Source organism: Pinus tabuliformis, chromosome X (assembly GCF_031772625.1).
Source record: "Pinus tabuliformis cultivar Carrire ecotype Pingquan chromosome X, CPIR1, whole genome shotgun sequence".
Lineage (NCBI taxonomy): Eukaryota > Viridiplantae > Streptophyta > Pinopsida > Pinales > Pinaceae > Pinus > Pinus tabuliformis.
The window spans coordinates 1,278,294,478-1,278,366,566 of record NC_142308.1 but is presented as its reverse complement, the minus strand read 5'-3'; the positions used below and the strand labels follow the sequence as shown (position 1 = coordinate 1,278,366,566).

The 72,089-nt window shown below is 35.4% G+C and overlaps 4 protein-coding genes across 4 annotated transcripts; 2 read left to right on the top strand and 2 right to left on the bottom strand.

Moving 5' to 3' along the window:
• Positions 1-54,505: 54,505 nt before the first annotated feature.
• LOC149144686 (putative UPF0481 protein At3g02645) lies at positions 54,506-55,702 on the top strand. Its single transcript, XM_089452233.1, has one exon. It carries the CDS (start codon positions 54,506-54,508, stop codon positions 55,700-55,702), a length of 1,197 nt encoding a protein of 398 aa, XP_089308359.1.
• A 3,406-nt stretch (positions 55,703-59,108) lies between these two features.
• On the bottom strand, positions 59,109-59,690 carry LOC149144685 (F-box/LRR-repeat protein At3g26922-like). The gene has a single exon (XM_089452232.1). It carries the CDS (start codon positions 59,688-59,690, stop codon positions 59,109-59,111), a length of 582 nt encoding a protein of 193 aa, XP_089308358.1.
• Positions 59,691-60,609: 919 nt separating this feature from the next.
• LOC149144684 (universal stress protein PHOS32-like) lies at positions 60,610-62,769 on the top strand. The gene is made up of 3 exons (XM_089448102.1): positions 60,610-60,899; positions 62,290-62,393; positions 62,551-62,769. Exons 1-3 carry the CDS (start codon positions 60,731-60,733, stop codon positions 62,746-62,748), a joined length of 471 nt encoding a protein of 156 aa, XP_089304228.1. The 5' UTR covers positions 60,610-60,730; the 3' UTR covers positions 62,749-62,769.
• A 3,353-nt stretch (positions 62,770-66,122) lies between these two features.
• LOC149144683 (universal stress protein PHOS34-like) lies at positions 66,123-69,010 on the bottom strand. Its single transcript, XM_089449650.1, has 4 exons — positions 68,740-69,010; positions 67,243-67,346; positions 66,967-67,085; positions 66,123-66,567 (listed from the first exon to the last, which is right to left on the bottom strand). Exons 1-4 carry the CDS (start codon positions 68,906-68,908, stop codon positions 66,486-66,488), a joined length of 474 nt encoding a protein of 157 aa, XP_089305776.1. The 5' UTR covers positions 68,909-69,010; the 3' UTR covers positions 66,123-66,485.
• Positions 69,011-72,089: the final 3,079 nt, after the last annotated feature.

The window sequence follows — 72,089 nt, the reverse complement described above, 5'->3', positions numbered from 1 at the left end:
GTAGATAGGGAACTAGCTTGAAAGCACATGTTCATAGGCCTATTGTCATTTTGGTTAAGCTATAATAGTGAGTTAAACCTACATGTCCTAGTTTTCTAATAAATAATTCCACTTATATCCTAGATGCTTTGTTGACTTCATGAATGTATATAGCTTGTAGGATAGAAGGGATTGTGTAGTCTATTAATTTCCTCTCATTTTGAAACTTGGAGAAGTGTTGGTAAAAGACACCTAACTTTGATAAAACAATTAAATAGTCAATTCTCCAACAATAACATTTTATATCCATTCAAACATCATTGATAACCCATGAGTACATTTATCACTAACAACCATTCAATACCTTACAATAATAACCAAAATAACTATTGTAAGTTATTAATTAGTAAAGTATTAAATGGCTAGAAAATTGGTCTCTACAATAGGTATTAGCCTTAAAAGTGGCCATTCCCAAGGTATTCGACCAGAAAATGGTCATAAAATATGAACCAAGTAGGTCAATTTTAGTAAAGAGTTATATATGGGATTCAATAATGAGGGCCACATGCACATCCTCAAAGGTCTCTATGCTATCTCACGAGAAATTATCAAGTCTTAATATATGGATAATCTTTGAAAGAAATGTTACACAGGCATTATTTCCCAATATAAAGGCATCCAAGTTATGGATAGATCCCCACAAGAAATTCAACCTACTTTATATTTGATTTTGAATAAACATCAATAGGTCTGTGAAACACCCCATAACTTGTAAAAAAAATATTTAAAAGGTAATTAAAAAATTGTTTATAATAGATGTAATATATCCTAGTACTAGTCCTTACTCTTGCCTAGTCATCATGATATTGAAGAAACAAGGAAACTTGTAGAGAACCTGCCTACAATCCCATGATATTAATAAGTTGATGGTAAAAAACAAATGTCATATCTTAGCAATTAATGACCTCTTGGATGTGCTACATGGTACCCAATTCTTTACTAGACTACAACAATGCTTTAGGTATCATGAAATCTAGATGAAGTGGAGGGAAATTCCTAAGTGTGCCTTTTTCACACATGAAGGCTATTATGGGGCTTTGGTTACACCTTTTGATCTTTTCAATGCCCTATCGATTTATTTGAATCTAATGAACAAGACTTCTCAACCTTTTGTATGCAACTTTCTACTTGTCTTTTTTACTAAAATGGACATCAAGATAAAACATTAAACAACAAAAAGAAAAAAATATCATCTTAAAAAGAAACAAAAAATATTAAACATTTTGATTTTGATTTGATAAATTCAACATCATTAACTCATCTCAAAACTACAAGTTTGGTTAGAATCCATTTCCATATTTGACAGTTATTCCTTCAACATTAACAGATTTAGCTTTACTATGTTTACTTTTAGTTATAACTATTACAAGTGTAGATTTATTTTAACTACAAATCTATCATAGGTTGAGAAAGATGAAATCCATTAAGGTGCAAACCTTTAACTATACACATATCCAACAAAATATTAAAATATGAACATCAAACCCAAAAAAGATCAATGATGAAGGATTAATATTGCCTTTATCAATGATTATTCCACTCAATTATGGATATTTAATTTTGTAACTACATTATTTTGGAATTACATGAACTTTTATCAATGATTATTCCACTCAATTATGGATATTTAATTTTGTAAATACATTATGTTGGAATTAGATGAACTAAAATGATTGAACACTTACACTAGTTGTTACCTAGTTAATGATAATTGTCACAATCATATCAAATTCGCTCAACATGTAATCATCTTTGATGATTACTTCATTGTGAACTTTGATGTTTATAGTGGATACTTAGTGAAACACTTCAATTTTTATACATCATGATCCTTCAATTATAAAAAAATGTAGAACTATTCCAAGGACATTGTACTTGTCTTTCCTATAACATGTATACTATGAAAAATGTGAATGCTCCATGACATTATTTCTCTAAACTTTTTAGTGATGGTGATGATTATATTGGTGATTGACATCAATATGAATTACCAAATTTTGAGTATTGGATATGGAAATTATTCAAATCCCTTATTAGATCTCTATAGTTATGGGAACTACGTGCATTGCTAAAAAGCAAGGGTGATATCCAAGATATGAGAATCTCATAAACCATACTACTAACCAATGTGTTAAATAGTGTTAGATTTCTAATTTTGTAACTAACTTTTATAATAAATAGATTAAAATAAGTAGCATACCTAAATTAATTGATGACACTAATCTCAATTTTAGTTATCTTCTCAATTCACTACTCATGTTATTTTATGATTTTATTAAGCATTTTAATTAGTTGTTCTTATTGATGATTCCATGTTTTATTTTGTTCCTCAATTATTCAATTCTCTTTTTGAACAAATAATTTAATGATTGTAATTTTAGTAGATATAATTTTTCATATCTATTTGTATTTGTATTAATCTTTTCCTAAACTTACATTTAATACTATATATATTACATTATTATTTTTATATAATTTACATGTATTTTGAAACAACATATATATTAAGCAAAATAAATTAATATTTCATAATATTATTATCAAAATTTAAAAAAATATATACATTTTTTATTTTAACTTTAAATGAATTAACATTATAATATTTAATTTTCTTTCCAATATGTATCAACCAAAAATTTTCAAAGTTTAAAATACCTTTTAATATTATTAATAAAAAAACTTTTCAATATTATAAAAAAATATTGTAATATAGAAAATGCAATTTGAAATTTTAATATTATTGGCTTTTTCCAAAATTTTGTAAATTACAGTTTGTTGAATAAATTTCTCTAAAAATATATTGTCATAACCCATAAACTAATAATGTTATGATACAATCTATGCATCCAAAACATAATACGATGCTCAAATTTTTTGGAAAGTCAGAGGAGACAAAACAAATAATTCACACACAAATCCAGGAGTTGGGCCCTTCTATTGATCACAAAAAACATGATACTTACAATGAACCCAGTGAAGAGTGTTTATCCTTTTCCAACTAGTGGCTTGCCTAAAATATCTTGACATACAACTACACACTAAAAGTCGTCTATCACTTAACTCAACTTGACTCAACACTCAAACACTCAACCCTCAACACTCAGTTAACTGACTCTCTAAGTTTAGCCAACTCCTCATGCAAGAGTAATTATCTTATTTTAACACTCCCCCTTAATTACGACCACTAAACTAAAACATGACTCATGACAATTCAAACATGCCTACTGGTCTATGTCTCAGCTAGGCTTACAACACCCAAGTTTCTTCTATGAAACTCAAACACGTCTTGTGCTAATGACTTAGTAAATATATCAGCCAATTGATCACTAGATTTACAAGGCTTCAAGTGAACTTCTCCATTGCTCACAAGTTCTCTAATAAAGTGATATATTGTATCAATATGCTTGATCTTTTGATGAAACACACTATTCTTGGATAATGCAATTGTTGAGGTGTTGTCACAGTAGATTATTGTTGATCCTTGTTGTTTCTTCTCGAGTCCATCAAATACTCTTCTTAACCACACTGCTTGACATGTTGTTGATGTTGCTGCTACATATTTTGCTTCTGTTGACGAAAGTGTCACAATGAGATGTTTCTTAGATGCCCATGAAATCACACCTAAACCAAGGTGGAACACAAAACCATAAGTGCTCTCCCTATCATCCAAAATGCCTGCGAAATCACTATTTGTGTATCCAATCAAATCCTTCTTTTTTGTGCTTGCATACATTATGCCACAATATCTAGTTCCTGTTATGTATTTCAAAATTATTTTTCCTGCACTCCAATTTGTGTCTTTTGGAGTCTCCATAAATCTAGAAATCAAACTCACTCCTTGCAAAATATCCAGTCTTGTAGCTGTGAGATACATGAGGCTTCCAACCAATCTCTTGAATAGAGTTGGATTGACATCTTATCCTTCATCATCCTTGCTTAACATTGTACCTGTTGCAACTGGTGTAGGGACAGGTTTGCAATTTTCCATCCTGAATCTTTTCAACAAATCTTTGGCATATTTATTTTGACAAATAAAAATTAATTTTTTAGATTTTCAACTTCTATGCTAAGATAATATTTCATGAGAACAATATCTGTCATCTCAAATTCTTTCATCGTGGCTTCTTTAAATTCATCTATCTCAAAATCACCTGTAAAAATCATGTCATCAACATATAAGCAAACAATCAAAATTTGTCCATGATCATTTACCTTTGTGTACAAGGTAGGCTCAATTTGGCTTCTGCAAAATCCATTCTTGATCATGTAGTTTTTAATTCTGCTATACCAAGCTCTAGGCGCTTGCTTCAGTCCATAGAGAGCTTTCTTCAACTTGTAAACTTTATCTTCGTTACCTTCAACTTCATAGCCTGGAGGTTGCTACACATAAATTTATTCTTCTAGAATTCCATTCAAGAAGGTTGATTTCACATCCATGTGATATACTTTCCACTTGTTCTGAGCTGCTGTGGCTAGAATTTCTCTTACAGTATCCAATCTAGCTACCGGAGAAAATGTTTCTCCAAAATCTATTCCTGGTTGTTGCGAGAATCCTTTTGCTACAAGTCTAACTTTAAATTTGTCAATTTCGCCTTTCTCATCCAACTTTGTCTTGTACACCCACTTTATACCAATGAGATTTTTTTTCCTTTGGTAAATCAATCAAATCCCATGTATCATTCTTTTCAATAGCTTCAATTTATTCATCCATGGCTTGCACCCAAATTTCATCTTTGATTGCTTCTTCAAACGAAGAAGGTTGGAATGACAACAATGCAAAATTTGAACTAACATCCAAATCATCATAAATATCTTTCATACTTCTCATCTTTCTCTTACCATTCCTTGAAACATCACCTGATTGATTGCTGGGAGAATCACACATCAGTGGCACTTGTGCATCAACTGTTTTGCCTACAGTTCCATTCCACGACTCTTGCTCTTTGAACACAACATATCTGTTAATTATGGTCTTATTTGTGACAGGGTTATACAATTTATAAGCTTTGATTCCTCACTATAACCAGTAAATATGCATTTTTCACTTTTATCATCTATTTTCCTCTTCTCTCTTTAGGCACATGTGCATAAGCTACACATCCAAATACTCTGACATGAGATACGCTGCAGGTCATACCCGACCATGCTTGTTCTGTTACTTTGTTCATCACACTCTTTGTAGGAGATTTGTTGAACAAATAAATAGCACATGCGACTTCTTCTACCCAATACTCATTAGATAAGTTTTAGCCTTTAACCATGCTTCTTACCATGCTCATAATTGTCATGTTCTTTCTCTCTGCTACGCCATTCTGCTGCGGTGTGTACCTAGTTGTAAATTGTGTTCTGATTCCATGTTGTTTGTAGTAATCATGGAATGCCTCTGAGTCATATTCTCCACCACGATCTAACCTCAATACCTTGATATGTCGATCACTTTGGTTCTCTGCTAAGGCTTTGAATTCCTTGAACTTTGAAAAAGTTTAAGACTTCTGCATCAAGAAGTAAACCCAAATATTCTACTATAATCATCAATGAAAGTGAGGAAGTAACAACTTCCACCAATCGAATGTGTCCACACAAGTCTGTATGAACTAGCTCAAGAGGTTGCTTTGCTCTGTATGAAACTCCCTTTGGAAAAATTTCACGGTGTTGCCTTCCCAAGATGCAACACTCACTAGTACTAGCAGGTTCTTTGATGGGAGGTAATCCTCTGACCATCTGTTTCTGCTGCAACAATATTAAACCAAAAAAGTGCAAGTGTCCAAACTGAAAGTTACATAACCAATAATCATCATAACATGCAACTGTAAAAGAAATAACCTAACCCTTTGTGTCTTCCTCTTTCCTTGAGAATGCATCTGCCACAATATTTTGTTTTCCCTTTTTGTAGATAATTTCAAAGTCAAACCCAACATCTTTATGACCCATTTTTGTTACTCTTCTAAAGACATACTTTTCTCCAATAAATACTTCAGACTAGCATCAAAATGTGTTGTGAGGGTTATAAAAATCTCACCTCTTAGATGATTGCGAAAGAGATTCAAGACTCGGAGAGAATGGTTGAATGGTTCCCTTTAAACACTTATAAATTCCTTATTGTCATGTTGTAACCCAAACCCTTATAAAACCCAAATTGACATGGACTCATAACCTACTATGATACCATTGATATTGATCTTGGAGGGCCAAGATCAAGGAGACTTGAATGAGAAGAGGAAACACATAATATTCAAAAATAAACTCTTTATTAAATAAAGGAAATTATTACAACTACATTGTGGTGGATGAATCCATCCTTTTAAAAAGTGAGGCTTATTCTTTATAGCCTTATTGAGTTACAATACCATGGGTGGATATCATTGATAAATACCATATGTGGATGCCACCTGAAATTCTGGTGTTGGATATAAAAAGCAATTAAGAAGTTTTTCCAATTAGTAATTGATGAATTTATGGGTACTACCTGAACCGATCAATAATTTACCTTCTGATTTTTTTATATATCCTTCTATCGTGAGGGTTTGTGGAGTATTAATGTTGTCCAATTCATGGAAGGATATTGTGGAGTATTCTCTTCTAGATCTAGATCTTGTGAAGTTTCTACTTCTTGATCTTCTTCATCTTCATAGTTTATGTAGAATAATTTATTCTCATAGAATTTATGCTCCTTATTATACTTGTTGTCATAGTTGAAACATAGTCTTTTTTCTCTTCTTTTGTCCATTCGTTGAGGAGTAAACCTCGTATCGATTTTCATAATGTAGTATTTCCTTGTCGTTGACCTACCCTGATGATGTGGATCTTTGATTAAAAATTTATGATTATGGTTATGTGATATTTTTGCTTTGCAATTGTGATAACATACTCATCATATGAGATTGATTCTCAACACCATGCTTCTCCTTATGTTCATGATTTCCTTGTATCCCCACATCCATTTCATGGTCTCTTTTAATAGAATGTTTTTTTATTCTTTTATATCTTTCCTCATGGATTTTTGTATATCTTCTTTGAAATTTTGCATTTCCTCCTTATTTTAATTCAGCTTATTTTATATTTCTTCCTTATTTTCATTCATTTTTTAATATTCATTCCTTATTTTCATTCATATTTTTTTTTCCATTTATCTTTATTTTTTTTTGAAAACATGATAAATACACCTTTTTCAACATACTACCATCCATTTCCTTAACTTTCTTCTCTAATATGCTAGATGTGGCCATAGAGGGTTAGCCACATCTCGAGGCTTATGGACGACGTCACAAGAACCTTATCTTTTAAGGAAAAGCACACACAATGTAACGTATAGTTGAGTGGTTAATTAAAAACCATGGTATGATCTTAGGCATGGGTTCGTGCCATTTTATTGACGTTGAACATTGGGAACATTTGAACGCAGTACATTTCAATTTAAGAAACAATCTTTTGTTTTACTAAGGAAAATCTAGAGGGGAAGGGTAATAAGAGCCCTTTAATAATTATGCAAATATAAATAAATAAATGTGTGTGTGTGTGTTACATAGAATATAGAGACTAAAATAAAGGTATACTTGATAATTTGATAAAAGAACTATTTTTTAAGGGATGAGTGGTTTTTCTTTATGCCTAAAGAAAAACCACTCATCCCTTAAAAAATAGTTCTTTTATCAAATTATCAAGTATACCTTTATTTTAGTCTCTATATTCTATGTAACACACACACACACAAATATATCTATATATATATATATATATATATATATATATATATATATATATATATATATATATATAATGTTAATGAAGGATTTGAAATTATTCATTATGTTTAAAGCTATTAAAAAACATTTAACTCTGAGGTACATTACACGAGGCATCTATATCCATGAAGATCAGAATTCATCTCAACTCCCTAATAACATAAACATTATCGGTGAACATCTTCTAGTTTTTAAGTTCATCCTGTAGAGTCCTCGTGGTTTCTTGGTTTGTGCATCTCTATGGATTTGGTATGGCTTTGTTGTCATAAAGGGGATTTCCATGGGTAGTAAATTATATTTGGTGCTTCCTTTAAGTTTGGTCTTGAGATTATAAAAAAGCATCATAATCTCTGTGATGTCGATTGGATTGACAGAGATTGTTTTCACCATTTAATAGCTCTCTGAGCACTTCATTACATTCTTTTGACACTCAAAAAATAGTTTTGGTTGTAGATAAGGTTCAAAGTTTGAAAATATAACTTTTCAGGTTGTGCACACATGTTGAAGGGTGACTACGCATGACATATCCATTGAGAAATCTAGGGCAACTAGATTAGGGTGATTTCTCTTAATTTAATATATGCTTGTGATGTTCTTCTACTTAACTTGAAGTACTTTGTAGTTAGCTTCCTATTTACTTGATTATTATAGTGTTCGTATCATAAAATAGCTACCAAACCATGTAGATCAAAAGAACAAGAGGACACAAAATATACCCTGCTAAATAGGGCCAAAACCTCTCCCTTTGAAAGGAAAACCCACACGAATTCTTCTCTTATTATAGAGTCTTAAAAAGACGAATTCCAAGACATAAGGCCCTTGAAAAAGACCCATTCAAGACCAATTCAACCTCTCATTTGATAGCTTGTCCTTCATAAAGTCAACCCAAGTCAAACTAGCTTCAACTCTTCAAATTTCGGCCTCACTCCAGATTTTCGGCTTTTGCTTCAGGACTGCACTTTTCGGTCGTCTTATAATCTCTGTACTTTCACACGTGTGAATGGTTTTAGGGAAGAATTATATTCCTTTTCTCCTTTGCTTGGGTTGATCCCTTTCCCTTGGTAACTCGGCTTGCAAAATGATCTTCTTAACACCTTATTTTGGCTCCTTTGATGACTGTAATTTTCTACAACAAGTGATGCACTTAGACCTTTCGCACATGTGAGGATATGTAGCCCAAATAATTCCTCTAAACTTCGCTTTCTCTTGCTTTATCTCTCCTATTCTTCCTTCTTATTTTAGGTCTTCTTCTTACCCTTGATCAATCTTCTTCTTGCTTGATTGATATCTCCCAAATGAGGTCGAGTGCCTCTTATATATAGGCTTCTTGGGAGCCCTAATTAGGCCAATTTAACATCTCTTATAGGCTGACTTGTTGACTGCTAGGTTGACTTGATCTTGGAGGGTCTTTATGACACAAATTAACTTACATAAATTCCTTTGACTATATACATGATTCCCAATAGGGTTTTTTGCATATTACAGTGATTCTTTGACTCATAGACTTTATGAAAAATCCCTAGAAGCACTCAATGGGTGCTTGACCTATAAATAAAGTGACATTGAGTATGAAACCCGTGCTACAAAATAATAATAATAATAATACATCTTCTTTTGTCTTTACATAAAATATATAAAATCAAGATTACATAAGACATTATGAAGACCGAACCTAGTTAAATTTTCAAACAATATCGAGGAGTGTGATAACCTTGACGTGTGGAGTTAGAGAAAAGTGAAGTTGTTGTATAAGTTTGCTAAGGAATTTGTTACTATGGAATTGTGTGAATTTGGTGTGATAATACATTATCTAATTGAATACTTTTTTTCTAAGTTATTTTTTGCATCCTATGAAATAAACAATCATTGTTTCTTACCTATGAATTATTGTGAGCTTAAAAACTATTGATTGATTTGGATTTGGACTAACATATGTTTCAAAATGGCTAATCCTCTAGTAGAATCATATTTAAATGAAACAACTGAGTTGGATGGCACGAATTATGTGAATTGTCAGTTTAAAATGCATACATTGATGGAAGGATACAATGTTTGATTAATAGCAAGTGATAATGAAGCGAATCTAGAGGCCATCACAGGAGCTGCAACCACATCAATTCAAGATTGGGAGACGCGAGGCTAAGGCAAAATTGTTGATGATAATGTTTATAAAAGATAGCATTATACCTCATATCATAGACTACAAGACATGTAATGAGACGTAGACAACACTCAAAGATTTGTATGAGTTAAAGAATACAAATCAAATCTTGTCCCTAAAGAGTAAGCTCCTTTATGTAACAAATGTGGCTCTCGATGTAATTTAGTTTCAATTCTTTGGAAATGGCCTTGCACATTTTTGGAAACACACAGAGCTCTTGAGTAGATCTACATTCATTTCTTTTTCGTATGGATACCTTAGATTGCAAAATGTTTGGCGTTAGCAACCTCTCCTTATGACCCCAATTTGAGAATGCCTCTATGTGGAATTTTGTATCAATTTTGGCGATGTAAACTGCTTTGTATCTACGTGTAGTCTTCTCTATTCTCTCATTTGCAACCACAATAATAGCTAATAGAATAATTGTATTTGTGGATGTAAGAATATCAACACTTAAAATATTTTGTGATTTTTATGATTTTTGGCTTTAAAATTAGCTTAAGCCACCATCCCCATAAAAGTAGGAAAAGAAAGACAACTAAACAAAAGCTCAACAAAAGATGTAGTTTTACTTGTAGTTGATAAATAACACTTCAAATCTCTCCACCATTGACATTATGAAAAATTAAAATACATACATATTCTCTAACTTAAAACAAAACAAAAAATGAAAGATATTATAGTCAAAAACTTAAATAATGCAAAGTTAACAATAAATAAATTGTTATAGCTTTGTCCTTCGATAAGGACTAATTATACCAAGAATGAAAATATATTATAATCCTAAAAATCATCATGATCATATAAAGCAATTGCATATATGGAAGACAATATTTGATAATCGAGCACATTCAACTTAACATTATGGCATAATTAATCATAGTAAGTTACACCTCTATTAACAAAATATTACATGTACCATGAAATTTTGAAGGACATAGAAAATATATTTGAATTGTGTAGCTATTTGTTTGGTCATTTATAGAATATATGAGAACCCTAACACATTACTTCTTGGTGTGCCTTTTCACCTTCAATATTTATGGTGTTAATACTCTAAATTTTGGAACATGCACACACATGATGGGTACCTCCACTTCAATTGTTATGTTTTCTTTATGGGATATAAGGAAAGATGTGTTATATCTCATAGTTGGTCCTTTTTATTTCTTGGTTGTATTTAAGGATAAAAATTATGAATTATTATGTTATTTTATGTCTTCTAGACACTATTGCACTTACACCTAAAGATATGACCTTTTGCAAATAATATTCTTCCTTTTTTTAAAGGAGCAAGTTTTAGTGAAAGGCACAAAAGAAATGGTATGAGAGTCCCCTGATTACACCTAAAGAAAGGAATTTTTGCTTATTATATTCTTCCTTTTTTCAAGGAGAAATTTTCATGGAAATGAGCAAAAGAAATTGTATGGGCCTTACCTATGAACTATGGTAGACGGCATAAAACATGATGTTATCCAAAATTTGTTAGGCCAACTAATGCCCATGGGATGATAAATTTATATCTCCCGCCGAATGTTATCACAAATCCCTCCCATATAAAGTTCAATAATCTCTTTAGCACTATACATATACACAAGATAGAAATGAAAAGTGTAGTAGTTGAAATTGGTAGTGAGATTAGGCCCTACACATTTTTACCATCTTTGGGGAAGGCAAAATTGAACTAATTAAAGCTACATTGCTTCAAGATCTTAATGATATATGTGAAATCAAATATAGAGCAAGCATGTATGTGTGAAAAGACAAGGTTTTGTGGCCACCTTCACTAAGATTATTGTGGGCCCCTCTCTAAAGGAAAATTCATTAACTTTATCCACCTAAAGAAAGGACTTTTTTCCTATTATATTCTTCCTTTTTTAAGGAGAAAGTTTCATGGAAAAGCACAAAAAAAATTGTATGGGCATTACCTTTGAAGTATGGTAGACAACATAAAACATGATGTTGTCCACAATTTGTTAGACCAACTAGAATGGCCATTGGATGATAAATATGTATCTCACGCCTAATGTTATCACAAATCCCTCCCATATAAAGTTCAATAATCTCATTAGCACTATACATATACAGAAGATAGAAATGAAAAGTGGAGTAGTTAAAATTGGTAGTGAGATTAGGCCCTACAGATTTTTACCATTTTTGGGAAAGACAGAATTGAACTAATTTAAGCTACACTGCTTCATGATCTAAATAATATATGTGAAATCAAATATAGAGCAAGCATGTATGTGTGAAAAGCCAAGATTTTGTGGCCACCTTCACTAAGATTATTATGGGCCCCTCTCTAAAGGAAAATCCATTAACCTTGTCCATGGTCTCAAATCTAGTGTTTGAAAAGTTCACTCCTACATTTGTAATGATTTATATAAATATTATGTGAGAAATATATATATGTAAAAATTAAGTATATAAAATAAATGTATATATAAATAGTAAGTTATCTATATACTTATTTTGATAAGTCAAAAACATATAAGGTAAACTAAGTTAAATAAGTCAAAACATATAGGTAAACTAAGTTAGTTTGAATGTAGAACACAACTTCCAAAAACTAATAGCCATAAACTAGAGAATAAGTCTCTATGCATAATACCCAATAACCAATAATAACATCTTTCCAATAACCAAATATGTCTCTTATAATCCCCATATTAACACACATTCACACCTATTTTCTATGTAAACCCACCATATAATCAACTTACCGCTATTTTAGTTTATTATCTCGTACACTGCGACTTGTAATTATAACAATCTATATTTATTCTTGTTTTCTGTTTACATTTATTCTTGTTTTCTGTTTACATTTATTCTTGTTTTTTTGTTTTAATTTTTGTTTGTATAGAAAATGTTACAACGTCGATATTTTGGCTTTAGCTGCCTCTAGATTATTCATGAAGGACTGCAGTTAGGAAAAAACATGATTATTTCAGACAGTGGTTATGGGAAAACATGCTAACATTTTTAATTAAAAAATAACTGGTAACAAATGCTTTTCTCGTGGAACAATTTTAATTGGCCCAAGGGATTTAACACGACGCACCATGAAAAGCGATATTGTTGGGTAAAATTTTCAGATGAAAAACAACGTACCAAGAAAGCAATATTGGATAAAAAAATTCATAATAAGATTAACACCTACTTAAGATCAAGAAGCTACAAAAGATTTCCGAAACGTGTATATCGAAATCCGAAAAACTATATAATTGCATGAATCATTACATTATCAACTGAAAAAGAAACAACTGAAAATTCAAGTAAAATTATGTATAAATAATATTTCAAAAAAAAAAGTTACCTTCAGATACAACTTAACAACAGGTTAGATTACTTAGAAATATTCTTACAGTAACAGACCATTGAACAGCAATGTATATTCCTTAGAAAGTAACATATCGTTCACCAGAAAAAAGTCTCAAAGATAGCAGCGAGCAAGCTTATTTTGGAGGTTTTGTATTTCTATCAAATCATTGAAAGCTTCTCACAGGTATAAGAGTTTTGTCAATCATATTCCTCCACAGATATCCTTGCTCCAACGGAAGCTCTCCTCAGATATAATAGCCTTTTCAAGATGGTAACTGTTCGTGATTCCCTTTTGCGGTAGCCTAAATATGGCAGTTGCACTTCCATTATTTCAAGAGCAGACGCGCTCTGAAGCAATTTACCCATTACCGCTATTTCCCCTTTATCAAATTGGATCATATTTAGCTTTACTTTCCGCAGATTATCGAGTAGAGAGGTTGTACAAGGTAACATCGGATCTCTTACTAGCTCCTGCAATCAGCGGGCAAAAACTGGTCATCTCGTTCATAAATATTTTATTACAAAGCACTGACAATGGCTGCAGTTATATGCATGCACGTGGTTATCTTCACACCATCATTGATCCAGACCTTAGAATGGCAAACAATAATCTGTTAACATTGATCTGGATATAAACCTAGTCAAAGCATACTACCCTAATATATCGTCACACCATCATTGATTCAGACCTTGGAATGGCAAACAATACTCTGTTAACATTGATCTGGATATAACCTAGTCAAAGCATACTGCCCTAATAGTCGAAATTAATTAGATTGTAAATTTCAAAAATATGTGAAAATTTGTCTGATTTTGTATGACCATGCTCGTTTCTATTTGATTCCAAAATATTCTAATATATACTAGAAATAATAATCATCTCTTCATCTTATTTCAAGATGTTCTAAAAAGATATATAATAATAAAAATAATAAAATAAATCCCACTTTTAACAATATTATTAGCTAATATCCTATTTAAAATATTGAAATTTATTTGAAGTTTCAAAATATTTTTAAAAACTACATTATAAAAATTAAAAATAATACATAATAAAAAAAATATCACACCTTAGCAATTTTATTAATTGACATCCTATTCAAAGTCTTCACATATGTAAACTTATTTCAGAGAATCAATCCAGTAACTTAAAATGATTTTCAAAGATCATCCTTTACCCTTTACATGAGTTTTAAACTATAATGTAATTAAAGATAAAACTATAAAAATCTTACATAACCATTAGGTTTAACATTGTTATAATATTTATTTTTTATAAATATAATAAAAATTAATTAATTAATTTAATTATATTTTAATTTATTATTAAAAATTATTTTTAATAAGAATAATAAACTTATGAAATATTTTTTGAATTAAAATAAAATAAAAATAAAATTGTTACAAAATCACATAATATTTCAAAAAAATCAAAAAAATATTAATACGTTATTTTTACTTCTCACACAATTACCTTACACTGTCCCAAAATGTATCATCCCCACAACTAAGACTGAAAGACATGAAAAGGAAATGATAAAAATGGATTATTACAACCCGGGGATTATTACCATCATTGGGAATCTGTGTTTTTTTCACATTTCTTTATTCATTTATAATTATTATTATTCAATAAGTTGTTAGTTTTCATTCATTTAAATACTTTTTCATCGTACTATTTTCATAGTGTTTATTTTTGAACGGTTTCGAATACAAAATATAAAAATAATAGTTTAATAGCAAGAATATGAAAGACATCTTAAAATATATAAATATGATTTAATGAGTTCGCAAAATGAAAAAGAGTTTCAATACAGATAAGAAAAATGCAACATCGTGTTTATTTCGACAACGATACAACATGAAAGAATATGGTATATCAATTTTAATGATGGTATAATAAAAAATGATTTAAAGGAATAAAAAAATGCAAGTGATGATTTAAAACATATATACTTTAAGTAATCGATATAGCATAAAACATTAGGTGCATTTATTTTAGAGAATGAAAAAAAGTTATAGAGTAATTAGTTGCATTGATTTTTATGATAATATAACGTAAAATAATGTGATATATTAATTTTAATGACTAAATAATGAAATATGATTTATAATAATGTAATTTTGTTAATTATAATTATTATATATAGCATGTGAAGTTTTATTAGAATTGTTGGTTGACTTAAGATTAAATCTCACCGGGTGGTTGTGTCATGTGTTAGGAGAGGAGACATGCTAAAAAATCTAGTCACCTTAGGCTTGGTCTGGCCCAGGTCAATGCGATCTTTGAGTGAATTTGACGAATTAGATGCCCCTCGTTCGTGGTTCCTCAATCCACAAGTCAAGTTTGGAGGAACACCGACAACTTGACAACAACAACAAAAAAACCTACTATATAAAAATAAATTATTGATTTCAATGATAATGTGGTTAAAAAAATAATACCACATTGACTTCAACACTCAATCTACAGCTACAAATTATCCATTGAAATGAGCACAATAAAAATCGATTTCAAAATAAATATTATAAATTGAAGTCCATTACTGGGTGATTCATGTATTAATATTTTCATATTAAAATAATAATAATATATATATAATGTTAAAAAATATAAAATGCATTAAAATATATAATTCAATAAAATTAAAAAATGTATACAAAATTAAGATTAACATAAGAAGTTGGAAGAAAAAACTATTAGAATTGAAAAGAAAGAGACTCAAAGTATGATCATCACTTTAAAATAAAACTAAAGAAAACATATTGAGATTGATCATTACATAATCTATCTAGTATTTTTTAAAGGATATTATTACCTTTTTACATAATTGCTTGATTATTGTTTAGTTTAATGAACCTTGAGGGCAACTCTATAAGACACGATATTGGAAACCAAAATCAACTATATTAAATATTGATCTCAATGAATGATGTATAATGTGTACATATTAATACATACAACAAATCGTTGAAATAGTTTCCGGGTCTTCTTGGACTCCAATAACTACTCACCATAATACAAACTAACCCAACCTTAATCCCAAGGATTAGGTGTCTAATATTCGCACCTTAATACAAAGGGATGTATCAAAGTCCAAGAATGAGAGCTCAAAATGCAAAAATGCATCTCAACCGAGAGCTGAATGTCTCTTAAGCAATGGTTTTTAAGGATTACCACAAACCAATATAGGAGAACTCAAGGTCTCAACCAACACCAACTTTGGAACCTTCATAACAATTCTCAGAACAACCAGAAATGTGGTTTTAAGGCGACCACTAACTCTGGAACTATCAATGTAGTTCCTCGAACAATTCTGAATATGGAAGTGCTCATTCACAAACAATTCACTCGGTAAATACTAAAGTCTCTATGGCTACAACTCTGGCTCTAATTGGTACAGGTTGTGGCTCAGGTTGTGGATCTCTGACTCAATCCTGCTTGACAAATCTTCAACCCTGTAGCAGACCGTCAACAATTCCCTCCCTTGTCGAATACAAGGTGAGAAGTTTTCTTCATCACTGCAAGCTAGTCACAATTCTTGCACATATTCTTTGGTATGACCTGTAAATCTTCTTGGTTGTTTTCATCCAATCTCAAGAAGCAATCCACTTGAAATTTAGTTTCTCTCTTGCAGTACTATTCTTTCTGGAACATCTATTTGTATGGTGATTGCACTTTCCACAATGCTCACATGGGTGAAGATAATAACACTGATCTTTCACATGTCCAACTTACACTGTTGGCATCTATCAACTTGTTCTCGAACAACACAATCCAAAAATCCAGCGCTTCAAAATTGTATTGGTTTAGAAAAATATGGAATGTGAAAAGATACATCCATGATATCCTTGTTATAAGCCAAACCAGTTATGTGTTTATTATGTGTAATCTCTTCCCACGGTCTTATAAAAGTTTTGGGAATGATAGGCTTCTTATATGTATGCAAATGACTCTTGCATACCCTTTCTTGAACATTACTTTACACTGCATCCAAATTTTCTTTTGAAATCACTTCATTACTCTGACTTGACTGATGATCAGGCTCAAACAAACTGTTGTTTTAAACAAGAACAGGTTCAGAATTCTTCTTTTGCAGTTCTTCTCTCTGTAACTGCGACTCTATTTGGAGAAAATCAAATATCTTTTGTACATTATGTAAATCAGATTGCATATCAACAATAATAAATTTGTTGATATTTACTGTATCATCGTCATTAGATTTAATCAGCGTATTCAATAGTTTTAACACTTTATCAAGTTGAATCAAACTAAGGGTGTTGGCTTCAACAAAAAATGCACCCATTTTACAAAGTAATTAGATGGATAAAAACAGACAACTTTATAAATTTCTAGTCAAAAATATCTCATAAAGATTTGAACTTGTAACCTTGTGATCTTTAGCATACCAAATGAGCTCTTCTAACCACAATTCATTTTCCTTTATTGATTTTATATTCTATAAATTCTATAATTAAAATCAAAACTCAATAAAAATCAAAATTGTCAAATCCCTGTGCAACGCAACACGAATTCAAGAAGAAAATATCAACTTTGAAATTCCAAGCTTCCTTACATATGTTCACTCGACAATGCACAAATTACGGTGGCATTTTCTTGGTTAATATAAGCACTTATTCGATCTCAAACATAATATGCTTGACAGTCAACCCTTCAAACAAAAACTTATCTTTTCAGGATTTCTTCTACTCCAGAAAGTGTGTATTTGGTTTATAAAGTCATTTGTTTAATTAGTCATTCGGTCAACAGATATATTATACACGACTCATAGGATAAAGAAGGCACAATCGACTTCTGGATACGCAGTGACTGCAAAATTATTTTTCCACTCTTTCGGGTTTATTTTAGCCTCAATTAGTCCCTGTCACGGACAATACCACTGTTCAAACAAATACCAAACTCGATTCCATTTGCACTTAAAGCATGTCATCCCCAACAACAGGGTTGTCACATTCACGACCTCTATTTTAATTGATTGGCTCTTAACACAATACTCATGGGAATCAAAACTTCAATTTACAAAGTACTGATTCAACACAGCAGTGAGTACAAATCCATTATTGTCATAAATAACTGGACTGTCGAACCGAAGCCCTGTGTGGTTGGTGTATCATCACAGTAGCTTCACTTTCTCTCTCTTTTTTTAGCTTCACGGTATCATGATAACAACAGCCAGTCTTCTACACGTTGCGTGTTCGAATTGTATAATTTGAACAACGAATAGCTCTTTTGACTCCTCTAAAAGATTTTTCGGCGGTTGTTCACTTAGTTTCAACAATGTCTAATTTCTCCAACAAATCACACCTATAGTAGGGACCGACGAGTCACAATAATACTCAACAACGTTAATAGAATACTTTTTTATCTCAAGTTTCAATACCAATTATTTCAAATTAATGGTTATGGATGTTTCCTGGTAGCTACAACAATGTAGTAGAAATTATTCATTAAGAACAATAACAACAGTCATTGTGATGTTCAAAGACGCAACATATTTTTGTTGCAACATCTACCAGTGGAATCAATTCTATTTTCCCCATGCAAGAAGCCAGATTTAGCAGATGAGAGTCACACATAGTAAATAGAAACTTTCATATAATATTGTTCCTCATATCTTCCTTTACATATAGAAACTTAAAAATCTTCCAGATCTGAATGAGGTGATCAAAAAAAATAATCGTAGAGAGTATAAGCCATATATTTAATATACACAAGATAGAGCAAAATTATGAAAGGAATGAAGTTTCATCTACCAGAAAGATACCACAACATTCGAACCAATTATGTAAACTCCACAAGAAATTAAACATTGAACGATATTGAACAAATGGACGTGTGGAATTTAATGACCCACTGACTGCATGTAGGAACCAAAGTTCGTTCTTCATCAAAATACAGTAACTAAAATTACCTCGTTAAGGCATGATCTAGGATATATAAATGAGAAAACTTGGGTAATTTACTTCAATACCAGAATTGCTGTGATTCCAAATTTTTTGAGTCCTCTACGGTTCAATGGTTCTGTTGATAAATTCCTTCTCTTGTCCAATGCCCCGAATGGCCACAAAACTAGTGGCTCATCTCAATCAATAGGCGGATAGGCGGATGAACTACCTGCTCTGGTACCATTGTAAGACACACGATATTGGAAACCAAAATAAACTATATTCAATATTGATCTCAATGAATGATGTACAATGTGTACATATTAATACATACAAGAAATCATTGAATTGGCTTACGGGTCTTCTTGGACTCCAATAACTACTCACTTTAATAAAAACTAACCCAACCTTAACCCCAAGGATTAGTTGTCTAACAAACTCAACTTGTCACTAGATCTCGTATCTCTTCCTCGAACGCGAGGAGGTCAAGGGTTGGACTAGTTTCATCCACTATAAGTTAGGCTTGTTAGAATGTGGCAACAACTAGTTAAAAGAAAATGCAAAAACCTAAATTTATTTTAGTAAATTTGTATGGTTACTTTAACAATGTTGGTTTTCAAAACTCGCGATAATTTTCATAATACATGTAAGATGTCTACTTCAATATTTCAATAAAGCCCCAAAGTTGAAGAGGGACATAAAGCCTAATTGTAAAATCCTTCTTGTTTAATAAAATACCTTACCTTGTTTCGTGTAAGTTACCCTAATAAACTATTAGGGTTTTATGACTTAAATTTCATTTGTTGTGTGTTATGCTCATTCTTATTATTATTTTTCCATTATCCATATTTTAAAGGATCTCAATACCAACATCATATCAAAGCACCAGTTAGATGAACAAGGCAGAAAATAAAGCCTAGTCGCCAAAACCTGAGCCATGCAAAGAAGCAAACCTAAATCTGAACTATATAGGGTTTCAACTACATTAACAAGTCGTATTATCACTGGAAGCTAACTCTTGTGGTTGTTCTCACATAATTCAATTTGAATATGAAATTGTAATATAATGCACATGGAGAAACCAAAACCTATTATTTGGGGCCATTACGCAGCGTAAAGTCAAGCGATAGGATTTTGTCTACAATGAGGAGATAGACAGATCCATAGGAAGAGTTTAACTCAATTAGTAGTGAAAACCCTAACCACAAAGGAGAGGAGGTCAAGTAAGCTCATGGAGTTGGAGTGACTCAGTTGAGTTTGTGTGAGGATGGTTAAGCCACGTAGAGATTTTTCCCACCATTGAAGAAGATAAACAATAGGTCAAGTAGGAGTAATCATTGTTTGCAGGTTTGAGGTGTAGAGAAGTCGTAGCACTGTATTCGAGCTATACAAGCCAAAATCTATTTGAATTATGTTGGAAGAAAACTCTATAGAGTCAGCAAGCCTAGCTGCTAACCACCATCGTGGATAAATCAAGTGCATTTGGAGGTAAAGTATATATTTTGTTTTAAATTTAGAAGCATATAAATAAATACTCATCTTGGGTGAAAGGCATACAAGTTTTATATTTTTTAAATCCATGTCAATCTTGTAAAGACCACTTATCCAGATATTGTAGTAAAGACACCTTCTTTTTTTTCCTACTTCCATAATTCCAAATTGACATATTAAACAAAAAAATATTAAAAACAAAAACAAAAGAAAAAAATGATTTGGAGGAAGATTCCATGTGTAGAGAATAATAGTCAAGGTGAGGAATACCAAATTTTGGGTGGAGAAACTTAATAGTACTAATAACTTTGAATTATGAAAGATAAAATGTGACATTTGTTAGTACAATAAGTTTCCATAAAGAGGCAGATGGTAAGAGAAAGAAACATGTAAATATGATCGAAGAAGAGTGTGAAGACCTAAATGCTAAAACCCTTAGCACAATCTGGCCATATTGCAAATGGTGTTTTGTTTAATATTATAGGTGAAGTAATAGTAGTAAGCTTATGGAGAAAGATGAAATCACTTTACATGGAAATATGCTTGATAAATTGGATATATTTGAATAGGTAATTATACAGGCTAAAAGTGAAAGAAGGTACACAATTTTCATATCATTTGAATGTATCTAATACTCTTACATTCTAGGTGATTTGTATAAATTTTATTGACAAAGATAAGGAAGTTACATTATTGTGTTCATTCCCTAAATCTTGGTATCATTTTGTGACTTCCATTCGCTTTAATACAATTAGGACTCTTAAATTGATTTTGTTGTCGGAGCATTGTTGTCTAAGGAAGTGAGAAGGAAATCTACTATTCAAACCTCCACACTAGAAGCAATGTTGGCTAGAAGTTAGTCCAGAGAAAAGTGAGATAAGTTGAGAAGCATATCCAAATGAAATTCAAAAGGTAGAAAGAGTAAGCTTAAATATTGGTACTATAACAAGTCATGGCATCCCATGAAGGATGTTGGAAGAGACGGGAATCCAAGAAAGACTCCAAGAAGAAGGAAAACCCAATTGAATCAATCTCAAGGATGATTGATAAAATGTTGTCTATTGTAATGTTCCTCAATACTATGAAGAATGGTTGTTAGATTTTAGTAATTATCATCACACATAAGTTGGTTTTCTTTATATCAGGCTATTGATGGTGAAATTTTTTCTTATAGAGAATAATATTTCTTGTATGACTATTTGGGTTGAAAGTGTCAAAATTAAAATGTTTGATGGTATTATAAAGACATCAATGGATTTTAATCATGCACCTGAACTAAAGAAGAATTTAATTTCTTTGGGATATTTAGATTCTAGACGTCATAAGTTTATAGGTCAAGGTGGAACATTGAAATTGTCCAAAAGGGAACTTTAATGGTTATGAAGGCTACAAAGATAGAAAACCATTACTAGTTGGATGCAAGTACTCAAATCAATGAAGCAAAGTTGATATCTCAGGATATGATTAAATCTACTCATTTATAACATTAGTTATTGGTTCATATGAGTGACAAAGATCTACATGTACTAATAAATCACAAAAATAATTCTAAATTTAAAATATATGAATTTGAATTTCTACAAACATTAGTATATTTTGAAAGTAGTATAGACAAAAGTTTGAAGCAGACAGTCATATTAGTAAAGGTATTCTTGATTATATCCATTTGGATGTTAAGGGGTCATCTCCTGCAATTTCTTTTAGAGGATTGGAATATTTTGTGTCATTTATATATAATTTTTCTAGAAAAGTACAAGTTTATGTCTTGAAAGAAAAGCTTATGTATTTAATACATTTAAACAATTAAGAGTTATGGTAGAAAAGAAAATCGACAAAGCAATCAAATGTTTAAGAATGGATAATGGAGTTGAGCTTCATTATATTTGAAAAATATTGCAAAGAAGCTAGGATCTTAAGACACAAAACTATTGTATATACTCCCTAGAAAAACGGCGTATCAAAACACATGAACATGACTTTTCTAGAAAGAGCAAGGAGAATGCTCAATAATTCTAATTTGCAACGAATGTTGTGGGTCAAAATAGTCACTACACCTTGTAATCTTCTAAATCAGTCACTACATATTGGAAACAATTGTAAAATCTGTGAAGAGGTATGAATAGGTTATCCTTGCAATTATTAGAATTTAATATAAAAAAATTGCTGTAAAGCTTGTGTTCTTACTCCTAAGAATTAAAATTCTAATTTAGACTCCATATCAAAGAAATATGCCTTTGTTGGTTATGATGATATAGCTAAGGGATATATAATGTGGGATCCTACTTCCCACAAAATCATCATTTGCAAAGATGTAATAATTTAATGAATCTGTTATTAAATTAAATAGGTTAGAAACTTATTTGAAACAATAACATGTTCCATTAAATCACCAAATTCACTTGGGTACCTAACCATTAAAAGACACAAGGAAGCAAAGAAGTTGTAAATATTAAAGATATTCAAGAAAATGTAGAATTTCGATAACATTAAGAAGATCTATAAGGGAGAGAAAACTAAAATATATGAACCACGACATCCACAATAGGTCACCATGTAAAGGTTATACATATACATGTCTATATTATAGGGTACCACATCACAATGCTAAACGACAATTATGGTCAGTTTTTATTTTATAAAAAAAAAAATATAAAATTTTAGTAACATGATAAAAGGTTTTATTTCTAAATTGACTTTGGTTTATACCATGTTTAGTGTTTAACGTATATAAATATATTTAAAAAAAATAATTGGTAAATAAGTTAAAAGTCTTTCACCATTTAAATATTTATACCACTTCTCCTCGAACCTTGGTGATCCCTCGCTTTGCATTCCCACAATTGTATCCCACGTTTGTGCACCTTAGCTCATTTATGGTTTATGATGGGTGGCGATTGCAGCCAGATCTCCATGCGGGTACAATCAATGCACCAGTCAACGTGGTGAACGGACAATGCTCAGGAAATTGCAGCAATATCGAGACATGAATTCGATAGTTAAGATGCAGGGGAACAATCATTGTCCCATTCATAATGCTCACCTATGTCAACTCTACTAGTATCTCTTGCAAATCTCTGCAATTTTGGCTAACCTTGGCAACGGGCCTTAACTATGCTTGTTTTTCTCTAGCAAAACGAATTGCGACCTTGCCCTACTACTCCATTACTTGAAAATTAATCTTTATTGTCCACGCTTCGAGATTAGCTATGCCATCCTTCCTCAGTGGCCATAGTCACATTCGCAAAACTTGGTCTTTTGTCTTTGTGGAAATTGTTGGGCACCAAAGCCTACGGTGATAGGTGAAAATCTAAGAAACATTTCCTCCCATGCATACATGGTATGTGAAAGAGGTTGAGTCAGGTGTGGTGGGCATGGAAGAGGGCATGGTCAGTCACCCTCGACTTGGCATGGCCGAGGGATGGAATGATACGATGAAGATATGCCTCAACACATCAAGCTCCTAGCGATCACCATGGAAACTCAAGAGCTTAGGAATACTATTAATGGTCACTGGGTTGTCTGGAACCTATTGGGCTACAACCTGAGGGATTAGGAAGAGGTCCTATGACTGTAAGAGTGTTTATTTTTGGTAGCATCAGATGTGCTCTAAGTCTCAAAATTTGCAGGGAGGCTTAAACACATGCATTCTCCAATACCCAAAAATCGTTTTGGGAAATTCCACCGAGAGACAGTTTTATTAAAATAATTAATTATTTTTAATGGAACCCTATGTCTAACCTTATCAAATTAAAATAATTAAAGGGTATTAATATAAACTGTGGGTGAAACTTCTAGAAGAAGGTGAAGATCAAGTTAATATGATCCTAGCCATTGATTAGAATCTAATATGTGTCGTTGATTGATCAATGAGAGGATTATAAGAGAAGGCTAGATGGGCACTTGGAGAACACACCGAGAGATCAAGAAATTGAATTTCTGAAGTGAGAATTTCTCAAGAGGAACTTTTGATTGAGTAGATTTCTTGCAGTTGAGGGTCAAAGATAGCATTCGGAGAGAGATTTTCTCACTCGGAGAATCATCAATAGAGAGAAGCATAGAGTGATCTAGCAACTCTTACGCAGAGGCTAACACAGGACCACGCAAAGGAAGCGTGGAGGGTGAGAGAGAGTACGAAATTTTGCAACAGAGTCAGTTTCAAAAACTGGGAGTCGGGGTGTGAGACCGGGAGGCTGAGAGCAGTGACTCCAAGCAAAAAATTGATCAGCTGGCTGGGTGACATAGTGCCTATAGGGGCTGACATAGGGACTACACAAAGGCACTGCAGGGCCTACGAGAGGCACCTCGTCCAGTGACCGGATCAGCGAGGATTTTTCTCAGTGATTGTGTGAGGTAATCTCACAAATCTTTTTGCCAGTATTTGCCTCTCTGTAACTGAATAAACCCTTGAGGTGTTCAGAGATGTATTTAGAATTTGCTACTGCTTAATAATAATAATAAACCCTCATATCTGTTGCACTGGTTTTCCTGCATTGGGTTTTTCCGAGGACATTTGTCCAAAAATAATTGTGTCCTATGTGTTTGTATTTTCTTGCTTAGTTTCTATGTTTCAGGATCATATTTAATTTGGTGTAGGTTGGTTTAGTAATTTACTTCAATATTTCAAGAAGAAACCTTAAATAAGTTTATAATGTAATTTACAATCCTGGTGAAGTAGATTCCACTGGTTACAATAGGATTCCTGAGATTGTTAGATCTACGAATTTTCACAAAGAGGAAAATAGTTGATGTGTACTTTCTTCTTATACAAACCTGCTTTGCTTTGAGGGTGTTGTTAGGAGCTTTGGGAATTCAATTCCCTCCTTTGCCACCTCCAACCTCTCATAACTCGCTAGCTCCTTTAGATAGTGTTCCACCAAGTTTCTGGGACGTGGAGACGAGGGAGTGGGGAAACACAGGACCGGCCTATGAAAAATCTTCCCAATAATTTTTAGGAAACGTGGGGGCCGTCGTGGTCTTTAACACAAGGGACACCGACAAAAATAGTAAAAATACTAAAAAATTATAAATATATCATTTAATTTTTATAATTTAACTCTCTTTATCATTATATAACACTTACATCATGAAGGATAAATCGATGAATCATATAATTAAAACAAATTTAAAACGAAAATCATGATACAATCATACACGTCACTGTAACATTGTACAATGAAAATAAAAGTTTAAACCATACTGAAGTTCCAAATGTGATACTGAATATTGAAATAAAAGTCAAAAGTCTGACACATCAAGATTCAAATTGGTGGGGAGATTTTTCATAGGCTACTCTTGTGTTTTCACGCAGGTCCCCCACCCCCATCAATTCATAATATATTTATACTATTTTATAAAAAAAAATAGGGATTTGACTTTTTTAAAGATTTGACCTCAATTTTTTTTGGAAATGCAGGAAATCTTTCCTTTTTTGGGACGTGGTAAAACGTTCCCTAGACATCCCCACGTCCTCGAAGTGTAAGGAAGCATTGGGACGTGTTTCCTAGGTGGGGGGGCGCATTCCCGTGGAACACTTCCTTTGGAAAATTTAGACTCTACAACTCAAGAAGCCAATCCTCCTAGCCCTAAGATTCTTCAATCCCAGATACTCCAAGCACCAAGATCTAGAAGCCTCAGGGGAGTAAGTTCACACCTCTACCAAGCTAGACATCAATCAAATGGCTAGCAACACAAACGCTGGCAAAGCTTCTCAAGCTTGTACCTCCACACAGCCAAAGGACACCACTAGCTCGTCCTTGCAACAACGTGCCGCCACAAACTCGTATGGAGTGTTTATTGAGTGGGAGCAACCTCCTTAGATCCCATAAGGACAAGAGGACTCATTCGAGTTCGAAGAGATCTCTATAACCTCAAACTTTAAATATAAGCATATCGACTAATTCTCACCATATAAAACAGAGACAAATAACCACGAACAATATAACTTTTCGAAGCAATAATACAAAATATCTTATTTAAAAAAAATATATATGTTGTCAATCAATAATTAATACTATTAACTATAGCAAATATTTTTTCTTATTTTATTTTTTATAAATTACTATTTTATTTTTATAACTGATTAGTCCTTATGAAATTAGGATATATTTAAATTCAAACTTATTTAGTCAGCTTTACATGTTTGTTGTCGTATTATAATTTTATTGTGTATATCAATAAATATTATGATTTTATGTGATTACTCATGAGAAAAAACCGATTTCCCTAGTATCCCGTGGTGGGGATAGTTAATGTTATTCCTTTCACCCTTTCTCAATTGCCATGAGGGGCATATTCACCCCCCATGAGATTCAAAAGGTACACACCCTAACTCTCCCAATAATATAGATAAATACATGATTAAACAGGGAATACGATTCCTACGAATTTTCTGTTCATGGCTTTTATATTATTAACTTTTATTTGATATTATTTTTAAGATATTATTTTGCTTCAATGGGCAATTAAATTCTCGTTAAAAATAAATTTAAAATAAATTACGTTCCGATCAAACACCTTACATCTCAACGACTGGTTATAGGTGATTAAAGATTTCTAGAATATTTATTTTCACAATACACACCAACTCAATCTTTGGATTAATGGAACTCTTCACTTCTTTTCTGTTTGATTGATTGTTACCCGACCTCACTAAGCTATAGATTACAAGTGTGATTCACCGACACAGTTGCAGAAGCAAAGCCATTATCATTGAAAGATGCAATAGCAGAAGGTAACCGAGCTTAAAAGTGCAAGTGAAATAGTATTTTTTGTTTCTCTTACCAGTTCAAATATGCCTTTCAATTCTAGTTGCTCAAGTGCAGGAAACGTCTCGAGCAGATTGTCAAAGAGATCAACCATCTGACTTTCCCTTTCCAGCAGCGGCCAGTGAATGATGTAGAGAGCCTTCAATGTTTTCAAGGGACCAACTATCTCAAGAAACCTGTCCGCCGAAAATGGCTTCTCACACAAATCCAACCGCAATTCAGCAATATTACCGTCATCCAGATATTCAATTAGAAAAACCGAAAATGAAAGTTCATGAAACAACACGCCATTTACTCGCAGATCATGTATCATAATCAATTGCTTCACGCACGTCTCAGCCGACAACTTCAGAGTCCTAAGCTTCGGACAGGTTATCGTCAACATTTCCATCTCCACCACAACTATATATAAATGTTTAAGGTTGGGAGCGGAGATAACAGGCTTCTTTAGGCCAACGCACTCGAATAAACTAAAATCCTCAAGGATCGGCGTACGAGAGATAAAGCGGGCTAGAGACTCATCTATGAACTCCATGCTGTGGAATGAACAAGTAATGAGATGATTGAATCCGGAGAAATGGGTTGGAATACTGGTGAGACTGTAATTGTGGAGAGTGAGCATAGTGAGACGAGTACAATAGAAAAGGGCGGGAGGAACGATTTTCTTTAGCAGAACTATCGAAACGGAATCAGCGAGAGTCAAGCTTTGAACATTCTTGGAGGCTGCATACCGCACCCACTGACATACACTTTGAGGAGCGAAACACCAACTGTTGAATCCGGTGGCGCCAAATTCGGAAGTGTTATTGAACAAATGAAAAGCCTCCAGATCTGTCGAATGCGACAGCAGAAGGTGGAAGATTATTTTCTCCACCGTTGCAACAGAGAGTGGATCGGGATGTGGGTCGACACTGCGCAAAAGGAGAAAGGGAGAGAGTGTCAGTCGAGGAATTTGAGCGTAAAGAAATCTCCATCTCTTCGCGAGAACGGCGCATCTCACGGCTTCCCTAATTGGAATTTTGGACAGAATGCGACAAAGCAATGGGTCTGGAAGTGTAGAAAGTATATCTGCAGCAACCGGCATGATGATAATTTACAACTGGACTGGCCAAAGATTACAGTCCCTTGCTGACATGCATTCAGTTTTCAGAAGGACGATGCCGCCTTGGGAAGAGGATGGACTCAATTTTCTACTACTCTCAGCAAAATAGTGACCTACAGAGGATATGTGGGCAGTTCCTATTTCCAAGCAGTTCCTATTTCCAACCCTATTGTATTATAAATGCTCCCTTACATCACTGTCATTCTGTGGGCATAGACTGTAGTACAAGCACGCTGACACACCTGAATATTTCTGAACAAACGCTTTCCGGTAAAACCTTACCATGGATAACCGCCATGTACAATACATAAAACTATACCATGCTATGCTATGCATCTGGACGCGCATCTGCGATGTGATGAGCTGAGCATGTATGTTATGCATGTTGCTCCATGTTAACCTAACAATTGCTCCATGTTAACCTAACAATTCAAATTCAAATTCGAACTGGTGAACCCGCCCCGCCCAAGTTCGAAATTTGAACTGGTGAACCCGCCCTGCCCAAATTCAAATTCAAGCCCAAATTCAAAATTTGAACATCGATAATTATTTCAAGTCGTCTGGCATCATAGTTCAGGGTGGGCACGAGACATACATCCGGAATTCCTTCCTGGGGCAGCGCATTACCGCCGGCGGAAGCCCCGACGAGAAGAAATTCAGCGGTGTGGGCATAAGTCTCATGGGCAGCGTAACAGACGTTGTCATCTTTTCGGCTACTGTGGGGATTGCAGTGACAGGTCAAGCCAATATCCTCATAGGAGTTCACTGTTATAACAAGGTCATGCGCTTCGGAGGAGTTGGAATCAAACTAAAGCTCTGTGGATTGACTCAGACGAGGAACATCGGTTGTTATTTGGATTATACCGCCATTGTCGCAGAGGATCCTGTGCAGCTTGATATTACCAATAGTTTATTTATTGAGGATGCCAACCTGGTGCTGAAATCAACACTTGCCAAGCACGCCAATATTCTTACCCTCCGCATATTCCATAACCAAATATTCAAGAAATGAAAAGGCTTCCTGTTGTCCCACTATAAAAGGTTCGTCGATAACTTCATCTCTGAACAGTCGGTTAGAGCAGGACCGCCATGGGAACTGCTTGCAGAACGGAGGTTGTGCTTCTAATGTTTCCTTAATTTGCTGAAGTCCCTGTTGGAGGTTCTGAGTTTGTTCCTCTAATAGCTCTGGAAGTTGGGCAAACTCAACCAAAGGAGACAATTTGAGATGCTCTTTGATGTGTAAAATCAAATCATAGATCTTCCTGCTGGTTTGATAAAGTTACACATGATTGGTATTGTGCAACGTCATCAAATCATATATCTTCATGCTGGTTTTATAACATTACACATGATTGGTATTGTGCTATGTCCTGCCACCTATGATGCTTCTTGGAGAAGGGCATCCAAATATTTAAGACATATACTCACAGAGGAACCCTTATCATTCTTGTTCTTCTTTATTGCTTGGCGGTCTCTCTAGATCTGCTTAACACTAGGCTTTATTTTCATTACGACATCTTTTAGAGGCACCAATTATTTCCTGCAGCGAACTGCAATGTCTATGGGATCCATGATCTGTTGGATTACTTTGTCGATACCCACACCAATTTGAAGTTAGCATCCAGCAGTGGGCACATCTATTTTTGTTTTTTCTTCTTTTTAAAATGGTTTTGATCCTGAGCGTGAGAGATAATGATTTTGAAAAGTTATTCAATTTATAAATTAGGAGTAATATTTACAATGAGATTTATATATAAATTAAATTTTTCTTCTTTTTAAAATGGTTTTGATCCTGAGCGTGAGAGATAATGATTTTGAAAAGTTATTCAATTTATAAATTAGGAGTAATATTTACAATGAGATTTATATATAAATTAAATTTGAGTAGGAATTAGTTGTAGATAAAGACGTCCTCGTTCCCTAGAGCAAGGGATCGCAAACACTGTTTAGAGCCAATTCCCATTGCCTTTGTGGAGGCTTTGGAAAATAACGTCTAACACAAATCACAATGCAGATCAAGTCAGTGATTATTTATATTATTTTGGTCTTCCAAGGGATAACAGTGCAATTTTTTTTATGTATTTTCTGATTCTTTGGTTTCACCTTTGAAATAAGAGCCAACAAATTTAATTTCGAAAAAGCTTTCAATTTTAGTTTTGAATTTCCCAGTGATTTCATTTCATTTTAAAATTTAAAGCTTTCAGATGGTTTCACGTTTGGAATGAATAATGGATGGAGAATTGAATTTCTGAAAGCTTTCAATCTTAATTGACGAGGGAGAATGTTTAGAAGATTTGTAATTTGAAGTGAGCATCTTCTAACCTCACGGAAAAGAGTGGACACATCTCGTTTCGTTCTTCTATGTCATTTTAATCCGTAGCGTGAGGAAGATCGTTCCGTATAGAAATTAGGGACAGCCCGGTCGAGTTAATGTATACCATGATTATTATATATATTCTAAATTAGAAAAAGAAAAGGGTAGACACGTTTCCAAGTCATTTCCAATTTTTTATTTTTGATTTGAATTCTACCATGATTATTAATATATATTCTGATTTAGAAAAAACGAAGTCTCAACCCATTTTAAGTCATTTTCGATTTGTGATTTTTGAAAAATTATTCTCTCTGCCCATCCTTTTGCCCTTCTCATTTAAAAAGGAATTATCATATAATCCAACAGATTTGGAAAAGTTATTCCATGTTATTCCATTTTCGTGTTAAATGAAATTTCTGGTATTTATTTATTTTATTTTTATTTTATTTTATTTTATTTTAAAGCATGATATCAAATTAAGTTATTCTATTTTTTTTTAAATGAAATTTCTGGTCATGTTTTTCCTTTTTTGTTTTTCAAATAATAACATGGTATAAAACTATATTGAGGTTAAGAGTTATTTAGTTATTTTTGTTTTTAATTACATTTAATATGAAAAATTAAAATTAATGTAAAAATTTATTTAAAATTTTTTATTTATTTTTAAATAAGGAGTATAGTTTAAAATTGTATTTAGATTAATGAGATATTTCGTTATTTTTAATTATGTTTAAAATAAGGAATGATAATTAATGGATATATTTCATGAATACCTATAATAATTATGTTATATCTTCTAATATTTTATTAGAAATAAATATTCAATTGGGATTATCTTACACGCTTCACTAGAACTATTTTGAAAAAGCACCCTTGTGCTAATATAGTTGTGGATTATTTCTTGAAAGCTCATAGACAACCAATTTCTACTCTTTTTTTTAATTTCTTATTATAAATGATCAATAAATAATTTACTTAGTATTTAAGGCAACTGATTAAAGTAAGTAAAGGTGTAGATTTAATTATATTAGATATGGACACCTCTTTCTCACACACATATCATTTTCATTCTTTTTTCTTTTTTCTTTTTTAATTGAGAAATGCATTTATTTTGACAAATGGAATGGTTATGTTTATTATATTTCTTTATAAAAATTATTATTATATAAATTATGAATTTAAATAAATGTAATGATAATGTTTTTAGCAAAATTTATAATATTATATTTTGTAAAATCGGATGGATTTTATATTTTACATCTAAATTAATTTCATATTTTTTATATTTTAAAATATCTATAAAACAAATCTATATTAAATATGGATGTAGAAAATTGTACACATATATTAATTTTTCCATAATTATATGGATTTTGAATTATTTTTAAATGATATTTTTTAAGAAGAAAGTATAAGATAATTGTTTGTATTGCTGCAATATTTCCATTTAAATGAGGAATAAATACGTAAAAATTGTGGACAAGGAATACAATTGTGAGGCTAATTTCACAAAGAAAATTGATTGTTTTTTATTTTTAAAATAATAAAATTAGAAAAAACCAAACCTTATATGTAAAGAATTGGTGCAACATTTAAAACTATTAACATAATGAAAATTTATATTTTTTACCATGTAAAGCTCACTATGAAGTAAGTCAAAATATAATCTCTCAAGGTAACTATCTAGTAGCTCAAAACATAATTTTTCGTTAAATTTATAAGAGAGACATTCATCATTGAATTTTTACATTAATAATTTTATGGCAAGAAAAATAAAATATAAATTAATATCTCTTTTACAAATTACAAATTTGTTATTTATATAAACACATATATGTATGCTTGCAATTTCACCAATTATGAATATTTGTAACATGTTGTATTAGTTCAATTATGAATATTTGTAACATGTTATATATATATTTTTTTTTATCTGTAAATGCTAAATCTATTAATAAAAGAGAATTATTTACAATGAGGTCGAAACCTCAGAGGTAGCCATTGCTAACCCCGTCCAAAAACTCATGGATTTGACTCTTCAAGCTTTGAGCTTGGATTACAAAAATGGTTTCTGTGCTGCCATTCTGGACAGATGAACAAAGGAACAGTACAATATCATTCGTGCTTGGATGACAAAAAGACAGTTTGAGCAATTGGCAAATGAAGGCCCTGGAGCAGGCTCTTCCCAGAGAGGCTCTATGATGCTTCAAGAACAAAATTTGATTTCCAACCATGTCAAAATGAAGTCGAACTGACCATTCAGAACAGAGAGACAAATGTTTAACCAGATTGAGTTGGAGAAGCCAGCGCATCGTCACTCTCTGGGCTGGGAGAAGGAAGCCAAGTAACCATGCCGTCCTTGTCAAACACAGGCGTGCCATCCGGGTGAGTGACCAAATGCAGCCGTCCAGAATAAATTTGAGCCGGTTTGCGGGCAACTGCCTTCTCCGGTGCGGGAGGATCTTCTTTCTGGATCACATTGTCTACAGGCTGCTGCAAAATCGGCTCAGGAGCAATCTGATGCTGGTTTTCTGCTGGAGGATCCTCCTGCATGTGATCAGCTTGAAAGACCACGCCCGACATATCCCCAAACAGCACATTAGCTTCTGCGTTGACAGTCGGCAGAGGAGGAGAAGGGCTAAGCGTGCTATTGGGTTCTTCGGAGACAGAGATGGTGAAATTTACAATAACAAAGCGCTTATTGAGACCGCTCTGGAACAGAAATCTAGATGACTGCTGAGAGTTCATCGGGATGGCATTGTGCAGATTCAGAGGCCTGGGAGAGGGAAGAGCAACGGTTAAAGGTTCCACCGCTTCCGGGGCTGGACGAAAGGACTGCCCTTTGGTGCCAGAGTGGCTACCACGGTGGGAGATACCCCTAGGACGAGGCATGATGAGCAGAGTCGACAGGACACCAACAACACAGAAAATGACAGACGTAGGACGAGAAACGCAGATCAGAAAGTAATCAATGGACGCTCTGGGAAGGGCTGAGACATACCATCGCATAATCAAAGCCAGCGCGAACAGGTTAAAAGAGCAGCTTAGACAAATTCCCCATAGACTAGACCCAATCGACCTGCTGCTGCCCTGAGCCTGGCAATTGACTGCATTCCAAGCCCAAGCGACTTGCCAAGTTCGCAGAGCCGAACTGGTTATTGAGAACCTCATTGCATTCGAATAAGCCCAGATCTTGACATATACCCAAAACACATTAATGGCAGAATAACTGCAGGTCGACTTCACATTTAAGTCCCCCACCTTGGTATATAGACTCCCACCTGCTCCGTGCGGCCTAGTGCGTGACAGCACGCGATAGAAGCCGCCAAACGTCCACCTCTCTCTGCTTGGCATCATGACAAAGGTCGCTCATCCGCATCCGGGTGCTGGTGCCTTATCTGAGTCTGCTCCTGAGTGACAATTTCCTGGATTTGAGCACTTTGATCCTTGGAGTTGAGGCTTGCGGTTGTACCTTCAAAGAAGCTGTTCTCTGCATCCGCTCCAAAGTTTGCTAGTAGATCCGCAAGCTTGTTTCCTTCCCTTCGTGTGTGTTTGAAAACTATTGCTCGATATTGGTTAAGCCAATGAGTAATTAGCTCCAGCCTCTGGATCATTCTCCAACTATTGCTTACCTTATGAATGGTTGAGCCATTTTGTAGCTTTGTCATTATCCGGATTATGATTTGCGAGTCTCCTTCTATGATGAGAGGGAAAAGATTTCTTTCATGTGCCAATTTGAGTCCGCGCCAAAGTCCCTCCAGTTCTGCAGAGTTGTTGGTGTCCCATCCTATTGGGCCCATAAAGATACATTGAGGAGTGCCACTGTGGTCTCTGAAAACCCCTCCATATCTTGCTTTCCCTGGGTTTCCTTTTGATGCTCCATCAAAGTTGAGCTAGAGCATGCCTAAGGGCGGAGGATGCCAGGTGCTAGCTTCTTGATTGTCCTTGTTGGTTTTTTTAGTGACCTTTAAGTTCTGGTTTAACCGTATCTTCCAATTGTCCCATATTGATTTTTCCTGAGGTGATGTTGGAAGATCTTCTGAGTGCCATTCTTTGATTGAGAGAGTCTCCATTATGTTCTGATGGAATTTGCTCCAGATTTGTTCCAGCGGCATGGTTTGATCCTTGAAGATCCTTCTGTTACGCTCTTTCCATATGTTCCATAGCAGCAGGCCAGGTATAAGGTGCCACAGGGTATTAAGGAGGTTGCTTTTAAAGGGGTTTTGATTCCAGTTACGGATAGTCAGATTGAGGTCTCCGTGTACTCTTCCCTCTTTTTGACATCGGAATGCAACTTTCTCCTAGATTTTCCTTCCTATTTGACAAGTTTGCATGAGATGAAGGGTCGTTTCTTCCTCTTTCCTGCACATGTGACAAATGGATGGTCCAGAGAAGCCTCGTTTCCTAAGATTATCCCATGTTAGGATTCTATTGTGGCAGAGGAGCCATAAAAAAGTAGAGACTTTTGGCCAATTGGAATTGTGCCAGATTTTTCCCCAGAGGGGTTCTTTGTTTAGTTGCTCTTGTATAATAATATTGTACGCCTCCTTTGTAGAGAAAATTCCTTTCTCTCCATAGCCCCATCGTAGGGTGTCCCTTCCTTGTGATATTCTTATTTGCCGCTTTTGTAATTCAGTCTCCAATATATGCTGAGTATGGGGAGGACTATTCGGGAGGATCTGAATCGTTGTTTTCCATTGTCTGAAGTCTTGACCTATGGCTGCATTCCAGAATTGATTGACTGTAGCTAGTTCATTTACCTCCCGCTCAGCAATTGGGAGATCTTGGAGAATGTCACTAATTTTTGGCAGTTGCTGCCACGAATCTGCCCAAAAGCGAGCTGTGGCTCCATTTTTGAGTTCCCAAAAACTGTGATCTTGTATGAGATTCTTATGTTGAGTGGCTGAATTCCAGATTTCCGATCCCATACTTATCTCAGTCATGCGGATTCTCTCTTCTAGGGGGCAATTGCTTGCGTATTTGGCAGTCCACAAGGAAGCCCAGGGAGTGTGAGGATGAGCAAGCCACCTCCACCAAATTTTTGCTCCCATTGCTTTATTGCTTTTTTCAGGGTCTCTCAGTCCAATACCTCCAGCTGTTTTGGGAAGGCACACTTTTTCCCATTTAATTAAGGCCCATTTCCTATTCTGTCCTGAACCTCCCCACAAGAAATTACACTGGAGGTTCTTAATCTCTTTTAGCACCCATTTAGGGGCTGCCAGGATAGAGAACAGATAAAGGGGCATGGAGTTGAGGACGTCTTTGATAAGAATAGCTCTGTTGGCCATATTCAGAGCTCGATTGGTCCATAACAAAAGTCGAGATTCTAACTTTTCCAGCAGTTGCTTCCATGAGGAGTGTTTGAGGGCAGATGCCATAAGAGGGGCGCCTAGGTATTTGGAGGGGAGGGAGGCTGAGGAGAAGCCCAGAATTCGTCCTATGGCTCGTTGGGTAATAACAGGAGTATTGAAGAAGAAAATTTGAGATTTGATTCGGTTAATTAAGGCACCAGAAGCATCAAAGAAGGTGGAAAGAATGGATTTGAGACGACGAGCTTCCTGCACTGAGGGGTGGCCAAAAATCATATTATCATCTATAAATTGCTGGTGAGAGAAGGCAGGGGAGTTATTAAATGAAAGACCTCTTAAATGCCTGTCAAGCTTGGCTGCAGTAATTGCTCTGCCTAATCCCTCAGCCATTATCACGAAGAGAAAGGGGGACAAGGGGTCACCTTGTCTAATTCCTCTTGAGGGTCTGTATGTGGCCTTTCCTTATTGAGTTCTGACAAAGTATTCAGGATATGAGCTTTCTGGGCAGTATCCTGAGGAAAATAGACATTTGTTAACACACCATGAGCATTTGTACCTATGAGGTGAAATGTTGCCTGAATAAAATTCCAGTTAGCTTGTATATTATTGAGGTGAATGGCTCGTGCATCCCAAAGGATTGCCAGTCCTCCTGAGGCACCTTGAGCATCCACTGCTGTGACTAACCCGGCCAGGCTTTTGCTGCTACCCTTTCCAAAAATGTAGTACTGCATTTCGTCTCCTGCAAAAATAGGATACTTGGTTTTTCTTGCATCAACATGTTTTTTAATAATCTGCCTTTCCTTGGGCCATTTAGGCCTCTGATATTCCATGAAATTAGCTTCATTGGGTACGATGGGAGTTTGGGTTGAAGTACTTGGTCAGTTTGGCGTACCTCCCTGACTCTACTAATATCTCTCCAATTTTGATGGTTCTCTCCAGTGTAGATTTTCTGCCTCTCTTTTTGTTGTCCTTAATTTGGAATTTACCATCCCATGAACTGCCTGTCTGGACACCTAGCGAATATCTTTTATGTGCTTGATTCAGGACTTCAACTAGGTTATCCACTTGCTTTTCCGGAATTTTTTCAAAGTTGCCTGTCTTACATGCATGTTCCAAGCCCAGAATGTCCAGCTCCCCTATGTCTAAGTGTTCTGAATCTTCTTCCATATTCTGTAATGTTTGAGAGGGGTTCTCTTGCTCATGTGACAATTGCTCATTGGGTTGCGTATACTCCACATCCATTTCTTGTGTGAGTCCTAGCCGAGATTTGGCTGGGTGCATTAAGCTTATTTGTTTTTGGGTTTTCTTTTCTTTTTGCCCTGATGACTCTTCTGGTTGCTCTGGATGGTTCTCTTTTTCTTGCACCTTTTCCGGTTCTGGTTCTTGCCCCTCTTCCGTTTCCAGGATGCCAAAACTGTTGCTCATCATAGGCTTTGTCTTGTTGTTTGAGTTGATCTTGGCATTACTTATTGTTTTCTTGTTCCCTCTTCTTCGGTTTGTGACTTTCGTGTAGCCATCTGTTGTTTGATTCTCAGGGCTTTCCTGAGAGTTGGGTATCTTGTTTCTAGGGCAGTCTCTGTAGAGATGCCCTATCTCATGACATTTCCTGCATCTAAAGGGCACATGTTCATAATCTATAACTTGAACCCATTCAGAGTCTTCATGAAAGAAACTTACCGAGTCTGGCAGTGGTTGCTTTAGATCCATGTAGACGCAGATCCGAGCATAGGATGTGTATCTACAAATCTTTGTTTCTTCTGCAATCTTTACAAACTCTCCAATAGAGTTCCCAATTTCTTGTAGAGATTTTTCTTCCCAATATTCCCAAGGAAGTGAATAAAGCCTTATCCACACTGGCGCATAACTCAGATCCTCCTTGTCGGGGTTGAACCTTTCGACCCAGCCTTTGAGGAATAACCCAGCAGTATTGAAAAAATACGGGCCTCCATCCAGTATCCTATTTCGGTCCTCCAAGCAGTTAAAAACTGCTGTGAAGAAGCCCTTGGCTCCTAGATGCAAGGATATGTGCCATTTGGTATTGATCCAGTTTCTCAGTGCTCTCTCCATTGGCAAGGTGCCGATGAATTTCCCGATTAGCGCATGGTCGCGCATGTACTGAATCCGGGCGTTGATGCGTTCGCTTGGGAAGTCCACTCTTGGCCTGTGGGCTGCTACAGGTTTGCAAGTTGAGGAACTTGCCCTGTTACTGTCATCCCCTTCGATTTCCTTTCCTTTCTGCAATTTGTTATCTTTATCTTTGCCTTGTGTCCCCTTGTCGATTTCCTGATTAGGCATTGGCTGCTCTCGGTTTTCCCAGGCTGGGGGAGGCCTGTGGCCCTCCCCCTGAGGGTCGTGCATTCTGCCTTGACCTTATTGGCGTGTCTTCAGAATGTATCCTCTGCAACTCCTGCCTGCTGTTTCAGACTTGGCAGACCTGTCGTTTGCAGGTTTCAGTGAAACCCTACGTTAAGCTGCGCCGTGATCGCCAGAGCTCCTCTTGCCTAAAAAATAACCTCTAGTAGACTCCTAACATGTTATATTAGTTTGTCTGGACAAAACATATTGAAGAAAAACATGTTATTATGTTTTATACATTCATAACATTAAAGGGGCCGACCTCCAAGCCCGCCTATACCCCGACCTCTAACATGAAGGTGGGACTAGTGCCAAGGAGAATAGAGGGATTAGAATACCATTAAGAAATTTTTTATTGTTGATTGGGAGAGCCGCCTAGGCATCGTTGTTGAAGGACCAGAGTTCTAAGGCACCTCCTGGTGGTTCAAGATTCCTCATAAGCACCTGAGTGATTCTTCCCAAATGAAATAGGTTCATCAACCAGAAGCTTCCAGTGGTTTCTTTAGCCTCATAGGTAGATCTTGCTCTCAAAAACTAATCACTAGCAAGCGTCCCGGGAGGCATTTCACTATGCAAAGAACTTCATCTCACTTTCAAGAGAAGAAAGCCCATTAGCAATAAGGTTCAACACTATTGTCAAAATGTCTATGGGTATACGTAAGATATGTTCATATATAGAACTTGTGCATGTGCGAAAGATGTGTAACTATCTATCTAGGAGCATTTCAAAAATGTCTGAAAAAATACAATTGAAGGACAAAGAGAACTCCCCAAGCTTGTTTCATCACAATCTAATCAAAACCATTGTCCTTTACCAGCTGGCACAGAAAGGTACATCTTGGGAAGCCTTTTTGGAAATAGCCCTGAAATGGCATGAAGAAAATGCAGCATCTCAGTCTCCGAGTGTGCCAAAACAGCAAACAGAGGTGGGGTCCTCTAGCAAAATAATGGAGAAGACTCACCTGCGAAACCTGAGGTGACTAAAGTGTATAAGAAAGGACAAAGGCTTGTGTTTTCTTCTCATGGAGTTAAAGGGGCCAAGCCTTCTTCATCGACAAAGTAGGAACCAACAACAAAAGAGAAAGACACAGTTGAGCATGAGTTTGAATTAGTTGATTTAGAGGTTGAGGATCAAACTTCAAACATGCGACAAACAATAAAGGATAAGGAATATAAAATCAAGGCACTAACAATCAATTTGGAAAGAGAAAAATATGTTATGTCATTCCTTGAACAGGAAAATAGTTAGCACAAAGCAAAGGAGCTGATCCTAGAAGGAAAAATCCAAGTTATTCCAGCAAGTTGGAAAAGGCAAGGAGATCATAGAATCAAGCGAGCCTGAAGCATCAAAGGGGAAAGGAAGGAGGAAAAGACCAAGAACAAGAGGCCTCAATAAAGCTTTGCAAGAAGAGCAAGAACACATTCTGTTGAATGAAAACCTTGACCTAGAGGATAGGATTACCCTTGAGGTCCATCAAGACAAGGAATATTGGCTCAATAGGGTAAATGAACACTTGGAGAAGCTCCTTGAGAAGGAAAACATGGATAATTAGTTTTTCAGACACATGGCGCGCAGATCCCTATCATGATCATAACTACGCCAAACGTGTTGTGTTCAGTGGATCAACGCTATTTGTGCAACTATTAATCTCCATATCCATTTAAATTTTAGGAATGGTGCAACTATTAATCTCTATCTCCATTTCAATTTTAGGAATGATTGTGAGACCTTGATAATGTAAGTTGTATTGTAAGTTGTATTGATAATGTTTGTGAGACCTTTGTAATGTAAGTTGTATTGTAATTTAATTCATTTGAGTAAATTAAAAAACCATCTTCTCCCCTCGATCAGGGTATGAGCTGGCGAATAGATCCATTAAGGTTGTCATAATGAAAAGCACAAGAAGGGATGGTTCCACTACCTCCCAAATGTTTGACACGTAGGGCGTGGTGGCCATCGACGCGCTTAAGGCAAGTAAGAAGAGGGAAGGTGGCCTTTGCATGCAATTGAGTTTACTGACTGTAAAGGGAAAGAATAATTTGGAGGGTGTAATCACAGAGGTGACGACAATGAAAGAGGAGTGGCAACTTCGGGAAAGAGATGAGATGCGACGTCTTCAAACATAGATAATCGGGTATGTTAACTGGCTCATCCTACATTCTGTTATGCTTCCCTACATTTGTTCTAGTAACTGGGGCTTTCATGGGGGCACGAGGTTTGTGTGGGTGAGTAACTCGGGCAGAGGAATTAACCTAAAGGAGGTGGTCTGTGGGAAAAATCCCAATTCCAGGGGGTCTGCTCGGTTGTCTCTTAAGTTTAGCATTCTGTTATATCGCATGGGGATTATAGGGATAGGATGGGAGGGAGTATGCCTGAGTGAATTGTTTTCTATTGTATGCCTGGCAAACCCAGGAGTTAAAGGTAAGGAAGTGGCAATTATCGTTGCGGTCAGACCACTCCAATTCCTAAAATGCTCTAACGCCAAGCCCCTAAGGAGCGTTAGGTGAGGGAAGACTGTCGCAAGTCGGGGTCTTCTTTAATGGGGGAATTGGCATGCAGAGAATGCTGGTCGGGCTAGCTTAAGCTAGTCACTTGGGAAGTCGTTTCCGTACATGCTCAATTTCTGTATATTGAATTTGCACGTAAACAATGCAGATACACGAACGACGTGCATAATCAAAAGGCATGCACATATCTTCCGTATATGCCCAGTTTCCGTATATGCGCACATCTTCCGTATATGCCCAGTTTCCGTATATGCGCACATCTTCTGTATATGCCCAGTTTCCGTATATGCACACATCTTCCGTATATGCCCAGTTTCCGTATATGCCCAGTTTCCGTATATGCACACATCTTCCGTATATGCCCAGTTTCCGTATATGCGCACATCTTCCGTATATGCCCAGCTTCCGTATATGCGCACATCTTCCGTATATGCCCACATCTTCTGTATATGCCCAATTTCCGTATATGCACACATCTTCCGTATATACCCAGTTTCCGTATATGCGCACATCTTCCGTATATGCCCAGTTTCCGTATATGCGCACATCTTCCATATATGCTCACATCTTCCGTATATGCCCAGTTTCCGTATATGCGCACATCTTCCGTATATGCCCAGTTTCCGTATATGCGCACATCTTCCGTATATGCTCACATCTTCCGTATATGCCCAGTTTTCGTATATGAACACATCTTCCGTATATGCCCACATCTTCCGTATATGCCCAGTTTCCATATATGCACACATCTTCCGTATATGCCCAGTTTCCGTATATGCGCACATCTTCCGTATATGCCCAGTTTCCGTATATGCGAACATCTTCCGTATATGCAAAGTTTCCGTATATGCGAACATCTTCCGTATATGCACAGTTTCCGTATATGCGCACATCTTCCGTATATGCACAGTTTCCGTATATGCACACATCTTCCGTATATGCCCAGTTTCCGTATATGCACACATCTTCTGTATATGCCCAGTTTCCGTATATATGCACATCTTCCGTATATGCACAGTTTCCGTATATGCACACATCTTCCGTATATGCACAATTTCCGTATATGCACATATCTTCCGTATATGCACAGTTTCCGTATATGCGCACATCTTCCGTATATGGCCAGTTTCTGTATATGCGCACATCTTCCGTATATGCCAAGTTTCCGTATATGCGCACATCTTCCGTATATGCACAGTTTCCGTATATGCACACATCTTCCGTATATGCCCAGTTTCCGTATATGCGCACATCTTCCGTATATGCCCAGTTTCCGTATATGCGCACATCTTCCGTATATGCCCAGTTTCCGTATATGCGCACATCTTCCGTATATGCCCAGTTTCCGTATATGCGCACATCTTCCGTATATGCCCAGTTTCCGTATATGCACACATCTTCCGTATAAGCGCACATCTTCCGTATATGCCCAGTTTCCGTATATGCGCACATCTTCTGTATATGCCCAGTTTCCGTATATACGCACATCTTCCATATATGCCCAGTTTCCGTATATGCGCACAACTTCCGTATATGCCCAGCTTCCGTATATGCGCACATCTTCCGTATATGCCCACATCTTCCGTATATGCCCAGTTTCCGTATATGCGCACATCTTCCGTATATGCCCAGTTTCCGTATATACGCACATCTTCCGTATATGCCTAGTTTCCGTATATGCGCACATCTTCCGTATATGCACAGTTTCCGTATATGTGCACATCTTCCGTATATGCCCAGTTTCCGTATATGCGCACATCTTCCGTATATGCCCAGTTTCCGTATATGCGCACATCTTCCTTATATGCACAGCTTCCGTATATGCGCACATCTTCCGTATATGCCCAGCTTCCGTATATGCACACATCTTCCGTATATGCCCAGTTTCCGTATATGCGCCCAGTTTCCGTATATGCGCACATCTTCCGTATATGCACAGCTTCCGTATATGCGCACATCTTCCGTATATGCCCAGTTTCCGTATATGCACATATCTTCCGTATATGCCCAGTTTCCGTATATGCACACATCTTCTGTATATGCCCAGTTTCCGTATATGCGCACATCTTCCGTATATGCATAGTTTCCGTATATGCACACATCTTCCGTATATGCCCAGTTTCCGTATATGCGCACATCTTCCGTATATGCCCAGTTTCCGTATATGCGCACATCTTCCGTATATGCCATGTTTCCGTATATGCGCACATCTTTTGTATATGCGCACATATTCCATATATGTGCAGTTTCCATATATGCGCACATCTTACGTATATGCGCACATATTCCATATATGCGCAGTTTCCATATATGCGCACATCTTCCGTATATGCCCAGTTTCCGTATATGCGCACATCTTCCGTATATGCGCAGTTTCCATATATGCGCACATCTTCCGTATATGCCCAGTTTCCGTATATGCGCACAGCTTCCGTATATGCCCAGTTTCCGTATATGCGCACAGCTTCCGTATATGCCCAGTTTCCGTATATGCGCACATCTTCCGTATATGCACAGTTTCCGTATATGCACACATCTTCCGTATATGCCCAGTTTCCGTATATGCACACATCTTCCGTATATGCCCAGTGTCCGTATATGCGCACATCTTCCGTATATGCCCAGTTTCCGTATATGCACACATCTTCCATATAAGCGCACATCTTCCGTATATGCCCAGTTTCCGTATATGCGCACATCTTCTGTATATGCCCAGTTTCCGTATATACGCACATCTTCCGTATATGCCCAGTTTCCGTATATGCGCACATCTTCCGTAAATGCCCACATCTTCCGTATATGCCCAGTTTCCGTAAATGCCCACATCTTCCGTATATGCCCAGTTTCCGTATATACGCACATCTTTCGTATATGCCCAGTTTCCGTATATGCGCACATCTTCCGTATATGCGCACATCTTCCGTATATGTCCAGCTTTCGTATATGCGCACATCTTCCGTATATGCCCAGCTTCCGTATATGCACACATCTTCCGTATATGCCCAGTTTTCGTATATGCACACATCTTCCGTATATGCCCAGTTTCCGTATATGCGCCCAGTTTCCGTATATGCGCACATCTTCCGTATATGCACAGCTTCCGTATATGCGCACATCTTTCGTATATGCCCAGTTTCCGTATATGCACATATCTTCCGTATATGCCCAGTTTCCGTATATGCACACATCTTCTGTATATGCCCAGTTTCCGTATATGCGCACATCTTCCGTATATGCACAGTTTTCGTATATGCACGCATCTTCCGTATATGCCCAGTTTCCGTATATGCGCACATCTTACGTATATGCCCAGTTTCCGTATATGCGCACATCTTCCGTATATGCGCACATCTTCTGTATATGCGCACATATTCCATATATGCGCAGTTTCCATATATGCGCACATCTTCCGTATTTGCGCAGTTTCCATATATGCGCACATCTTCCGTATATGCCCAGTTTTCGTATATGCGCACAGCTTTCGTATATGCCCAGTTTCCGTACATGCGCACATCTTCCGTATATGCCCAGTTTCCGTATATGCGCACATCTTCCGTATATGCTCAGTTTCCGTATATGCGCCGTTTTTGTATATGCACACATCTTCCGTATATGCTCAGTTTCCGTATATGCGCACATCTTCCGTATATGCTCAGTTTCCGTATATGCGCCGTTTTTGTATATGCACACATCTTCCGTATATGCTCAGTTTCCGTATATGCGCACATCTTCCATATATGCCCAGTTTCCGTATATGCGATTAGTTTCCATATATGCGCAATTTCTGTATATGGAATTTGTACACATCTTCGGAAGATGTGTGCATATACGGAAACTGGGCATATACGGAAGATGTGTGCATATACAAAAACTGCGCATATACGGAAACTGGGCATATACGGAAGATGTGCGCATATACGGAAACTGGGCATATATGGAAGCTGTGCGCATATATGGAAACTGGGCATATACGGAATATGTGTGGATATACGGAAACTGGGCATATACGGAAGATGTGCGCATATACGGGAACTGGGCATATACGGAAAAAAACCAGAAACCCAAAAATCACAAGTACTAACCTGTTTTCAAGTGAGATTGCACTTTTTGGGCTAAAAGGTGCGCTCTAGACTTTAGTTCCCACTTTTTGGGCTAAAAAGTGCAATTTCTGCTCCTTGATTCTCATTCAGAGAATCTCGGAAAAAATTGTCATCTCTGTCGCAGCTAGTTCCTTTGACCTGCAGAAAAGAGAAGAAAGCTTGTGAAACTAAAAATTTTAACATATATAAGATTAAAAAGCTAGGAAACATTACGAGACTTAAAAAAGATGAAACTCTAAGCTGAAAACTGAAGGTCACCAAGGTTTCTGGATCTGAAGTATAATTCCAGTGTAGTCACCAATTTTGTTGTAGTGTTTTCTTCTCAAACATCTACAAAAAGAACCCACTTAAGATTGTGGATGACAAACAATCTCAACAACATAAATGGTTGCTAAACATTATAGATCTCCAGCAACTCATAGAAGCAAATCATACCAAAATTTGGATCTATGCCACAATCATAGTTAAACAACAAAAATAAATAGTAATAACTCCAATCATCCAATAGAAACCAGATATACAAAGAATAAACAAAATATCCAACTTATATCCATTCGATCCTCACACCTACTCGTTCCTCTCCCACCTGCGTCAATTCTCCTTCCACTTGCATTATGGGAGTTCCCTGTTCGGCGTCAGCATGAACGCTCGGGAAGTAGCCACGTGTCCCCATTGGAACAGCGCCAGCCTGCTCATCGATTCATTTCCTCTGTTACGTCCTGTATGCATTGTTTCTCCACCATGGCGGTCAAACGGATTCCAAATCCCTTTAGAACGCAGCTTAATTTCCTGTCAATTCCGCTTCTTTCCATCGGACGCAATCTCAGCCATTCGATCTGGGCTCCTCCAGATCCAACCTCATATGCACATCGAGCGTGGTTGACTTGCTCGACCGATAACGCGCGATCACGGCGTTTTTCTCTCACCTCCACTGCCACACGTCGATCGCTGAGTGTAATCGCTCTGCTTCCTCCAAAACCTCTTACCGCTCAAGGGCGTCCCAGGGAAACCGCCGGTTTTCCAGAGCGCGGGTCCTGCCTTTGTACTTTAGCGCCTTTACCTTTTTTCACCTGCGATCCTTCGGTCCCTCCATGCGTCCGGGTGCTCGGCTTTTTCCATTTTAGACCTTTTCACCCAATCGAAAATCAGCTCCTTTTCACGTTCTGGGGCTCCTAGGGGCTACATCGACCTCCTGCACAGTCTCCATGGGCCTCAGTCAGCGCGCTTTGACCGGGATCCTCGTCGTTCCATGCCGGCTGCCATGGCCACTAGTTTAGGGTGTTTTCGATTGCTGTTTTGGATTTCATTAGAGATTTGTTCAACCTGATTTAGTCATGGTTCTTTGACAGTCATTTATGGATCTGATTCGAACCATAGAGGATGGAAAAACCTTTCCAAAAATGTGTACCTTTACTCAAATTGGTAAGAAGACCATAGAAACACCTAGTGGAGTTACTTGAACCTTGTTGAAATACAAGTACTCTAGTTACATTGCAAAGGTCTCACAAACATCAACTTATATTAATTTTCATGGCTTGAGTTTTGTCTATAAATGAAATTCAAAACTAAACTTAGAAATTTGGTGTTTAATAAATTGAGAAGATAGTTTTTTTTTTTTGTTAATCTTAGCAGATCCTTCTTGTTCATTATAAAATAAGTAAGCAAGTTACTTTCACATATCCTGGTTAGGTGGTCTCAACTTGCCTAGCTAGAAACTACGTCTGTTGACCACCTAATTGTAGTTTAAGTTTTCTACTAGCAAAAAATACTTATTCTATCTATCCAAGCTATATAAACTTTATAGTCATGTCCACAACCATATTCTAGTTGTCTTTACATATATATGACTGTAAACTGTAAATTAAAAGCCATCCACATGAAAACAAATAAAAAAAAAGGACTAAGAGTCAACATTCTTTTCCTCCTATTCAGTGGAAGCCGAAGCCACCTGGGCCGGATCTATCATGCTAGAGCCTGGAATCTTAGTCAGCACGGACATGCATGGGAAATGTTTCTCTATATGATCCAGGTGGCCATCCTACTTTTGCAATTGAAATTGCAGTTTTTGAAAGTCTTATTTATAATTTAGAAAGTCCTTGACAACAGTCATCTAGATTTGCTCCATGGCCTTGCCCAGAAGGCATTTCATGAGCCAATATAGATAAATGGACTATCTGTATTATGCCTCTTGACCTTTGGTGTGTCCCGGGTCTGGAATCAGGATCTTCCAATCCTCTGTGTCTATTGGCTCCACACTCGCTTGACATTTTATAATTTCCTCCCATTCGGCTATGAGCTATTTGATTTCCCCTCTGGTGCCCCCTGCATACACAACCACTGCTTCCTGGATCATGTTGGCCACAAGCTTCCTGCCCCGACGTTTGCCCACAGTGCTCGACTCAACCTTGGCCTCGCTCCCTCGGAGTATCTTCCTGCAACCCTTGGTAATCGCTGCTCGAACCATAGCCACAATACCCCTGTACCTTCCGGGCACCTTCAAACATTGGTCTGAAATAAACCTCTATGATTTTCTTGGATAAGGAAAGTTACCTCCCAGCTGACCTGTTGTGGGAGCAAGAAACCATAATTTCTAAAATGTTAATTTCTGAATTGCCTTCATCCCACGGTTCTGACAATGCAACAAATCTGTCACCCAGGATTTATGCGCATAACCCCCGAGCGTAAGGGACCTCCACCCGAGACTCTCGAGATACCCCTGCCTTGCTCGCACTGTGACCATGGTCTTGGAGGCGAGGTGCATGGCCACCCACCAAACTTGTAACCTAGAGGTCAAGCCTGAAGGAACCACGCCCCTCATCTCCATTGCCCCTCGTTGACTGCCTCTGCCCCCATTCCCCTTGACTTAGCCTCTGCTTAGCATGACTCAGATCCTCCCCGCGACCTGACATCTGAACCCCAACACCCACAAGGCATCATGCCCCTAGCTTACTCACCACCCGACTTCCCAACGACTAGCTTAAGCTAGCCCGACCAGCATTCTCTGCGTGCCAATTCTCCCATTAAAGAAGACCCTGACTCGCGACAGTCTTCCCTCACCTAACGCTCCTTAGGGGCTTGGCGTTAGAGCATTTTAGGAATTGGAGTGGTCCGACCGCAACGATAATTGCCACTTCCTTACCTTCAACTCCCGGGTTTGCCAGGCATACAATAAACAACAAATCACTCAGGCAGACTCCCTCCCATCCCATCCCTATAATCCCCATGCGAGATAGCAGAATGCCAAACTTAAGAGACAACCAAGTAGACCCCCTGGAATTGGGATTGTTCCCACAGACCACCTCCTCTAGGCTAATTCCCCCGCCCCAGTTACTCACCCACACAAACCCCGTGCCCCCATGAAAGCCCCAATTACTAGACCAAATGTAGGGAAGCATAACAGAATGTAGGCTGAGCCAGTTAACATACCCGATTATCTATGTTTGAAGACATCGTATCTCATCTCTTTCCCGAAGTTGTCGCTCCTCTTTCATCGTCATCACCTCTGTGCTTACACCCTCCAAATTATTCTCTCTCTTTGCAGTCAGTAAACTCAATTGCATGCAAAGGCCACCTTCCCTCCTCTTACTTGCCTTAAGCGTGTCGATGGCCACCACACCCTACGTGTCAAACATTTGGGAGGTAGTGGAACCATCCCTTCTTGTGCTTTTCATTATCACAACCTTAATGGATCTATTCGACAGCTCACACCCTGATCGAGGGGAGAAGATGGTTTTTTAATTTACTCAAATGAATTAAATTACAATACAACTTACATTACAATGGTCTCACAAACATCAACTTATATTAACTTTCATGGCTTGAGTTTTCGTTATAAAGTAAATTTAAAACTAAGATTAGAAGTTTGGTTTTTAATAAATTGAGAAGACGTAAATTTACTCAAATGAATGAATTATAATACAAATTAATTTATCCAGTTGTAACAAGCCAATTTGGTTATTATAAGAATGAGTTTATGCTTTCATAGAAAAAATGTTATTTGGTAAAATAGTATAGTTGAAAGGAAGCCTACACTTTAAGAAGCATTACTGTGAGTGGATAATTTGTGTTTGTGCTCAGAATCACAAACTCAAATTATATTATGAATTATTTAGTTGAAGCAAATCATTCATATATAGTTATTATTGTGTGCACAAATAGATTGTTCTACATACATTATGGAATGATTGAACCTATGACAGAATAAGAGAAGGAAGATAACTCCAGTCAGTAGGACAATCGTTGTAGAGGGTAACCCCGTTGATTTTTGATGACCTTAATTTAATATGAGTCACATATTGTCTATTCATATCTCAACAATATAATATATTTTCACCAAGTGGTTTGTGGCCAAATCCCAACAAATATGGGTTGTTATTTCATAATGCCAAAGATTTCAAGGTTTCAAAGCATACACAACGTAACGCACCCAATCGGAGGTCATTATCATCTTCTGCTCATCGAGAGCTTTCTCATCTCGTTATAAGCTCTAGGAACAATGTTGTGGAACTCATAAGATGTACCATCTTATGCCACATCAACATTCATACAATTGACACATAGTAGTTTCACACCCATGTCTCATCATGATATTGGACCACATTTGCAAGCCAGACACCTTGGCTTGCTAGGTCATATCCAAATCTTGGTTTATATTTTATCCTTCCCGCAGTCATATCTAATTCTTCTAGATTTTTATGTTTTTGGATGTTAATGTATTCTTATCAGTATGTTAAAAATATGAACTTCCATGTCATCTACCATGGAAATTGTAACTCAATCCTCAACATCCACATCGTTGACGTGGATTGGATCATTATATTGTTTTTCATTCATGTCGATTCTTTTAGAGTGGAAAAAGTGGAGAAATCAACTCACACGACCATTTCTATCAGTAGGAACCAGTTTGGCAAATCGACGTTTGAAACCTTTCGAGAGAATTTTCAGGCATCAAACAACGTTAACCAAAAACCTTAAATTTATTATGAAAAATAAATAATTTTAAAAAGAATTATAATTTGTAACTAAAAAAAATGTAATTTATAAATGAATAATTTTATTCATTATCTATATTATGATTTGAAAATATAAATCGTTGTGTGGAGTAACTCTCTACATTTCATTATGAGGAGATATGTAGGTGTTAGGCCTAACATAAAAAAAAATATTAACATTTTTAACTACCTACTCACTATGTTGAAATGATATATTATTGAATTTATATTAATATGTTGAATTTATAGAACATAAAGGATATTTTTTAACCCTTTTTCAATCATTCCTAAAATTGAAATGGAGATGGAGATTAATAGTTGCACCATTCCTAAAATTTAAATGGATATGGAGATTAATAGTTGCACAAATAGCGTTGATCCACTGAACACAACGTGTTTGGCGTAGTTATGATCATGATAGGGATCTACGCGCCATGTGTCTGAGCAACTAATTATCCATGTTTCCCTTCTCAAGGAGCTTCTCCAAGTGTTCATTTACCCTATTGAGCCAATATTCCTTGTCTTGATGGACCTTAAGGGTAATCATGTCCTCTAGGTCAAGGTTTTCATTCAACAAAATGTGTTCTTGCTCTTCTTGCAAAGCTTTATTGAGGCCTCTTGTTCTTGGTCTTTTCCTCTTTCCTTTCCCCTTTGATGCTTCAGGATCACTTGATTTTATGATCTCCTTGCCTTTTCCAACTTGCTGGAATAACTTGGATTTTTCCTTCTAGGATCAGCTCCTTTTCTTTGAGCTAACTATTTTCCTATTCAAGGAATGACATGACATATTTTGCTCTTTCCAAATTGATTGTTAGTGCCTCGATTTGATATTCCTTATCCTTTATTGTTTGTCGCATGTTTGAAGTTTGATCCTCAACCTCTAAATCAACTAATTCAAACTCATGCTCAACTGTGTCTTTCTCTTTTGCTGTTGGTTCCTACTTTGTCGATGAAGAAGGCTTGGCCCCTTTGTCTCCATGAGAAGAAAACACAAGCCTCTATCCTTTCATATACACTTTAGTCACCTCAGGTTTCGCAAGTGAGTCTTCTCCATTATTTTGCTAGAGGACCCCACCTCTGTTTGTTGTTTTGGCACACTAGGAGACTGAGATGCTGCATGTTCTTCATGCCATTTCAGGGCTATTTCCAAAAAGGCTTCCCAAGCCATACCTTTCTGTGCCAGCTGGTAAAGGACAATGGTTTTGATTAGATTGTGATGAAACAAGCTTGGGGAGTTCTCTTTGTCCTTCAATTGTATTTTTTCAGACATTTTTGAAATGCTCCTGGATAGATAGTTACACATCTTTCGTACATGCACAAGTTCTATATATGAACATATCTTATGTATACCCATAGACATTTTGACAATAGTGTTGAACCTTGTTGCTAATGGGCTCTCTTCTCTTGAAAGTGAGATGAAGTTCTTTGCATAGTGAAATGCCTCCCGGGAGGCTTGCTAGTGATTAGTTTTTGAGAGAAAGATCTGCCTATGAGGCTGAAGAAACCACTGGAAGCTTCTGGTTGATGAACCTATTTCATTTGGGAAGAATCACTCAGGTGCTTATGAGGAATCTTGAACCACCAGGAGGTGCCTTAGAACTCTGGTCCTTCAACAACGATGCCTAGCCAGCTCTCCCAATCAACAATAACAAATTTCTTAATGGTATTCTAATCCCTCTATTCTCCTTGGCACTAGTCCCACCTTCATGTTAGAGCTCAGGGTCTAGGCGGGCTTGGAGGTCGGCCCCTTTAATGTTATGAATGTATAAAACATAATAACATGTTTTTCTTCAATATGTTTTGTCTAGACAAACTAATACAACATGTTACAAATATTCATAATTGGTGAAATAGCAAGCATACATATATGTGTTTATATAAATATCAAATTTGTAATTTGTAAAAGAGATATTAATTTATATTATATTTTTCTTGCCATAAAATTATTAATGTAAAAATCCAATGATGAATGTTTCTCTTATAAATTTAACGAAAAATTATGTTTTGAGCTACTAGATAGTTACCTTGAGAGATTATATTTTGACTTACTTCATAGTGAGCTTTACATGGTAAAAAATATAAATATTCATTATGTTAATAGTTTTAAATGTTGCACCAATTCTTTACATATAAGGTTTGGTTTTTTCTAATTTTATTATTTTAAAAATAAAAAACAATCAATTTTCTTTGTGAAATTAGCCTCACAATTGTATTCCTTGTCCACAATTTTTAAGTATTTATTCCTCATTTAAAGGGAAATATTGCAGCAATACAAACAATTATCTTATACTTCCTTCTTAAAAAATATCATTTAAAAATAATTCAAAATCCATATAATTATGGAAAAACTAATATATATGTGTACAATTTTCTACATCCATATTTAATATAGATTTGTTTTATAGATATTTTAAAATATAAAAAATATGAAATTAATTTAGATGTAAAATATAAAATCCATCCGATTTTACAAAATATAATATTATAAATTTTCTAAAAACATTATCATTACATTTATTTTAATTCATAATTTATATAATAATAATTTTTATAAAGAAATATAATAAACATAACCATTCCATTTGTCAAAATAAATGCATTTCTCAATTAAAAAGGAAAAAATAATGAAAATGATATATATGTGTGTGTGTGCGCGCCCACTTGCACGAGTGTGTGAGAAAAAGGTGTCCATATCTAATATAATTAAATCTACACCTTTACTTACTTTAATCAGTTGCCTTAAATACTAAGTAAATTATTTATTGATTATTTATAATAAGATATTAAAAAAAAAAGTAGAAATTGGTTGTCTATGAGCTTCCAAGAAATAATCCACAACTATACTATATTAGCTCAAGGGTGCTTTTTCGAAATAGTTCTAGTGAAGCATGTAAGATAATCTCAATTGAATATTTATTTCTAATAAAATATTAAAAGATATAACATAATTATTATAGGTATTCATGAAATATATCCATTAATTATCATTCCTTATTTTAAACATAATTAAAAATAACGAAATATCTCATTAATCTAAATACAATTTTAAACTATGCTCCTTATTTAAAAATATATAAAAAACTTTAAATAAATTTTTACATTAATTTTAATTCTTCATATTAAATGTAATTAAAAATAAAAATAACTTAATAACTCTTAACCTCAATATAATTTTATACCATGTTATTATTTGAAAAAAAAAAAGGAAAAACAAGACCAGAAATTTCATTTAAGAAGAAAATAGAATAACTTAATTTTAGACCATGCTTTTATTGGAAAAAAAAAAAAGAATAACATAGCCAGAAATTTCATTTAACAAGAAAATGGAATAACTTTTCCAAATCTGTTGCATTAAATCCCTTTGTATATTATAATTCCTTTTAAATGAGAAAGGCAAAAGGATGGGCACAGAGAATAATTTTTCAAAAATCACAAATTGTAAATGACTTAAAATGTGTTGACACTTTGTTTTTTCTAAATCATAATATATATTAATAATCATGGTACACTTCAAATCCGAAATCACAAATTGGAAATCACTTGGAAATATGTCTACCCTTTTCTTTTTCTAATTTAGAATATATATAATAATCATTGTATACATTAACTGGACCCTAATTTCTATACTGAACGATCTTCCTCACGCCACGGATTAAAATGACGTAGAAGAATGAAACGAGATGTGTCCACTCTTTTCCGTGAGGTTAGAAGATGCTCACTTCAAATTACAAATCTTCTAAACATTCTCCCTTGTCAATTAAGATTGAAAGCTTTCAGAAATTCAATTCTCCATCCATTATTCATTCCAAACGTGAAACCATCTGAAAGCTTTAAATTTTAAAATGAAATGAAATTGAAGGTGAATTCAAAATTAAAAATGAAAGCTTTTTGGAAATTAAAATTGTTGGCTCTTATTTCAAACGTGAAACCAAAGAATCAGAAAATACATAAAAAAATTTGCACTGTTATCCCTTGGAAGACCAAAATAATATAAAAAAAATTGCACTGTTATCCCTTGGAAGACCAAAATAATATAAATAATTACTGACTTGATCTGCATTGTGATTTGTGTGTTAGACGTTATTTTCCAAAGCCTCCACAAAGGCAATGGGAATTGGCTCTAAACAGTGTTTGCGATCGCTTGCTCTAGGCAACGAGGACGTCTTTATCTACAACTAATTCCTACTCAAATTTAATTTATATATAAATCTCATTGTAAATATTACTCCTAATTTATAAATGGAATAACTTTTCAAAATCATTATCTCTCACGCTCAGGATCAAAACCATTTTAAAAAGAAGAAAAAACAAAACTAGATGCTAACTTCAAATGGGTAGTTACGAATAATTCCGCTCTGCCCTCTGAAGGAATTCCGCTCTGCTTACAGATTTGAGAAAAAAATGAAAAGACCAGCAAAGTTTCGGTCTGTCGTTGTGGAAGAATTTAAAAAATACGACTGGCAAATCCGGAGCTGCTATCACATGGTCGTGGACTATAAGGAAGAGACCTTGGCGTGGATCATGGCTCTGGACGCTGTCTTCCTTCTTGAGTGTTTGCAGTTTTATGTCAGACACGCTGACCAAAGCTCTCACTGGGAAGTCGAGCCCCTGGGACGCGAGATTGGCACCAGTGCCCTCTACAATTCCATTTTCAAAGATTTGATGAAGCTCGAAAATCAATTGCCGCTTTTTCTACTGAGAAAGCTTCTGGACTTGAAGTTGGGTTGTAAAGCTAAGGCAGAGGAGAGGTTATCCAGCCTGCTACGTCTGGTTTTCGAAGAAATATCGCCTTTCAGTTTCAAGTTGCCTGATAGTTCAAATCTCCGTATAAAGGAAAGACGGCACATGCTGGAGGCGCTGTACTACTGTATTGTCCCTCTTTCCAACATTGAAATTCCAATTCGATTTGAGGAAGAAAAGGATGCTCCTTATCCAGCGGACATGTCAACCGTTACTCCAATTCTAATTGAGGAAGAAAATGATTCGCCTGATTCAGCGGATAATTCAACCGTTACAGATGATTCGACTGATTCAGAGGATAATTCAACCGTTACAGAAGCCTTCAGTTCGCTCTGGGACACTGTCTCCTCTATTAAAGTTGGCCCCTTTCGATTTCTCACGGAATTGCTTCGGCGATTGCTTAACTGGAGGCCTGCGCAATTTGCGATGAAGTTGCCGTTGCAAGTTTTTCTGAGTTCGTTTAAGAGACTCAATAAAGATGCAATGGGAAGTGGGGAAGAATCGTCTGTTAAGATCATACCGCCCTCTCGACACGAACTGAATATTCCTTCTGTGGCCGATTTATATTTTGCAGGAGTGAAATTCTCTCCTACTGATGGTGACCTCACCACAATCAAATTTGATGAGAAAACTGCAACGCTTTACCTCCCCAAAGTAAAGTTGGACACCAACACAGAGGTAATCCTCAGAAATCTGGTGGCATTCGAAGCTTCTGCTGCGTCTGGTGCGCTTGTTTTCAAGCGATATATCGATTTCATGAACGGTATGATCGACGGAGTAAAAGATGTGAAATTGCTGAGAGAGAGCGGAATTATTTGTAACTACCTCCACAGTGACGCAGAGGTTGCCTGCCTGTAATGCGCTGCCCTAGGAAGGAATTCCGGATGTATGTCTCGTGCCCACCCTGAACTATGATGCCAGACACGCTGAAATGCGAGGTATAGCAATTATCGATGTTCAAATTTTGAATTTGGGCGGGGCGGGTTCACCAGTTCAAATTTCGAACTTAGGCGGGGCGGGTTCACCAGTTCAAATTTGAATTTGAATTGTTCGGTTAACATGGAGTAACATGCATAACATGCATGCTCAGCTTGTCACATCTCAGATGCGCGTCCAGATGCATAGCATAGCATGGTATAGTTTTATGTATTGTACATGGCGGTTATCCATGGTAAGGTTTTACCGGAAAGCGTTTGTTCAGAAATATTCAGGTGTGTCAGCGTGCTTGTAGTACAGTCTATGCCCACGGAATGACAGTGATGTAAGGGAGCATTTATAATACAATACGGTTGGAAATAGGAACTGCCGGATAGGTGGCCGTGACCTGGTTATGTTTAATGTCAGCGGCTTTATCTCACTGAAAGTACATATGGTTCATTCGGGCGCCGCCGCCTTGGCACATACTCATTAAATTGAAGCATGGATGATAAAGATGGTACAAGTCTCGATTGCCGTACTAAGCAGTCTTCTTTTTAATTAGATCATCAAATTAATTCCAGTTTTAAAATCATCTTAGCCTTATTTATGTGCCATGTTTTGTGTGCTCTTAAAGCTTATGTTTGTTCTATGTAATGTGACCAGGGGTTAAATTTGACGGTGCTCCTCGGTGCTCCTCTCTGTCAGAGAATATTTTTATGACGGTTTTACTTTTAAATGGCCATCACGACTTGTAATATTTATTTGTATAAGTTTCATTTAATTTTTGCAAAATTTTCATGCTGTGTTGTACTAATCAACTCAAGTGTAATTGTTATACTTTCATTTGAGATTTGTTAATGATATTTCTGTGATTTTTCCAGATAGTTAAAATGTTCAACTTTTTTTCTTTAACATGGAAATAGTGAGAAAATAAATAGAAAATATGTATCTACATCTCTGTAATTTTTTTATTTCTAAAAAGTAACAAAAATATATATTAGAAAGTAAAAAAAAAAAAATATATATATATATATATATATATATATATATATATATATATAATTACTCTTACATGAAAATAGTGAATGTAAATATTGTTCAACTAAAATTAAACAAAAAAAATTCACATAACAGAAATTGAAGCACACATACCATGTTTTCCGTTTAAGTCACTTGATGTCAATCCCATTACAAAAACAATAGCTCTGAAATAAATTTCAAACCAAAAAAATAATGTGTATGAACTATGTAAATGTTCACAAAGTACATTCATCACGTTATTCATTATGCCCCAAGATATCAAATTCTTCATCATGCCCCAATACATCTAAATCTTCATTTAGATCAAAATCACGTGAAACTTAAGATGTACTAGACCATCCAAAGAAATTTTTGATAGAAAGTTGATTCCCTTTTTTTTAAGACATTTTTTTATATATAATACCTATATAATAAAAATAAATTAATTAGTATATATGAATTTCAATTCATGAATTAAAAACATATTAAAAAATTAATCTTGCACTGATTTCAAGAAAAGATATTAACCAAGGGAGTCGTCTACCGACGCGGAGGAATTGCCCGGACCACTAAAAGTGGCCGGAATCCGAGAAAAAAATTTTCAAAAAAATTTGTAGAGGCAGTGTTTGAATCGTGTTTTTGATGGTGGAAATGGATTTAGCACTATCAAAAACGTCTAGGACACCTAAAATTTTGAAGTTTAACAACTATAACTTGGATTTACAAAAATCCTTGGCGCATTTTCTCTAAATATGACCGGAATTTCCATAACTTTCCAGGCAATTGCTCCTGCTAGTTAGACTACGGCTTAACGAAGAAATATACCTATTTATTCGTTATAACATTTAATAATATGCCTATTAATTCTTTAAAATATTTAATAATTTCTAGTCTAGGTAAAAGTTTTTCAATATTTACAATAAAGTGCCTATTTTTTCTATCTATTTCAGTCATCTAATGTTTCAGCAAATAAAAAAAACTAATCTTTTATTTGGTTTAAATTCTATTTATTTCAGTCATCTAATGTTTTAGCAAATAAAAAAAACTAATCTTTTATTTGGTTTAAATAGTATTAAAGACATATATAAATATAAAGTTTTGCTAGCATATTAAAAAAAATATATATTATATACGAATTGACTTACTCTTTTTTGAGCACTTATGGCTCCCATATTATAAATAAAAAAAATTATATACGAATTCATTTTCATTAAAAAAATATACAATAAATTGACAAATTGATTTTACATCTTTATTATATGAAGGTAAAATAATATTCACGTGGTAATTAATATTTTTCATTTTCATTGAAAAAATTATAATAAATTGACTCACTGTTTTTACATCTTTATTATATGAAGGTAAAATAATATTCCCTGGTAATTAATATTTTTCATCTAAATAATGAATTCATTTTCATTGAAAAAAAATTCAGGGAAACATGGACTGGTCTTGAAATTTGAATAATTTTTTTACCAGCTTGAGAATTTCAAAACAGATCTACTTATTAAATTTCACACTTTTTACTGACCCATATTCATAATTTCACACTTTTTACTGACCCATATTCACAATTTCAAAGAAAAATATTTATGATTTTGTAAAAAAATTAATTATATTTCACTGTCAAAGCACCTAATTTCGTCTCTCATGGCCTTTTTACAAGAATTCAACTAATTATGAGAGCCTGCAGTTAGAAATTTAGAATATAGCTATCGTTAATGGTGGTAGAAGAAAAACAAAACAGACATTTCAAAGTCTTGTGGACTCAAAATTTAACTGAAGTCATCAATGCAAGTTATGTGATACAAGTGTTTACTAAAAAAGGCAACTGCCAACCAATATTGATGTTGATTTTGTACTTAACCTATGGCAAATTTCTGCGGCCTTTGGGGATACCAGAAAATACCAAGGTGGATGATGTGAAGGCTTCAATGGAAAACGACGTGTTAACTGTCATTGTGCCCAAGTAGCCTCAGCATAAACTTGAAGTTAGGGCCATTGAAATCTCTGGTTAACTGAATGGAAAATGTTTGTAAATGGCGGTTGCATATATAGGTTTACCATTTATTTAGCGGATTGTTTTGTTTTGGGTTTTAGAGGGTTTGGGTTTTGAGATGGTAGTCCTAAATGTAAATTGAATTTTATAAATTGATTTTTACTTCTAATCAATGTTAATTGTAAATAATTTTTTTAATAATCCATTTAAATAGAGAAAAAGTTTGGCAATAACAAGCACAAGAAGATTCTGTTCATATAAATGTGTAAAGTTGGGAGCGGAGATAACAGGCTTCTTTAGGCCAACGCACTCGAATAAACTAAGATCCTAAAGGATCAGAGTATGAGAGATAAAGCGGGCTAGAGACTCATCTGTGAACTCCATGCTGTGGAACGAACAAGTAAAGAGATGATTGAATCCGGAGAAATGGGTTGGAATACTGGTGAGAATGTAATTGTAGAGATTGAGCGTAGTGAGACGAGTACAATAGAAAAGAGCAGGAGGTACGATTTCGTCTGCCCGCGATATCGAAGAACCACTGAGAGACAAGCTTTGCACATTTTTAGAGGCTGCGTACCGTACCCATTGCCATGCGCTTTGACGAGTAAAAGACCAGCTTCTGATTTCGCAAGTGTAGTCGAACAAATGAAAAGCTTCCAGATTTGACGAATGCGAAAACAGAAGATTGAAGATTATTTTCTCCGCCGTTGCAACAGAGACAGGATCTGGATATCGGTTGCCCAAAAGTAGATGGGGGAAGAGATTTAATCGGGGAATTTGAGCGTAGATGAATCGCCATCTCTTCGATATAACGGAGCATCTGACGGCCTCCCTAATTGGAATTTTAGAAAGGATGAGACCAAGCAATGGTTCTGGAAGTGTGGAAAGCATATCTGCAGCAGCCTGCATGATGATAATTTGCGAATGCCAACAACAGTGAAGGTAAAAGAATGGAGGGAAAATGAGCCGTAAGAAGAGGTAGAAATGAATGAAAGAAATTGCAACTGCACAGAAGGAAATATTAGACTCGTTAGCTGATGCTACAGTCGATTTTCTTGTGATGAAGATGCTTCTAGGTGGTCACGTCATAATGGTATGGTAGTCCCATTCGGATGTTATATTCGGAGTATTCTACCGAGACGGAGGAATTGCCCGGGAATGTCCGCCGACCGGGAAAACTTCCGACTTCGGCTACCGCCAAACGCAATGTTAAAATTCTGCGTAAGCTGTAGCGATCGAGATCCGTATGGCAGGATCAGGGATTCGATGTGATGTTAGCCTCCCTCCGTCGGCAGCTCGTTAATGCGTCTAAGACAGTAAAATACAGGATAGTACTTGATGCACCCTTTTGGTATCCGTGTATGTCATCGGAGCATGGCGGAAGTGATGCCATGCATGATACCATGTCCTTTGAGTTTAAATTGTTGAGCGCGGGAAAATGAAATTTTGAAAAATAACAGCGCCTTTTTCAAAAACAATACAATGGAGTAGTCTACCTAGGCGGTAGAATGGCCCGTTTTCCGTCACCGGCTGGAAAATTGTCCGGCTCCGGCCACCGGCGATCTCTCCTCCCTCAGCCACCCTCCCTAGCTCCGCCACCCTCCTTCTCGGCGACCCTCCGCTGACAATCCTGACATTCCCTGACAAAATATGCGATGGGGGCCGGCAATCCTGACATCGCGTCCGAGCTGGAGAGTTATTGCCATTGGAAATTCGAAATTACGATCCCGCGGGCTGCTCACTCACCTTCCTCCTCGACTCGGCGCCTCCCGCTCTGCAATTCCTAAACTCTGCAGCTCGCCAAACTCTGCAGCTCGCCACCCAGGTACAATTCGGATGAACCTCCGACTCTGAAAACCCCACACCAGCTACATTACTGGTATTGTTATTGCTGATCGAAGACGGGTGAATCAGAAGAAGTAGCGGATTGAAATCTAATCGATTACAGAATGGAAGACGCGAGTGGAAGAAGGATATTAGTTGCAGTGGACGAAAGCGAAGAGAGCATGTATGCTTTAAAGTGGGCTGTTGATTATCTACATCTTGATTCCACCGACACTCTCATCTTGTGCCATTCCAAGCGCCTTCTCGGAGCTTATGAAGGGCTCGGAGGTCCTGGTATGTAAGGAATTGTTCTAATTATTTAGTTATTTTATGATTTTGTTTGTGAACAGAGTAATTCTTTTGTATTTCTAGCGTTACCTAGATTCTGCGTGTGCCGGTTTGCCCCTTTCTGCGATTTCACTTTCTTCTGTGGCTGTGGCGCGGGCAACTGCTGGCTTTCAAAGTGCCTCGTTGCTTAATGTAGCGAGGGTTTGGTTGATTTATTTAAGCACCTCTTGGCTGACGCTAGATTGATCAGAGAAAGAGGATCAAAGCCAACCTGGTTCAATTCATTTAAATACTTGTTAGGGTTTATACCTTGACTATGATTCATCATAGGATTTTTATCTTATCCATGTTAAGGTGTTAGTTTCATTTTTTTGGTTGCTAATATGCCTGGCTGATAATACCACAAAGGAATCCCCTGGGATTTTGATCTCGTGCTTGCAGTGAACAGTTCCAAGCTCACCAACTAAACTATTTAGTAATATTAACTTCTAAACATTATATAATAAAAAATTTGTTAGTCAAACTCTAAGAGTGATAGAGGACCAATCTTCAAACAGGGAAAGTGTTATAGTGTTGTATTCAATTAATTAACATTTCTACTCATTTTACTGGAAAGTGTTCTCTTCAATTAATTAACCTTTCTACTTATTTTACTGAAATTTATGTGATTATTGTATTCATTTTTAATATCTGTTCTAGTTTTCTACCTACATGAAAACTTTGATGTAACCAATTTATGTAGTGTTTTCATTGTTGCGAACTTCTCAACCATGTTCTCAATCATGTTCCTGTTCCCATTCGTATAAACGGCTGCCATGGTGTCAATGAGAAAAACAATCAAATATTTCCTTATAAGAATAACCCCACCCTAAACCAGGTCAACTCCTGCAAATTCCTCTTTACAGACTCTACACTAAGCAGAGTTACGGTAACTTCATGGTGAATGTAATGTTAACTTGCCTCATTTATAAGGGTAAAAGAGTGGGTTTAGTTCTTATTAAGTTTTAGGTTTAAATTTGATGGGAAAGAATCGAAGATGTAAATTATTTTTGGGGTTAAACTATTTAGGAGTATCTATCCCAACTTTACTGGTAATGAAATCCTCTGATGATAACATCCTACTGTGAGTAAATAGTTCTTCATTCCATAGATAACTGACCTGAAACTAAACTCAAAATAATGAAAAAAAAAAGGCAAGCAAAAACACTTTACTCATTTATTTAAATGCATCTGGAAGCTAGAAAATTGTCATCTAAGGCCAGGAATGATAAATAAATGCATCTGGAAGCTACAGAAAATTGTCATCTAAGGCCAGGAATGATTCTTTTGGTTCTACAGTTATATTCGTGTTGTTCTTATTATTTTATCCATTGTTTTGTGACTATGATGAGAGCAGGCTTTGTACTTACACCGGAAGTTGTAATAGCTTTGGAGAAACATCAAGACCATGTTGCCGAGGCCGTCATGCAGAAGGCGGGGGATATCTGCAGCGGGACTCCGGTGCGTTTTCTGTACATTTTATATCAATTTAATGGGTTCTTAAGAAAAAAAACATAAAGGAGGGTATGCAATCATTGCAGTGAAAGATTAATTTGAAGAAAATACTATGGAAGAAAGCATCCAAGGTTAAAGGTGTTCTGGTCATTGTGTTTTGCAGGCGAAAGTGGAGGAGAAGATTGTAAAAGGAGATGCGAGAGATGCACTGTGTGATGCAGTGAAGAAGGTGGGGGCAGATTTTCTCGTCATTGGCAGCCATGGTTATGGCACTTTCAAAAGGCATGTCTGCAAACACCATCAAGTTATTATCAGCTACTGTTTGTTTGCAAAGCTAGGGGATCTTGGTGGTGCATGGTAGGGGATTTTGGGTGGAAAGTGTTCAATAAGATTTGATGTTTTTTACCGGGTTCAATTTCCATAAATGATAGGTTTCAAGTCATTTAAATTTTGAAGAAATTTGATTCTTTTCTAGATTAGTAAAAAGTGACAAATTAGATTTCCTTGTGTAATTAGATTAGGAGAGTGCAATTCTTGTGTATGGATAGCTGTTTTTGTTTTTGATTTTTTACAAGTGGGGAGCTGTTTTTTAATATGTATGTTTTCTCCTTTTGTTCTTTATGTTTTCATGGTGGATCCTTGATGTTCTAATTATAAGGTGTTTTGGGAGCATGATTGCAAATCATTTTTGGGAAGCGTCAGCGACTATTGTGCCCACCATGCAAAGTGTGCTGTAATGATCATAAAGAAGCCTCACAGCTGATCTGCAATTTAGCTCCCGGAACACTCTGTTTTGGCTCTGCTTTGGAGAGTATAAACCATCCAAGGCATTTTGATGGTCTCCCTGTAAAGAATAAATCGGTTATCTCTTTTTCTTTCGTTATTTCAAGGCTTTGGACAGAGACCATAATTTCATTTTCGAATCCAATACCAGATTTTCTTCAAATAATAACAGGGTTTTGTAATTACACCTACATGCTTTGTTTTTCATTCAGTTTGACATTGGGTTGTTTGTATCATCGTCAGCTGTTAATGGTTTTTCTTCAGAATCCTTTATCCCTAGCTCTTGTAGTTGTCCAGGTCAGAAAAACAAGACAAGCCCAATTATGGGTTTTGTAACATCAATAGAAAACTCTTCAAGTATGTATCTCCCCACCAATAATAAAATCGTGCAATTTTTAGATAAAGAATAACATAATGACCAAATGTGCAGTTTTCATATTCATAAAGAAAAAAGAAATCCTTATTTGTCATAGAAGATGATCCATGCAACTAGATTAACACAAGCAAATTCCATGCCATGACTACTTTTGAGAAAAATATCAACCTATTTGTGACTACTACTAAAAATATTTCAAAATATTTTGTGGAAGATAAATCCCTACCATCCATGGAATAATTATTGATAATTAAATTTAAATTTTGGAAGCCCTATTCCAAAACAAACATGCCTATAGACATAATTAATGGGTAACAAAATGAATTTTCAAATTACCTTTCCATTTTATATATATATATATATAATTTCATAAAATTAATCACTATATTGTATCATATATTAAATAAATATCTCAAATTTCACATTCTTGCATTTATATTTTATTTTTCGTTATTTTTAATTTTGACAAGAAAATTAACCACAAGATAACTTTACATATTATGACGTTCATATTTCCTCTTATTTTATATTTACATTTTATTTTCATATTTCCTTGCTTTCCATTTTTAATAAGGGAATCTAATTTTATTTAATTAATCTCTTTTGAAACAAATTAAAATACTTTTAATATATATATATATATATATATATATATATATAAATGAGAGTTGCAATCAAACTATTTAATATATTAATACATAATTTTTTAAACAAATTCCCTGAAAATTATAAAGTTCTTAAAGATTTCAACAAAATTATTATATTCTAGAATTAATTTTAGGGTTTTAGCAATAGAGGCCATTTGATTTATACATAACTTAATATATTGTCTTATCAAAACACCATCTTACAAAACATATGAATTTGAAAGATTATTGGATCTATATCTATGGAGGGTATTTTGTTTGCTTCCAACCTTTGACAAGAGATTGGTTCAAATATGCTTCCATCACTAAGAGATTGGTTCAAATGTGCTTCCTTGTCACTATTATTTGGTCAATTCCAATAAAACCAATAAAACTAATAAAGGGATTTTCTCTCCTCCCAAGGCTGATGCACTTCAAACATTTGGTGGATGGTTGAGTTTTGACTTCATCCTTCTTTTTGCTTGGTTTTTTCCTTTATCTAGCTTTCAGGCCGACTCTGTTGTATTGCTGGATTTATTTCCATTCACTGATGTTTTTGACATTGTTTCTTCAAGATATGTCACGCAGGACCATGCTAGTCCATCCATTTCACCTTCTCAGCGACTCCTTGATAATTTTTTGACATTTTGATTCTTGATCGCCCTCGGCACACCTTTCCAATTCGTGGACATTTTTATAATGGAGGATGATATTGGGCTCACAATTCATAGAAACAAGACTATGTAACTCCTCTTTAATCTAATTAATGAAGGATGTCTGTTTTTTTTCTTTCGAAAAAAAAAAACTTCATTAATTCCTCATATCCCAACTCTTGTTTCAATTCTAGAAATTCTAACATCGAACACTCATTTTCTCTTCAACTACCTTTAATGTCTCAATGCCACTGTCCTTCCTAATTTCCAACTACTTTTAAACTTTTCAATATATGTCGTTGTGTTAATTTTGTCTTTGCATCGTCTACAGGACGCCTTATTTTGTCTCGCACTAATCTTTCTTCCGTCCCTCTCATTTCCTCTCATACAAAGAAAGTCATTCTTGGACTTTATCACAATAACTTGCACTTTTGTGAATTCCTTTACAAAAGTTAAAATTTTCACAAACCACTTGAAAAACTACAAAAAAAACTATAGCATCTCAAATTTCATGCCTTTTAGAAACTTCATATCCAACGAAGTAGAACAACAAAGAATGTAGGAGAATTGAGCTCCAAATTGTTATATGCATAAAACCACAAACTTTCAACCATATCATCTTACTAAAATAAGATGACAAAATTAAAATGAATTCAAACTGGTCACAATGTATATGAGAATATATAGAGACTCTAAATTATTAATATCTCATTAACCATCTTCCACCAATTAAGCTTTTGCAAAAACAAAAAACTCACAATGTACAAAGTAAAACAACAAATAATGTTAAGAAAGTTCAGTTCCAAATTGCTACATGTATAAAATCATATGCTTTAGACCATGTCACTTACCGAAATTAAAATATATTCGTAACTTGTGAATGTATATGAAATTGCATAATGATTCTGAATTATTAATACGACATCAACCATCTTCCAAAAAAATTTGAGTTTGTGCAAAAGAGAAAAAATCTATTAATTTTTAATGTATACCAGAGTGCATAATGATTTTGGATTATTCTATGGTATTACCCATTTTCCAAAAAATTTAGCCTTTCTAAAAATGAAAACAAATCCAAATTAAAAAAAAAAAAAATAACACAAATTAATATATTTATATACTCAGAAAACATCTCTTTTGTTTAAAGATTTCATTATTCATATAATAGATTTAATACAAAAGCATATAATAAGAATAGTACGTTAAACATTAATAATCTCACATATTAGAGCAGAACGTATCAACAAAAAATATTCACCTTTGCAAAACTAATTAATAGCACAACAAACCGTCCAAATCAATGAAAATAATATAGTAAAATATTTTATGTATTTTTTCTGACCTGGACAACTACAAGAGTTAGGGATAAAGGATTCTGAAGAAAATCCCATTAGCAGCTGACGATGATACAAACAGCCCAATGTCACACTGAATGAAAAACGAAGCATGTAGGTGTAATTACAAAACCCTGTTATTATTTGAAGAAAATCTGGTATTGGATTCGAAAATGAAATTATGGTCTCTGTCCAAAGCCTTGAAATAACGAAAGAAAAAGAGATAACCGATTTATTCTTTACAGGGAGACCATCAAAATGCCTTGGATGGTTTATACTCTCCAAAGCAGAGCCAAAACAGAGTGTTCCAGGAGCTAAATTGCAGATCAGCTGTGAGGCTTCTTTATGATCATTACAGCACACTTTGCATGGTGGGCACAATAGTCGCTGACGCTTCCCAAAAATGCTCTGCAATCATGCTCCCAAAACACCTTATAATTAGAACATCAAGGATCCACCATGAAAACATAAAGAACAAAAGGAGAAAACATACATATTAAAAAACAACTCCCCACTTGTAAAAAATCAAAAACAAAAACAGCTATCCATACACAAGAATTGCACTCTCCTAATCTAATTACACAAGGAAATCTAATTTGTCACTTTTTACTAATCTAGAAAAGAATCAAATTTCTTCAAAATTTAAATGACTTGAAACCTATCATTTATGGAAATTGAACCCAGTAAAAAACATCAAATCTTATTGAACACTTTCCACCCAAAATCCCCTACCATGCACCACCAAGATCCCCTAGCTTTGCAAACAAACAGTAGCTGATAATAACTTGATGGTGTTTGCAGACATGCCTTTTGAAAGTGCCATAACCATGGCTGCCAATGACGAGAAAATCTGCCCCCACCTTCTTCACTGCATCACACAGTGCATCTCTCGCATCTCCTTTTACAATCTTCTCCTCCACTTTCGCCTGCAAAACACAATGACCAGAACACCTTTAACCTTGGATGCTTTCTTCCATAGTATTTTCTTCAAATTAATCTTTCACTGCAATGATTGCATACCCTCCTTTATGTTTTTTTTCTTAAGAACCCATTAAATTGATATAAAATGTACAGAAAACGCACCGGAGTCCCGCTGCAGATATCCCTCGCCTTCTGCATGACGGCCTCGGCAACATGGTCTTGATGTTTCTCCAAAGCTATTACAACTTCCGGTGTAAGTACAAAGCCTGCTCTCATCACAGTCACAAAACAATGAATAAAATAATAAGAACAACACGAATATAACTGTAGAACCAAAAGAATCATTCCTGGCCTTAGATGACAATTTTCTGTAGCTTCCAGATGCATTTATTTATCATTCCTGGCCTTAGATGACAATTTTCTAGCTTCCAGATGCATTTAAATAAATGAGTAAAGTGTTTTTGCTTGCCTTTTTTTTTTTTTCATTATTTTGAGTTTAGTTTCAGGTCAGTTATCTATGGAATGAAGAACTATTTACTCACAGTAGGATGTTATCATCAGAGGATTTCATTACCAGTAAAGTTGGGATAGATACTCCTAAATAGTTTAACCCCAAAAATAATTTACATCTTCGATTCTTTCCCATCAAATTTAAACCTAAAACTTAATAAGAACTAAACCCACTCTTTTACCCTTATAAATGAGGCAAGTTAACATTACATTCACCGTGAAGTTACCGTAACTCTGCTTAGTGTAGAGTCTGTAAAGAGGAATTTGCAGGAGTTGACCCGGTTTAGGGTGGGGTTATTCTTATAAGGAAATATTTGATTGTTTTTCTCATTGACACCATGGCAGCCGTTTATACGAATGGGAACAGGAACATGATTGAGAACATGGTTGAGAAGTTCGCAACAATGAAAACACTACAGAAATTGGTTACATCAAAGTTTTCATGTAGGTAGAAAACTAGAACAGATATTAAAAATGAATACAATAATCACATAAATTTCAGTAAAATAAGTAGAAAGGTTAATTAATTGAAGAGAACACTTTCTAGTAAAATGAGTAGAAATGTTAATTAACTGAATACAACACTGTAACACTTTCCCTGTTTGAAGATTGGTCCTCTATCACTCTTAGAGTTTGACTAACAAATTTTTTATTATATAATGTTTAGAAGTTAATATTACTAAATAGTTTAGTTGGTGAGCTTGGAACTGTTCACTGCAAGCACGAGATCAAAATCCCAGGGGATTCCTTTGTGGTATTATCAGCCAGGCATATTAGCAACCAAAAAAATGAAACTAACACCTTAACATGGATAAGATAAAAATCCTATGATGAATCATAGTCAAGGTATAAACCCTAACAAGTATTTAAATGAATTGAACCAGGTTGGCTTTGATCCTCTTTCTCTGATCAATCTAGCGTCAGCCAAGAGGTGCTTAAATAAATCAACCAAACCCTCGCTACATTAAGCAACGAGGCACTTTGAAAGCCAGCAGTTGCCCGCGCCACAGCCACAGAAGAAAGTGAAATTGCAGAAAGGGGCAAACCGGCACAAGCAGAATCTAGGTAACGCTAGAAATACAAAAGAATTACTCTGTTCACAAACAAAATCATAAAATAACTAAATAATTAGAACAATTCCTTACATACCAGGACCTCCGAGCCCTTCATAAGCTCCGAGAAGGCGCTTGGAATGGCACAAGATGAGAGTGTCGGTGGAATCAAGATGTAGATAATCAACAGCCCACTTTAAAGCATACATGCTCTCTTCGCTTTCGTCCACTGCAACTAATATCCTTCTTCCACTCGCGTCTTCCATTCTGTAATCGATTAGATTTCAATCCGCTACTTCTTCTGATTCACCCGTCTTCGATCAGCAATAACAATACCAGTAATGTAGCTGGTGTGGGGTTTTCAGAGTCGGAGGTTCATCCGATTTGTACCTGGGTGGCGAGCTGCAGAGTTTAGGAATTGCAGAGCGGGAGGCGCCGAGTGGAGGAGGAAGGAAGGTGAGCAGCCCGCGGGATCGTAATTTCGAATTTCCAATGGCAATAACTCTCCAGCTCGGACGCGATGTCAGGATTGCCGGCCCCCATCGCATATTTTGTCAGGGAATGTCAGGATTGTCAGGGGAGGGTGGCCGAGAAGGAGGGTGGCGGAGCTAGGGAGGGTGGCTGAGGGCAGAGGGATTGCCGGTGGCCGGAGCCGGACGATTTTCCGGCCGGTGACGGAAAACGGGCCATTCTACCACCTAGGTAGACTACTCCCAATACAATAAGCAGTATGTTTTTGTTTTTTTTCATATTTGTCGCCGCATCTCGTTATTGCAGCTGATAGTTTCAGAGTAATCTGTAAATTCATAGAATGGTGCTCTGTAAATTCATAGAATTCCGATGCTGATAGTTTCAGAGTACTTTCTAAATTCATAGAATGGTGCTCTGTAAATTCATAGAATTCCGATGCTGATCCACGGATATCCAGAGGCGTTTCCGGATTACTGCATTGCAAACACCAGGCTTCTATTTCTGTGAAGGAAGTGCCATGCTTGAATCCCACTTAAGCTTCCTCACAACACATCCATCCCAGAGCCACTGAAATTGTGTACCTGTTGCAAGGATCCCTTCGCATGTGTTTTTAATCAACTGCCTGTATATTCAGTTTCGTGTCTGTTGCAACTTTGTGCCTCAACGGTCCATGTGGGTAGCTTTTTGTGGCATGGTAAGTTTTGGACTTCTGTAAAATAATAGGCAGCTGGAAATTTACATGGAGTAAAACCTTAGTTTGGCAGACAACCGAAGGTAATAATAGATTACATTTTAGCTACTGATTTTTGTCCATAGGTTGTTTTTGTTTCTGGCATTTGTGCATTAGATTACAGACTGAAAAACGAAAAAATTTAATGCAATATGACCATTTTAAGATAGAGAGTATCAGTGTATTGTCTTCTCAATTTCAATTTTCTCTTTATGAACAAATTTACAATGGTTTTAAACCAATATTTTTATTTTTATAATAGGGCTATCACTCAATACAATCCACATCATAAAACTAAAAATAATATTCAGGGACTTTTAACTCATTAATATTTATAGTCGCAGATCCAGTCCCGCGAAGAATCATTAATATTTATAGTCCCAGATCCAGTCCCGCGAAGAATCAAAAGGATTAGAGGGAAAAAATGGGGAAAAATCAAAAAGATGAGAGGGAAAAAACAGAATCGCTAATTTGAGTCTTTTAGGAAGGATTGGCCGAAAAAAATATTTAAAGTAGTCTGCTTATTGAGTTTAAAGAAAATTATATATATAAAAGGTGTATATTGAGTTTAAAGAAAATTATATTTTTTTTTTATAAGAATTTAGAGTAAATTTAAGTTTGAAAGTTTTTTTAAAGATTTGAAACATTAATTATGGTGGTCAAGAATATATTTGATTTGAGATATTACAATATAATAACAATGTTTTTTTGCTGAGGAATTGTGATAGGTATTTATGGTTATATAACTGTTTGGAATTAAGAAAGTTCCATGTCTTTCCAAATTTTAATGAGCAACTTTAAGTGAAAAACAAATACTTATCACAATTTCTCAGTGAAAAAAAGTAATTATGATGTTGATTGTATTGTGTGCTAGCCACAACTGCTAAAAGTAAAAGTATCTTTCTATAGAAAAATAAAATATATACAACAAACCACTTATATATATAGATATATATATATATATATATATATATATAAAAAACAAACAACATAGGTAGGTAGTGTAGGTATCTCGCTTATGGAGAGTGGGTGTTGCAGAGGCTAAGGAAGGAAACACTTCCAGAGAAGCACATCTCGAAGCTCTTAAATTAATTTGGTAACTACTCTATAAGTTGGGCTTTATGTTCTTTTGTAGTGCAAATATGCACTTTTTTTCATAAAGTTTTGTAGATTATATGGTAGATTTCAATATAAAATTGCAATTTAAAAAGCCTCTGGAGACAAGAAAATCATGTTGTGGCTATATTGAAACATTGAAGCCTTCAAAATTACTAAAGCATATAAATGGTTTTGGATTAATCTAGATATTTTTATCCATTCCATTAAAAAAAACCAAACAAACATGTTCATAAATATATTAGTGCATGAAGACAATGATGTTAGGATTTTGTCAACCATTTATGTAGTTTGGCTTTAATAAAAATTGTTTTGTATTTTTCTTTTGGATAGAAAATATTTTTATAATTAAATAAAACAAATGTATAAGTTAATTAAATATGTTGACAATGGTAATAATATTATTTCTAAATTTTATAAATTAAAATTAAATAATAATATTTAATTTTTATCTCTAAAAATTATTAGTTAATAATTATATTTTATAAGATTTAAAAATTTAATATATAATTATTATAGTTAAATTTTTTAAATTTAATTTCTATTTGAATTTTCAAATTTTCAAAATGGAAATTATATTTATTAGTAAAAAAATTAATTTTTTTTTATGAACAAATTAAAAAGTAAACTTTGACTAGAACATATTAAAAATGATAATTTAATTTTAAAGAATAAAAAAGATATACATATTTTAACTTTTTGAAATTTTTAATGATGTATTTTTAATCCTTTTTTTTAATTAATCAAATATATTTTTTAATTTATACAAAATTAAATTAATAATAATATTTTTGTTGTAACTAGACTGAGGCTAGTTGGGGCCAGCCTGCTTATTGGTTGGAAGAAGATGGATCCACCCAAGATGTGATGCTTATCACTAGGATTATAGGAGGCTTGGCGAGCTTGTTCCATTTTTTATTAAGATTGAGTGAGTGTGAAGTTTTTTGTAAGAGCCCATGGGAGATTAAAAAAGGAAAGACAAGGAAAAAAATTTGAAAACTATTTTCTCTCCTACTATACCTAATTATTGATCAATTTATAACATTTAAGATGAAAACTATTTTCTTTCCAACATTACCTAATTATTCATTATTTTATAATATTTTACACATAAATAGAAGAGTGGTAGC

Bases quoted from the DNA above. Each gene is read 5' to 3' on its own strand.
- LOC149144683 (XM_089449650.1), bottom strand. From the start codon at position 68,908: ATGGAAGACGCGAGTGGAAGAAGGATATTAGTTGCAGTGGACGAAAGC. The intron at 67,347-68,739 runs GTATGTAAGGAA...TGATGAGAGCAG, and splicing joins TGAAGGGCTCGGAGGTCCTG to GCTTTGTACTTACACCGGAA. The intron at 66,568-66,966 runs GCATGTCTGCAA...GCATGATTGCAG, and splicing joins GGTTATGGCACTTTCAAAAG to AGCATTTTTGGGAAGCGTCA.
- LOC149144684 (XM_089448102.1), top strand. From the start codon at position 60,731: ATGGAAGACGCGAGTGGAAGAAGGATATTAGTTGCAGTGGACGAAAGC. The intron at 60,900-62,289 runs GTATGTAAGGAA...TGATGAGAGCAG, and splicing joins TGAAGGGCTCGGAGGTCCTG to GCTTTGTACTTACACCGGAA. The intron at 62,394-62,550 runs GTGCGTTTTCTG...TGTGTTTTGCAG, and splicing joins ATATCTGCAGCGGGACTCCG to GCGAAAGTGGAGGAGAAGAT.
- LOC149144685 (XM_089452232.1), bottom strand. From the start codon at position 59,690: ATGCAGGCTGCTGCAGATATGCTTTCCACACTTCCAGAACCATTGCTT.
- LOC149144686 (XM_089452233.1), top strand. From the start codon at position 54,506: ATGAAAAGACCAGCAAAGTTTCGGTCTGTCGTTGTGGAAGAATTTAAA.